The sequence below is a fragment of the Prionailurus viverrinus genome, chromosome A1 (assembly GCF_022837055.1).
Source record: "Prionailurus viverrinus isolate Anna chromosome A1, UM_Priviv_1.0, whole genome shotgun sequence".
NCBI classification, from domain to species: domain Eukaryota; kingdom Metazoa; phylum Chordata; class Mammalia; order Carnivora; family Felidae; genus Prionailurus; species Prionailurus viverrinus.
This window is the reverse complement of record NC_062561.1, coordinates 252218-322309: the sequence shown is the minus strand read 5'-3', so window position 1 is coordinate 322309 and position 70092 is coordinate 252218. Positions and strand designations below refer to the sequence as shown.

Here is a 70092-nt window from a genome sequence, read left to right as displayed (position 1 = left end):
AGGCAGTAGGACTTGGACAGAGAGATTGGATTCCTTGGGGAGTAATCCATCCCAGGATCTTGAGAAAAGACAGTTTCATCCAGGACAGCTTACTTTGGTACTTTTGGGAGTGAGAGAGGCTTCCCTCTCAGCACCCTCTAGAGCTAGCAATCCCTGCACTCCAAATCTCAGGCCTGAAAGTGGAATCCCTCAATATCAACTGCCACTTTGGTAAGGAGTATCAAGAAGAGAACTTTAAAGTCACTGAAAAAAAAATTATTGAAACATGAAGTGTCCCAAGCCTCAACTGGGAACCACAAAAATTGGAAAGTTCCTGTGATTCAAAGGAATCCAAGAAAGGGGAACACAGTAAATCTCTGTCATCTTGTCTAATTCTAAAGCCCAGGCATTACATTTATGAATGAAACTTTTGCTACTTCTCTAGTACTAGGGATACCACTATCAGCTGCTTTACTTTAGACTTCTCCCTTTTTCATACAGGACTGTTAACTCTTTAAGAATATACTCACTAGGCCCCATTCACTGGCCTTTAGGCCATTATAATATTTGATTAGGTGATTTTAAGCTACTGGAAGAAGAAAGTCCTGTGGGATTCAAAGTGCCAAAAAAAAAAAAAAAAAAGCTAAAGAAGGGTGTTCTGGCCATTTTGGTCTCAAATTGCCTTGTACAGTAATGGGAACAAATTTATCACAGGAAAGGATCAGGCCACTGGGGGTGCACTGAACCCTGCATACTCTCAAAATAACAAGATTTAAATGGCAAACAGATCAGATAGGTCAGGCCTGCAGTTGGTTGAGAGACCTCCAAGAGAATGCAGAAAGCTACCACAAAGTGAGCAGGGCCAAAATAATGTTTGGTACAGGGGACACATTTGGAAGCATCTGCTCCATAATGATCCCCTTCTAACTCTTCTCTGTTTTAAAAATGTATAATCCTAGCTTATATTGCATGACATGACCCTAGCCTCCTGGCAAGAGCTAGTTTCTTTAGGTATAGGCAACTGATTCAAGCCGGGTCTATCAGTGCTCAGTTTTCTGTGACTTGGAGATTGGAGCTAAGAGAACCAGATATTACCTTTCCATGTGACGGAACTGTAACATATGAACTCAGGAGACAAAGGAGCTAGCTATTGCCCACTGTGTACTTTAATCTGCTAAGAGAGAAGAAACAAGCTGGTATGAACAAGGAAGCAAATATGAGACACATAAAGAAAACCAGCTTGTGTTTCCAACAACTCCCCATTTGCAAAACCCAGTTCATTCCCAAGATCCAGTGACATTTCTGTTGCACTTAAACTAGCTCCCGATGGATCCTGTCCTTTGCAACCAAAGAATAGAAATGAATAAATAAAAATGCCTAATTGGGTAGATGCTGCTCAGTTCCTGGTAAATGTCACCATGCAACAGTATAGGCCCAGTGATGCCATACATTTGAAGTTTTTCATGAAAGCTACATACCTATATTTAACATGAAATCTTCTACCTTTCATATACTGGTAATGAAATCAAATTTTGGAAAAACATGGTCCAAGATAAAGTATAAAAAAAAAAAAAGAGGAGAAGGAAACTTGGATTCTGTGTTACCAATGTTATCTTGGCCTGAAGTACATGACAATAATAATGAAATACTATTTTAATAGTGAACACTTCTTTTTTTTTTATATTTATGTATTTTTATTTATTTTATTTATTTATTTATTTATTTATTTTTTTTTTTTCATATTTTTTTAAATTTTTTTTTCTGAAATTTATTGACAAATTGGTTTCCATACAACACCCAGTGCTCATCCCAAAAGGTGCCCTCCTCAATACCCATCACCCACCCTCTCCTCCCTCCCACCCCCCATCAACCCTCAGTTTGTTCTCAGTTTTTAACAGTCTCTTATGCTTTGGCTCTCTCCCATTCTAACCTCTTTTTTTTTTTTTCCTTCCCCTCCCCCATGGGTTCCTGTTAAGTTTCTCAGGATCCACATAAGAGTGAAATCATATGGTATCTGTCTTTCTCTGTATGGCTTATTTCACTTAGCAATAGTGAACACTTCTGAGTACTTGCTATGTGTCAAAGCTCTTCTAAAGACTTTGTGTATGTTTACTGTAGGGGACAAGGACAGTCCACCAAAATGTGCCACTTCGGCATATTGATTATTTTAAATAAAATTTCTTAAGAGACAGCCTGTGCAGGAAGTACACTCAGACCCTCCTCTGCCCCCCTTAAAGCTGGAACTAAATCTCTATGTGAAAGGTGCCCTCTGTGTACCAGGAGATAAGGAGACATCCTTATCACCATAGATAGGAAATTTAGAACCAAGAAAGCTATATAAACAACTCTCCTTACTTTTTACTAATTTATTTCTCCAGCCTAAATTCTGTTTAGAACTCCTTCCTACTTAAGACTCCTGAAGTTGCTTTCTTTGTCCTGTCAATTCTTCATAGATATATTGTCTCTTTGTCTGAAAAGTATCAAAACTGCCTGCCTTGGTTATTTTTTTAGCTCTCAGTTCCATTTTTGGGTCTCTGTGCTCTTGTTATAAAACTTTTTTTCTCCTATTGATCTGTCTTATGCAAATGTAATTCTTAGTCTAGCTAGAAGAAGCTTGGCCCAAGGAAAATTTCTTCTTCCCCTTCACGATTCATTTAACCCTCAAAACAACAGCAAGGTAGTTATTATCTTTAATTGAGAGAACAAGAAATGGAATGACAGAAGCTACTTCGTACTGAATGTTTACTACGTGTGGATCTTTGAGCGCTAAGAAAATAACTTGAAATATTTCATGAGAGAATATTTAATTGAGAGAACAAGAAATGGAATGACAGAAGCTACTTCGTACTGAATGTTTACTATGTGTGGATCTTCGAGCGCTAAGAAAATAACTTGAAATATTTCATGTAATCCTGATGTGACCTAGTGATTTATGTGTTATTATCCCTTTATAGATGGGGAAACTGAAACTTGGAGAGGTCTGTAAGCCTCTGTAAGGCTCTTACAAACTGTAAGAGCCAAGGGCAGGTGTCCCGAAGACAGGCCACTACAGCATGAAGATTATTTTGAGTTAAAAGCAGTCAAAAGCCAGCAGTTTCAGGAAAGGCTGTTTAGCTCCCCCTCTACTGCCTAAAAGAATTTTCGGGCGCCTGGGTGGCTCAGTTGGTTAAGCGTCTGACTTCGGTTCAGGTCTTGATCTCACGGTCCGTGAGTTCGAGCCCCGCCTCGGGCTCTGTGCTGACAGCTCGGAGCCTGGAGCCTGTTTCAGATTCTGTGTCTCCCTCTCTCTCTGACCCTCCCCAGTTCATGCTCTGTCTCCCTCTGTCTCAAAAATAAATAAACATTAAGAAAAAAAATTAAAAAGAATTTAGATAGAGGACTTGCTCCAGTAAGAGAGCTGTCACCATAGAAAACAACATCGTTATATGACCTAGGTGTAGTAGACAGGGAGAAATGGAACAAGGCCTGTTTGATCAAAGTCCTCTCTATGTCCTATTGTTTCTGGATGGGCCAGACTCTTGTTGACTCTTTATCATCTTCCTGTGAATTGCATTTCTTCCTTTGAATTCCCTATCTCCTTCTTCTTAATTGAGGATGACACACACATCTCATTTTGTCTGACTGTCTTTGGAATTTCCATTTCTGTGTAGATTCCCTGTATGCATGAAATTAAATTTGATTTTCTTCTGTAAATCTGTATTGTGTGAATTTGGTTCTTACTCCAGCTAGAAAGATCTTTAAGGGCAGAAGAAATTCTTCCTCCTTGACAACATCCAAAGAGAACAGCTCGTGTATGTGGAGTTGGAGGTTCGAGGTGAGGCCTGTGTCTTGCTGAGGGTTCTCCAAACCCAGACACTTAATCATGAATGGGTGGCAGACACTCGCAAGCCTCTATGCAAATCCTGGGAGGAGTTGAATGTCACCTAAACCCAGCTCCTCCTGACTCTCTCCCTGGCTATGTGGCCCCAAGTTTCATATTAGGAGAAGGATCCTTTAGTTTCTACAGTTGGCAAGGAAAAATTTTCCTCTGCCTGTCCACTGGTCTAAGAATTAAATTGACAGGAGACAGATAAACAGGAGAAAATCAGATTTAATAACGTATGTCCAGGGAATTCACATAGACATGCGATTCCAAAGACAGTCAGGCAAAATCAGGTATATATGTCATCCTGAACTAAGGAAAAGGGTAGGAGCCCTGAGACTTCAAAGGGAAGGAAAGCAACTCACAGAAAGATGAAAAAGAGTAAGCATTTGGTAAACAAATATTTGGTGGGCCATCCAGAAACAATAGGACCTGGAGAGGACTTTGATACCCCAGGCCTTTCTAGGCTCCTCCTGTCTACCACGTCTGGCTCATAGTATAATCCAGTTTGCTATGGTGACAAGTTCTCTACCTGGAGCAGGTTCTCCATCTAAATTCTTTCAGATGGTTAGGGGGAAGGCGAAAGTTTCTTCCTTAGTCTTTTGGGACTTGACTCTTTTCAGCTTGAAATAATCTGCAGCGAAAGTGGCACATTCTGGTGTGACTCAGCCTTGGCCCCTACACCACAATCTCAGAACCTCCTCGGAGTGAAAAAGATAAACTAACAAGCTTGCCATCTATAGAATGCCAGCCACACATCAAAAGCTTAATGCATAGTATTTCTAATTCCTGCAGCAACCTGCGTAGCAAGTGCTGCCATCACCCTTGTTTTTCTGCCAGGGAACCTGAAGTACTGAGTTTAAGTAGCTTGCTCATTGTTGCTTTACCAGGAGGTGGCAGAACTGGCCATGAGCAGGGCACCATCCCAGGCTGCAGCACTTTGCTGAAGAAGAGGGATCTACAGTTCTCAGTCTCTGTGGGGACTTTTCATTTGGTCCCAGCTTTAGCTGTCCTGACATGCAGGTGCCTCGCTCACTTGTGCATGGCCCATGTTGGAGCACAATTGTCTTGTGCAACACAGGCCCTTCGAGCTTCTCTCTACTGTAGCAGGTCTTCTCCCTTAGAATAAAGTCACCTGCGGGAGCTGCTGGAGTTGACTACCCCTCCTCCTGAGTTGAGAGTGCTTTGCAGTGATTAAGAAGGTGGTGGAGAGCATGTTCTTGCATCTGTTCTCTGCCCTTACTGATGCACTAGCAGTGCTTGGGAAAGTGGGGGCAGCCTGGGAGGCTGGACTGTCCTTGGCGTGTCAGTGCTAAGCATTATTGCTGTCAACAACATTGGAAGGAAAGAATGCAGGGCGGGATGGGGCAGGGCAATGACCTGAGGCTCTACTGAGTTGTGGGGGCCGTCCCTCTCCTGTGGTAGGGACAGACCAGGCTGGTAGTACCGTCCAACACGGAAATGCTGAGGTGTTTTCCCCAGATGCTGCCCACGCCAGGGAAATGACAGGCCTTGTTTAATAAAGATGGCTGAGGCCCAGGGCTTCCCCGCCGAGGGGCAGGGTGGGTTACTCTGCCGGAGCTGGGCCCCAGAGCCTCGGGGCTCGGAAGTGACCCACAGGCGCACAGAGGCTCTCTTTCAGTAGGGGAATCTTACTGCCAAAAAAATCTTATGAGGCAGTATATGAAGTAGGAAAAAAAAGAAGGGCCACCTTTTAGTAGTATAAGTTATTTTATAGATTCAAATTGAATAAATTAACTAATTGTAAATTGGTCAATGAAATCAACGAGGCTCTTTGTTTGGGGGGGGGGTGAGCATTCCTCTCCTTTATTTATTTATTTTTTGTTTCTAAAGTCTGTTTTTTTAAATTTTCTATGTATTTTATTTTTTTGTTATTTAGTGAAATTTCTTTCTTTTTCTTTTTAAATTTAAATCCAAGTTAGCTAACGTATAGTGTAATAATGGTTTCAGTAGTAGAATTTAGTGATTCATCACTTACATAGAACACCCAGTGCTCCTCCCAAGTGCCCTCCCTAATACCCATCACCCATTTAGCCCACCCCACACCCCAAATCCCTCCAGTTTATTCTCTGTATTTAAGAGTCTCTTATGGTTTGCCAACAATGAGTCTTTTCTGACAAATGCAGGCATTATAATGGGAGACATGTATGGCTTTTGCTGACATATATGCAAGCCAGTGTCTCACTTATCTATGTTATTCTATGACATATTATTGAGAAAAATCTGGATTCATACAGATCAGCTGTTACAAATTCCAAAAATTAAAAAATGTCTTGGTTTGCAATTTCAAGATATTTTAAAATTAAGAGGACAGATTTATTTTTGTAGTCCACATGAAAACACACTAACTTGGCAGTTGAGACTTTGGTGGTTTCCAATGATTTGTATATTGATGGTTGTATCTTTGAATGTATTTTCTTAATTTTTTGTTTTAGAATAGTTAAATTATACTTAAACTAAAAGATCCATATGATTCTGAGGAGCTTGCATTAGATGTCACTGGCCCAGGCAAGTCAAAGATGTCCTTCATTTTGGACTCTGTGGGTATGTGCTTGGTTGTTCATTCCTAACCGCCTGTAGATTTCGGAACCTTCACTGGTGACCCCATGGTTAGGCAGCACTGTAACCTGGTGGTTAGAACATGGGTTTTGTTGTCAGATAGACCAGAGTCTGAATATGAACACTGCCACTTAGTAGTTAGTGTAGGTCACTGTTTCTCTGCCCCCAATTTCCTCATCTGTAGAACGGAAGTGGTGTCACCTAAGCAATATGATTCCTGTGAGGATGAAATGAGATTATGTATTTAAAGCTCTTCACCCAGGCGTTGGCATTTAGAAAGTACTTTTGAAGGGACGTGGGGACGACTACTTTGGGTGCGGCTGCCAAGGGCTGAGCGCTGTGCAGGCTGCTGAGTGCTGTGTGGACTCCAGGACATTGGTGTCCTTTGGAGGCTCTCCTGTATGCAGCTCCCCATGTAACCCGAGCTCCAGGCTCATATGTACAGCTTATAGTGGATTTGTGTGTCTAGTAGCAGCTCAAACTCAGGAACAAACAGAATTTAGGAACTTGTCCCTCCTAACGCTGTGTGCCCCCAGATCATATTACTCTCCTGGTTAATGACCTTAAAATAGTATCAACTTTCCTTACCAGGGCCTATGACCTTGGACTCAAAATGAGGTCCACGGACCAGGTGTTTCTCCTGGAGCTTGTTAGAAATGTAGACACTCTGCCCCCTAGAATCAGAAGCTGCTTTTTAACAAGATTCCTGGCAATTTTCCTGCATGTGCAGTTTGAGATGCACTGAACCCACCTCATGCTGACTTCCTCAAGGGTTGTACTTCTCTCCTGGCAGCACTATGAAAGCCTGGACCCAGTCTCTCTCCAGCTGGATCCCCTTCTGTGAATAAAGGGTAACTAAATGTTTGGCTATTCAGATGGTTGATTTGGCATCCACAAGAGGTGGCTCTGGGCTCAGATCTGGGTAGATAGGCTTCCCACTCCAGTGAATGAACCCTCATGTTGACTTTTTCCAGGCTGATCATACAGACCCATGGGCAGGAACCCTCCCATAGACACATGGCTCACATCTCAGTTTTGAGCCTTGGTCCACCCTGAACCATGTATCCATCAATGAATACTGTCAGACAGACATACATTTGGGCTGTGTTTTGGTGTTTGATGGTGGCAGAAAAGGGATTTTTAGATGCCTCGGGGTCAGCAATATCAATCCCAGAGGCCACATTGGGAAGCAGTTTGAATACATGGATAGCTTCCTGGAGGCCCAGGAGGCAGTGGAAATACAGTATCATTGATGTTTTTACTTTTTTAATCTGAAGTGGGGAGTGACCTTCCTTCTAGCCCAGGGACTTACTGCTACTAAAAGGGACAGCAGTCACTCACCTCTGTAGAGAATGGGATGAATAATTTGGAACCAGCCAGAAAAGCAGAAACCAGCTGGCAGTCAGCAAAGCACCTCCTCTCATCCCATGCTCTAGTGAAGACTTAATAGGGGACTTCGGCTCTTGGGGCAGCTTGTCTCTCCCCGGTGGCCTGGAGCTCTGAACAGTAGGATCTCACAGACAAAATAAACTTGGAGACTTACATCCTTTATGACAATGGCAGCTCTTGGTGAGGGGATAGTCACCTGAAAAAGCTCCCTCCTGAAGAGTTTGAGGCACAATAGTGCATGGCCACCTTGACAGACCCAGTGAACAGTAGAGGAAGGTCTGCTTCTCCAGGTCCTGTGTGAACATCTGCTTGGGACACATGGGTTCCCTGCCTGGAACACAGGTCCATGGAGAGGCAGACCCTGAACACATTTGATCAAGTTGACAAGATATTGGAGTCCAGGTATGTCTCCACATAGCTGCTGTGAGGGCTAAGGAACTCAACGCAACACTGGCTGTCAGAAATGGCTAGACACAGTTCTACGGTCTGGCCTGGCAGCCTCAGCCACAGCATGGCTATGGGCCAAAGAGCACTAGCTGAGGATAGGGAGGGGAGCCCCAGGAGTCAGGAATTCCTGGGGCTTAGGACATTCTTTCCACTTCTACTTCCCCCTGTGATTTCCTCTTCCTAAATGGATTCTGTCCTGATTCCATTTGGTCAATACCTTGCATGTTCTTCTCTCTCATGTCTCTCTTTACCAGCCACCTAACCAGGCAGAAATGCTCTCCCTTTTCCAGGTCCCTTACCCACCATCCATGTTTAACACCACTGAACTCTTGGTTCAAGTCCTAGCCCCTCCTTGAACCTATCCCAGGGGCTCCAGTCCTGGACCTCCACTTCTTTGCCTCTGAGTCCCTCCCTCTGTCCTAGTGGTGTTCAGTTTCCCTTATGCTCGTGTGGCCCTGACATGACCATGTGACTTCAGGGTCAGTGGCTTTGTCTGTATAGTCAGTTACACTCATGAAGCATTCCTGGCTCACCTGGTACCCAGTACGTGCAAAGCAGTGTGTGAGTGGTGTTTGTACGTGTACGTGTGTGTGTGTGACATACTTTGCCTTTAAGGAACTTAAAATCTAGGAGGGAGGATAAATCATGGCACAAATGACTCAAGTGGGAATATGACAAATGGTATAGACAAGACAACATGAGGATTCAAAGGAGAGAAAGATTGGGAAGGGGGTTTGGGAAGAGCTGCATTGAGCCAGAGACCTCTGGGGCAGGTCTTGGAGGGTGCAGAGAGCTTCACCTAGAGTGAGCAGATGGAAGTAGGAGGGACCTTCTGGAAAGAGAGCTGCTTGTACAAAGGCACAGAGGGCAGAAAGCATAGGCTGTCCTGGGGAAGCACAGTTCTCTCTGGACCTGAGGCCCTCCATGTGGCACAGGAGGCTGGGGATGGCCAGCACATCCTTGCCTGTCTCTACGTGCTCCAGGAGGTCACCAGAACCAGGCAGGGAATGTGGCCCACTGGGGATCCCCATGAGTAGTTGGCAGTGATGGAGGATCAGTGTGGAAGGTCTGTGCTGTGGCTGCACGTAGGGTCTCATGGTCCCCACCCCAAGTGCTTCTCACCCTTGAAGCCAGGTGCCCCAGTGAAGCTGTTGGGGGCATTCAGCCTGGACCATAGCACCCAGTGGCCAGTGCCCTGAAAAGAGAATGAGGACAGACTCAGTGATGGGAACACATGTCAATTTTCTTGACTTGTATGACTTTATTTTCCCTCACTCCAAAGGATAGCAGACAGAAATCAGCACAAGCCAAGGTCCAGGCTCTGAAAGAAATTTGGGTGTTGCCCAAAAGAAGCATGTCATAAAACTGAGCACATGTTCCAGGCCCCGTTGGTCCCTGAGACACCCACTCCTTCCTACCAGGAGTGAATGGATTAACCCAGTTGTGTTCTCCGTGGAGAAGGCACTCCTACAGATGGCCACTGCAGCATCCTGTGTGACTCAGCATCTCCCCAGGCTGGGCCTGCTCCCTCCTGTATACACACTGCCATCTGCCACCTGGAGGAGCAGGGACAGCTCCCACTCCAGGTCTTCAATCCTCTGAGCCAGGTGGGCTCTTCTCACTCCCAGCATCAGGGCCTCCTCTCTATTCAGGGCCCAGGTCCCCAGATTCTCTCCATCTGGGTCACCTACCTCTGGTGGGTAGGGTCTGTCTTCTTGCCACACATAAGGGAAGATGCTGGGAACCTCCTGAAAAGGACACAAACAGGAAAAGGAAATGTGGCCCCTGAGAGTTCTAAGTTCACTCTTTCCTGTATCCACCACATGATCTTGGCATGACTCTCGTCCCTCTGACAGTCTCTAGGCATTAGCACCCATCCAAATACTTGGGAAGATGCCAACAACTTACCTCCAGGGACTGACTTCACAATTAACTAACAAAGACATAGTGTTCCCTGGGTTTATGTTGCTACATTAAGGCACAACAACTAATTATATCATTACACAATCATCATGGTTAATAATTTGGAATAATTATTGAATAATTAAATATTGTTGTATTTTATAGCCCCTCAGCTGATCCTGTTTTTTCCTTCCTTAATACTAGAGATATTTATATAATGTCTTTTCAAGCTTGAAGTTACCATGTTACTTTATCCTCACCAAATCATTTGAGCCCCTTAATGCAGTCAGTGATAGGTCCCTATGCATGGTCCTTCCACAGTGGAACTGATGTCACAGCTTCCCATCTGAAGTAGAGGGTGGCTGCTTAGAGACCCCACAGGTTAGTGTGACTTCTTTTTTTTTTGGAAAATCTCAGAGAAGGCCCTCCTGGGCCCTCACTCCCAGAGACCTTTCTGGTTGTGAAGAGGGGATTCCCCAGAGACACAGGTATTCTGGCACAGATGCCCACTCTGGGAAACTTGGTGAGAGGAGGTATCTCTGCCTGCTTCTCCACCACCCACGGCATTGCCTGTGTTTAACAATTCAGCAAGGCAGGGATGAAGGAGGCATTGGCTTGGTGCAAAAGTTAAGAGTATGCCAAAAAACTCAGGTCAAATGAAATTATATTTTAATACAGTATTAAAAATCTCCAAGTAGCAAACTAAGGCCCACAAACTGGCTGTCTGCTTTGGTGAATAGAGTTGTATTGAGCTCAGTGCAGATACAACTCAATTATCCCCTTTTGTCTCTTGTCTTTGTCCCCTCCAACCTTTCCTATGTTGATACCTCCAGAGACTCAAATTAGGATGGGGGAGCAATCTAGATGACAGATGAATATCATGGAAAAGTCCTTGTTCCAGAACCATGTACTACTAGTTAGCTACATCTAAACAGCTATTTTTATTTCTCCCTTTTCATACTCTTCCTCAGTCTTTCCGAGCCATCAATTTACTTAGAGACCTGCAAGCCCAAGCTGATTGAGAGGTCCTCTCTGTCTCTAGAAGTATGTGCCAAACCAAACAGGCAAAACCGAACTTTGGTTGGTGGACTTTCTGGTCCCAACCCTTTCTATGGGGTCCTGTGACTCTGTGGGCCCCACACGTGAGACCCAGCTATCTGTGGACATCTCAGGAGCTGAGGTGGTAGTCTGCTGGGCTTACCACAAATGTGTTGCCTTCACTTGGGGGAAGTTGACTTGGTTTGTCCTTTTCCTTCTGAAGTTCTAGGGCTTGAGCAGTGAGCTGGAAGAACTCCTCATTCAGCTCATCCAAAGTGTTTTCCACCTGCCATATCTTCCTCTAGAAACAAGAGACACATGGTCTTCATTACTTTCACTTTTATTCTAATTTCATTGCAAATCAATTGAGCTCCTGTTCCATGACAGGCAATGGGATTAGCACCAGACATACAGAGTTGAAGTCAGATCTGCTCTCAAAGAGCTCAAAGGTAAAGGCAAGTAAACTCAGGTGTACAATCCAGTATAATAAAGGCTATGGTGGGGTGGGGGGGCACAGGAGCAAAAAGCAGGATGCCTAATCCAGGTAGGTATGACCAGGGAGAACTTTGCTAAAGAGGGCACATTTCAGCTAAATGTTATCAATTAACAGGAATTAGCTGGGTAGACAATGGAAGAAGGGCATGCTAGGCAAAGGGAATAGCATGTATGAAAACAGAGATAGAGAGAACAGGGAACATTCATCCATCAGTCAGTCCGTCCATCTGACCATCCACTCATAAGTAAAGAAAACTTTATTGATCATTCAGTATGTGTCAAGCCAATGATTAGTCCTATAATTCCGTTAGTGAACTTCCATGGGGTTTACAGTCTATCAAGAATTGTGGACCTAAAAAAAAGAATTATGAGTGATGAGTATTACCTGTGGGTTGCTGTGGGAAGGTTGCTACGGGAAGTAGTAAAAGTTAAGTTTGGTGGTAGCATGGAATTTGTTTGGAAAAGTGGAAGGAGATGATGCTGGAGAAATGGAGGTAATGTGGGAGCTAGAGACAGTAGTACACAATGGGCCCTGTATGCTAGTCTCAGCTATGATGGCAGAGACTTTCTTATTAATAGAATTCAATTTGTTGGAAGTGTCAGCCCTGCTGAAAAACAGTTTATTTCAGCCTCTCCTGTAGATTGAGATTACCATATGACCACATTTTGGCCAATGAGATGTTAAAGAAAATTGTTGAAAGAATGAATTGTGGAAAATGTCTTCAAAAGGAGAATTGACTTTAGGGTGCCTGGGTGGTTCAGTCAGTAAGCATCAGACTCTTGATTTCATAATCAAGGTCTGTCATAATCTCATGATTCATGGGATCAAGGCCCACATTGGGCTCTGTGCTGACAGCACAGAGCCTTCTTGGGATTCTCTCTCTCCCTCTGTCTCTGCCCCTCCCCTGCTCATGCTCTCCCTCCCCATCCCCCAAATAAATAAATTAATAAACTTAAAAAAACAAAATAATAAAAACAAAAAGAGATCTGACTTGGTCAGCCTGTTATCTTCCCCTTTTACCTTCCTGCATGTAGCATGTGGGTATTTTTCCTTAAATACTAAGGTGTTAACTACTACTTTGGGGAGGTGTTGAGGTCATGAGGCAATTTATGGTGGGAACTGGTCCCCGGTTGCCTGAGTAAAGTCTGGACTCAGGAAGTGGCTCTCTATTCTCTGAATTTAAATTAAAAACCTGCATCTTACCTGAGCACATGGCCCATTGCTGAGCAGGCTTGTTGCTCAAGGTTGAGGTTGGAACAGGTTTGATGTGAAGAAATTGGAACCATAAGGCTAAGCACACTATTAGGATGCCAGATGAGAGAGAAAGAGAGCGAGAGTGAGAGCGAGAGTGAGAGAGAGAGAGAGAGATTAGGAAGCTAACCTCCCAAGAGAACTGGAAGAAACAAACCCCATAGTATGTAAGTGGAGATAATCACAGTTGCCCCACAGGGAGGTCTGCACAGAGGAAAATTCCCCTGAAGATGACTTGTCGGTGAAAAGGTAGGTAATCCAATGGCACAAGAAACAGCTGACCTGATAAAAATACCCCCAAGAAACTGGACATAACAGTGAGATCTGAGCATGACTGTCATATAAGCATGTGAAGGAAGACAAAATAAAGAATAGAATCCATAAAGCAAGCACAGGAACATTTTAGAGAAAAGTAAATCTAGAAATGAAAACATATGAAGAGAATGACAATGTGATTCATAGCTTACATGTAGACCCAGTTGTAGTGAGTTTGTAGAAACTTGTGAGGAAATCACCTGGAAGTCAGATTGGGATACGTAAATGAGAGGAAAATAGCAAACATAAAGGAGAAATGAAGAAATACAGAGGTAGAAATTTCAAATGTTGCCTAGCAAAATCCATTAATAGATGGTGCTTTTTGCCTATACATCTTTGCAAGTGTCTGTATTGTGTGTTCATTTTGCCATCTTATTGGACACCAAAATGCCTTCCTGAACTGTCAGTTCCTTGAGCAGAGGTTTGGGTTTGTCATGTCTGTGGATCCCCAGCTCCCTCACACTCAGCCTGTCTCCTGTAAATCCTGGTTGAAAAAGATGGGGATCTCCTTCCCTTGCCTCATTTATGTTTCTGAATCAGGTCAGGCAGGATGATACAGAAGAAAAAGCACAAGTTTCTGATGTGGACAGAATGGGATTTGAAACTCTCTTGAACAAAGTTACCTTCCTCTCTGAGGTTCAGTTTCCACAGCTGAAGAATCAGTAGGTCTGTCTCAGAAGGCTGCTGTGAGGTTCACATTGGTGTGTGAAAGTGACCAGCACAGGCCTGTCTCACAGGAAGACCGCAACAAATAACACGCTTTCTGTCTGCCCCTCTTGGGCACTGATGTGACTCCTTGTGTATTTGGCAGAGAGAAAATTAATTATGGCTTAGTGCATGGGGATGAAGGGTAAAATCATTACTATCCATTTTGGATACCAATGGTTTCCCATGTCATATAGTTCCATTGTGTCATGGACTGTCACAATATCTGCTATTTCACTTTATGAATAAGGAAAGGAAAAAAATGTCCTTCAGTAGAAAGAATTTCCCAGTCTGTCCCCACCCTGGGTTGTATGAGGAAAGAGTTCCAGTGAAATCTATAGTATTTGCTATGCCTCTATACCGGTGTCACTTGTTTTAAGTGACTGAGCAGAAACTGGAGTTTCTGAGAATACTCTATGTACAAAACACTATGTTTCATAGGCTTCTTTCCCACTTCCATTCCCATTACTACCAGATCAGCCCTAGTATCTTTTGATTAAAAAGAAATGAAAAATATATTTGCAAATGACATATTGGATAAAGGGTTAGTATCCAAAATCTATAAGAATTTATTAAACTCAACACCCCAAAAACAAATAATTCAGTGAAGAAATGGGCAGAAGACATGAATAGACACTTTTCCAAAGAGGACATCCAGATGGCAAACAGACACATGAAAAGATGCTCAACATAACTCATCATCAGGGAAATACAAATCAAAACCACACTGAGATACCACCTCACACCTTCCAGAATGGTTAAAATCAACAATTCAGGAAACAACTGATGTTGGCAAGGATGTGGAAAAAGGGGAATACTTTTGTACCATTGGTAGGAATAAAAACTGGTGAAGCCACTCTGGAAAACAGTATGGAGTTTCCTCAAAAAGTTAAAAATAGACCTACCCTATAACCCAGCAATTGCACTAGTAGGTATTTGCCCAAAGGATGCAAAAATACAGATTCGAAGGGGCACATGTACCCCAGTGTTTATAGTAGCACTATCAACAATAGCCAAATTATGGAAAGATCTTGAATGTCCATTTACTGATGAATGGATAAAGAAGATGTAGCATATCTATCTATATCTATATCTATCTATCTATCTATCTATATCATCTATATCTATATCTATACAATGGAATATCACTCAGCAGTCAAAAAGAATGAAATCTTGCCATTTACAACAATGTGGATGGAACTAGAGTATATTATGCCAAGTGAAATAAGTCCGTCAGAGAAAGACAAATATATGATTTCACTCAAATGTGGAATTACAAAACACAACAGATGAACATAGGGGAGGGGAAGGAAAAATAAGGTAAAAGCAGAGAGGGAAGCAAACCAAAAGAGACTCTTAAATACAGAGAACAAACCAAGGGTTGCTGGAAGGGAGTTTTGTAGGGGGTTGGGCTAAATGAGTGATGGGCATTAAGGAGGGCATTTTTTGGGACAAGCACTGGGTGTTATATGTAAGTGATGGATCATTGAGTTCTCCTAAAACTAATATTAATGCACTATATGTTAACTAACTTGAATTTAAATAGTAAAAAAGGAAATAAAAGACAAAAATATGCCAGAACAAAAAAATCTCCCAACTTCTGTTTTTCTCATTGTAAAAGGTATCCCTAGTTCAGTGTAGAATATTAGTAAATATAACATTTAAATATATAAACAGGGGCACCTGGGTGGCTCATTCTGTTCAGAGTCCAACTTCGGCTCAGGTCATGATCTCATGGTTCATGGGTTCATGCCCTGTGTAGGGCTCTGTGCTGACAGCTTGAAGCCGGGAGCCTGCTTTGGACTCTGTGTCTCCCCCTCTCTCTGTGCCCCTCCCCAACTTGTGTTCTGTCTCTCTCTCTCTCAGAAATAAACAAACATTAAACGAATTTAAATAATATAAACAAGTACATTAATATCATGATAACCCACTGAGGTGGACTGCATCAAAGGCTCTACTTCTTCGCACCCTTTGGGCCTGGGCCCATTGCCATGCTCTTCTGCAGTGCTCTCCCACAGTGGGTGGGCTTTTTTCTCACAGCTTGAAGCTGAGCTCCACCATCTGACTTCCTTTGGCCATTAAGATAGGCAGAAGTCACCTGATGCTAGTTTTGAGCCTGGGACTCAAGAGGCCTTTTGTGATTCTGCCAACACCTTAAGAAGGACATGTCCAGACTAGCCTGCTGGCTCTGGGAGGAGGAGGAGAGACTTTGGATGCACAGTTGCTCCCAGAGTCTCAAGCGAGCCCAGTCTGGAGCTGGAACTCAGGTGAAATGCAGACACCTTGTCAAGACCCAGAACTGAGGGGTGGGCCCAGACCAGATCAGCTGAGCCCCCAGACATCCACTGCTGGGAATTTGTGTTGTTGGTCCTGCAGCAAGAGCTGACTGATAGTAATCATTCTTACATTTCAGGCCTTCACATTTCAGTTTCTCTCTCTCTCTCTCTCTCTCTCTCTCTTCCCCCAAGATAGTTTTACTCCTGCTTTTATGGCTCTCTGTTTCCCATGTGTCTTTTTAACAACATATATACCCACATATGAAATCATGTTACATGTGCAATTCTCTATCTTCATCTTTTACCTTAATAACATTGAAAATTCTCTATAACCTTATTTTTTATAAAGACATTAATATTTTACGACAGAGCTCTACCAGAGCTCTATAACCCTGATATAAAAAATTTCAATGTCCTTGTTTCCTCATATTTGCCTGTATCTAAAAATTTTTCCCCTTAGAGAGATTCTTAGGATTGGAGATATTGAGTCAAATGGAATGAATATTTTAGAGACTTTTGACACAAATTGATGGATTGTTTTCCAGGAAGGTTTTAACTTTTTATCCTCAACCAGATGGATGTGGGAGTGACTATCTCCTTCATTCTCACAAATAATTAATACTTTAGTTAAATGTTTTAGGTAGATAAAAAAGGGCATCTAGTTTAACTACTATTTCTCTGATTCTTTGAACATTTTTCATATAATTTTATATGTCTGTATTTCCTTTCTCTTAGGGTCATTTACACATTTTTTCCTCATAGAGCAAAAGTATCTGTTGATGGTAAATTTTTACCTAGACTCCTGTTTTATATTATTATGTGATCATAACTATTATTACTTTCATTTGGGATTTTTTACCATTGTTTTGAAGATTCTTTTAAACCTTCACAGGATCCTACCTCTTGCCCTTGTGAATATATAGATGCAGGGGCCTGGGACAGCACCCCTCCCCTGCCAAGACAGGCCATGTTGGCATGCAGATTATGCCAAGTTTAAAATAGTCAAGGCTCAAAGGACTTGACCTTCTTCCACAACCACCTAAAATAATTTAGATAGAGGACCTGCTCCAGGAAGAGTGATGTCACCATAGAAAACTACATTGTAATATGAGCCAGGTGTGGTAGACAAGGAGGAATGGCGCAAGGCCTGTTTAATCAAAGTCCTCTCTATGTCCTATTGTTTCTGGATGGGCCAGTAAACATTTATTGACTGAACATTTACTCTTTTTCATCTTCCTGTGAATTGAATTTCTTACCTTCTTCTTAGTTCAGGACATACCTCATTTTGTCTGACTGACTTTAGAATCTGAGGTCTGTGTGGATTCCCCATACATACAAAATCAAATTTGATTTTTTCCTGTTAATCTGTCTCATGTCAATTTAATTTTTAGTCCAGCTAGAAGAGTCTTGAAAGACAGAGAAAAATTTTTTCCTCCCCTACATGGACAATCAGTGAACACTTAATGAGTGATTTTCTTGGCCAGTATTCTTTAATCCTAATTTATTTTTCCACAAAGTATCACTTCTACTCATATTTTCTCCACCCCTGTATTTGATTTCTGGGCCCCAGAATCATATACAGTGTGTAGGTAACAAGCAGTGTTGGAAGATGGGACAATTGGACAGCTCAGAATCCTTGGAGGTGACAATGAGAGGTTGGAGGAGATGGTGGCCCATAGCACTCCCCGAGGTGAAGAGGACCTTGGTCACAGAGCCAGGATCCTACCTGCATCTCAGGAAAGGCTCCATGCCTGTGTCCAGCCCCGATGATCCACAACCTAGAGCCTGGGCTCTCGGTGCCTCCTCCTTTGGCAGCACACTGGGGAAGCTGTCCAGGTCCCAGGTCCTGCTGAGAGCTGGGAAAAGGGAATGAGAGACACCCCCTTTAGGCCTCTGCTGCCCAATAGTACATCTTCCCAACCAGAAAAAAGAAGACATTGGCCACTCTTAACTCCTCCCTGAGGAGTCTGGGATTAGAGAAGAATGAGATTATTCATGTGACAGAGAAACTGACAGATGCATAGATTCCCTGAAGCTGCACCCACATAGCTGTCCCTGCCTCAGCAGGTGAGTGACTTCTCAGTGACAGGTACAGAATATGTCACCCAGAAATATGCCAACTTGGCATATTGATTATTTTGAGCTGAAGGCAATTGAGAAGAAACAGATATAAGGAAAGATCTCTGCCCTTACCCTATTTTACTAAAAGCAGGACATACATTTTAAAGATGCCCTCCTCCCTCCCTCTCTAGGAAGGGCAGGAGTTAATCACCAAGGTAACTCTAGATGTTTATCAGCCTGGAATTGGCACCACAGGAATTTACACAAAAACCTTGCTAAAACTAGCCCTTATCCACCACTGGTTCTTCCATATATTTACCTTCTGACAATTTGACACCCAAGAAACTCAAAGACCATTTATTTTGTCTTGTAGCCTCTCTAAAAATTTACTGTTATTTTATTAAGATGCTGTGTAAGCCCAAGTTCTCAACACCCTTCCTTCCTTTACTCTTCACTGAGTGCTTTCATGTCTATGTGCCATGTGCATGTTAATGCTCATCTTTTGTTAGTCTAATTTACTGGGCCCTAGCCAAGAACCTAAGATGGGTAGAAGAAAGGAATTTTTTTCTTTCCCTATATCAGGCTGGTTGTGCCCTGTGAGAGCTGTGTCTGTTAGAGCCTCCCTAACTGGTGTTCCATCTGTGGCTCAGTAACTGCTTTGTGCCCTCACCCTTCAAGCCTGGGACAGGGAGATGTTGGCCCAGTTCTGCTTGCTCTAGGGAACTGTGTTAACCTTTGTGGTAACATGTATCTGCCCACACCTTTATATATCCTCCTTTATTACATTTCTCTCAAATTTTCCATCTAGAAGGTGCTTGTTTCCTGTTGGGATCCTGGTCAGTACACTCCTATACTCTTCAGACTCCCTTTGGGAAACTCAATTTTCAATTTCAGTTTCTGTCCCTTGATATGAGAGGGGTGGACTATCTTCAGTGAGCATTTAGGCCTCTGGGACTGGTTGCAGTTCATGAGCCATATCTGAGCTTTCTCTCCACCGTGTTTTTGTCAACACTGTTCTCCTCCAGGAACACCCTTCCTCAATGCCTCTGCAAGTTAGGACCTTACCCTTATTTTAAAGCCTATTTCAAAGAATACTACCATCACAAAAACCTTTCCTGATCCTTGAAGATGTCTTTAAATCTCTATAGCCTTTTATTACAATCACTTGTTCTTCCTGACTCCTTCAGCTCTGTATCAAAGACAGCAATAAATATCTGTTGAGTGAAATTATCCTCAGGTTGTAGGTCATGACACTGGCTGGAAAGCCTGGGTGGCTCAGTCAGTTAAGCATCCAACTCTTGATCTCAGCTCAGGTCTTAATCTCAGGGTTGTGAGTTCAGGCTCCATTTTGGGCTCTGCCCTGGATGTGAAGACTACTTAAATAAATAAATAAATAAATAGGCACTACTTTCAGGGAAGAGCCCAGTCTAGCTAGGTCCTGGATTATAAATGTTGGGGAGGAAGAATTTCCTCTGCCCTTCAAGGTCATTCTAGCTGGACTAAATCAAATTGACATGAGACAGAGTAACAGGAGAAAATCAAATTTAGTTTCACACATACAGGGAATCCACACAGACATGAGATTCCAAACACAGGGAAAATGAGGTGTATGTGTCATTCTAAACTAAGGAGAAGGGGTAGGGGTCTGGGACTTCAAAGGGAAAGAAAGCAATTCACGGGGAGAATGAGAATAAATGTTTGGTAAACAGATGGTTGCTGGGCCCACAGAAACAATGAGACATAGAAGGTTTTGATCAAACAGGCCTTGCTAGGTTCCTCCCTGTCCACCATACCTCATTCATATTACAATACTATGTACTACATGTACATATTACATGTAGTTATCTATGGTGACAGCTATTTTCCTGGAGCAGGTCCTCTACCTAAATTCTTTTAGGCAGTAAAGGGGGAGAAAAAGAGTTTTTCCTGAGTCTGCTGGATTTTGATTGCTTCTAACTCAAAATGATTTTCATGCCAGAGTGGCCTATCTTGGGCCAGGGGCAGCCCTTGGTCCCTACACTAACTTGTCTTTGTGTGATCCTTCTTTCTGGAGTCCCTGATCCTCTAGGAAACCAGGCCCCATGACTTTAGCAGGAGAGTCAAGATTCCTCTCCCCTTGCCTGCAAGAGACTTCATTTATGTAAGTTTTCTAGGCAACCTAAATAAGGAAATCAATGGAAGAGAAGTTTCTGGGAGGAAAGACTGTCGTAGCTTTGGTGGAAGAATTAACGGGGAGGTTAGTGCAGGGTGGGCTCTGAGACTCAGATCCCTTGCACTGATATCCCAGCTCTATCATAAAGCTTGGCCTTTCTGAAACCTGGTTCTCTCATCTTTAAAATGGAGCTAGGGGTGCCTGGATTAAGTGACTGACTCTTGATTTTGGCTCAGGTCCTGATTTCATAGTTGGTGAGTTTGAGCCTGGTATTGGGTTCTGCACTGGCAGTGTGGAACATGCTTGGGATCCTCTCTCCTTCTCTCTCTGCCCCTCCCCCACCTCTCTCTCTCTCCTTTCTCTCTCTCTCTCTGTCAAAATAAACCTAAAAAAATAAAGGTAAAATGGAGCTAGCAATAGTATCTACTTCACAGGGTTATTGCAAGGATTAACTTAGCAGATAAAGTGCTTACCTTAGCACCAGGATATACAAAGCATTCAATATGACTACTACCACTTATGATAATTAAAAGGGGATGAAGGGAGGAACAGAGCATAAATCTAAATGCACGGAGAGAAATCAAGTCTACACAAGCAAATAAATCCATCTTAGCCTCTTGGTCAACTTGGAGGAAGAACACAAGCCCACATGGCTACACCCCAGAAGAGATGATATATCAGAAGAAGGAGCATTGGAAGGAGGTGGGGTGGGGTTATAAAGTCTAGGGTCAGCCAGAGTGAATGTGACCTCATCCCCATGGGTGGGAACAAACCCAGTAAATGACATGAGTTCTGATGAGTTAAATCAGTGACCTCTTGGTAAACCAAAGTAGCTGGGACAATAGGGGAAATTACTATGGGCAGAGCATCCTGAAGCCTTCAGCTGGATTTGAGTGGGTTAAGCTTTAAATGAGGTGTTGGTTATGGAAGATAAGATTCTCAGTACTAGATGCTAAAGGCCACACCCAAAGAATATAGCTGCTGTGTGTAAGCTTTGGTGCTGATGGCTGTCCCCACCTTGTACTTTGGTTCTCCTCATCCGGTGGTGGAGGCTGTGGCTGCAGGGACATGTTACTTGCCAGTTGAGGGTTTTGTTGGTAGGTGCGAAGAGGCTGTTCACCAACCTGAACAGAGGCCTTGGAAGAACAGATAATCCTGTAGCTTTCCTTCAGTTCTGGGCTCAGTAAAGAACAGTAATGGACAAGGGCATCATTGCTGAACCAATATGGACACCTGCACTGATCTGAACTTGGGATTCTGTTTCTTGGTGTGGCCAGGCCACTGACTGCCTAGTGCTCTTGGGGGCCCCAAGTGTCTGCTCAGTAGCAGATAAGACCTGATATGTATCATGGTCTCTCTTTTCTACATCCCTACAGGTGCCTTGGGAACACATGTTGCTTTGATGGATTCTGCCCTATTGCACTGGGGTGTGCCAGCCAGAGACTCCTGAACAGAGGCCCTTTGAGTCTTTCTTCCATTTGACATGCTGCTCTCAGTGTAGGATGCATGAATCGTGCTTCCCTTTTGAGCTCTGTGTAAGAGGCCAGATCAACAAGGGACTGGGGAGATCGTCTCTGACACACATCTTGGTGGAGATAAATAGCTGAAGACAGGGGTTAACCTAGGAGCACAGGCAGCACACTCTGCTTTTCTAGCAGAGTGCAGAGCCACCTGAAGAGTGTGAGGCCTAAGCACATATGTGCGTGTGGTGTCTGCGCATGTGTGTGTGTGCGCGAGTGTGTATGAATGTGCGCATGTGTGATGTGTGCATGCATGTTTGTGTATGTGAATGGTGTTTTGTGTGTGTGTGAATGTGCACGTGTGTGTGTGTTTGTGTGCACGCGTGTATGCCAAATGAGTCTCCACGAGGTCAGGGTGACACTGAAGCTGTCTGAATACTCAGGTGCACTCTAGTGCCCTGGGGAGCTTTCACCTTTCTGTTGGCCCCAGCTGGTTGCCCGTGTGCATGAGAAAGTGCTGATGCCAGTGCCACAATCACTCTGTCAAGTTCCAGCTGAAAGCCCAGGGGTGTGACACTGGGGGTGCGGCCTGGGGAAGGAGAACACAGAGAGTAGCCTGAGACACAATCATCTTGTCTGACCACAGACTCCCCACCTCACACTTCCTTGATTTTTCTCAGTTCTGAAGCCTTTGATGGGAGCCTCTTGCCTTTTTATTCCTTCCATCTTTCATCCCAGAGCCTGCCTGCATCTCTCTCCTTCCTTCAGGCAATCTCTCCAATGTGCTAACTATATGCAGATTGAACCTTGAAAGACACATTGTGGTTTTTTATGTGTGAGTAGTTAAATTTTTATACATAATCTCTTCCCTTCTTATACATCTTTTTTTCTTTTTTTTGGTTTTCTAGCTTTATTGAGATATCATTAACATAACACTGTGTAAGCTTAAGATGTACCATGTGTTGATTTTATATTCAGAAATGTTCAAAGGTATACCTATCTTTTATCACCATATCTACTCTGTTACTTCTGACTGCTTGAACACTTCTAAGTACTGTGTTTTGCTTGTGCATCTCCTGGGCACTCAGGACCCCCACTGCCAAGCCCCATGCTGTGTTGGGGCTCACAGCCAGCAGTCTCCAAGAACTTCACTCTGACTTGCTGAAATAGCCACCCACAGGGAGCCTGATGGGCTACAGGGTAGTTTTGCAAAAATGTTATTTAATTGCTTTCTTCTTTTTAATTTGCTAAACTTTCATCACATAATTTTTTAGAAAAAAGTGTTCCTTATCAAGAAATAATGGAAGCCTTTGCCTCCAGTTAGCAATAGCTAACTCCTGCATTCAGCTCCTGTCAGTGCCTGTGGAGAGGATCTTTGGGACATGGAGTTTTTACAGCTTAGTCCCAGGCAAATTTCAGATTTTGTCTTTCTCCTTCTCATGATCAGTTGGCCAGATATCCCAGCCCAGAAGTTTAAGAAGAGGGAATGGTTTCAGAGAAGGTCAAGGAAAGCTCTTAATAACATTCTCCATCCCCAGGGTCTCATAGACCACACATGCAGCAAGCACACCAGGGAGGGGTGCTAGTGTCTGTTTGACCTGCTCCCCAACTCCTCTCCCCTAGGGCCATTGAGGGCAGATGGCCCTCTTATTCTAGGGCTGCCATCATGGAAAAAGTAAACAAGTGATATAGCCTTGCAGAAAGCAGCCTGGTAGCCCCCTTCTTACCTAGACTGGCATCCACTGGGCACTCACAGGGAGGGAGAGGAGCCAGGAGCAAAGGGGGCAACAGCACTGACCACTTCTAACATGGAGCCAGGGTCACCCACTGTGGCAGCCAGAGCTGTGTTTTAGTCAGTAGCCCAAACATAGAGACATCAGGGCCATTCAGGGGTAGCTTAGAGACCACACGCCCAGAGCTGCCATCTGCTAGACCCACCCAGGATGATGCTCAGTTTTGGGCTCTCAGATTTCTGAGTGTGGTTCTAAGAGCAGGTAGTGAGGCCCATGGATGTCCCTCCACACCCCGTTCCTGTCCTGTCACAAGCCCTGTCTGGGGACTCAGAGGCCGGGTGGGAACTGAACACATGCTTCTTTGCAGTGAAGCTCAACACCCAGGTCCTAAAGGAAGAAGGCTTTACAAGAGTTTAGACTCTTGCGAGTGGCAGGAGTATTTCAGAGTGAATACTCACCCACAGACCTGTGAGGCTGCTGAGATTTGGGCTCAAGTGGACTTTAGCTTCCCATTGCTTACTTTTTTGTACTGATGGAACTTTTGTGGGGAGTATGTGTTACTTATGCCCTTTAGAAAAATAGAACTAAAGGTATAAACTAGGGAGACTCTCAAAAGCCTTAGGGCCCTTGTTACCCTGATATCCTACACAAAGCCAGCCCTAAAACACAGTGGTGGATGTGGCCGACAGGAAAGCTGGGCAGACATCACTCTGCCATGTGTTATATGTCTCCTTCTCCTCTGGCAAATCACACTGCTCCCTGGGCCCAGGACCATCTTCTGTGGTCAGAAGATGCTGTCCAGTTATGGCACAGGGGTGCTGAACATCAAGTGAGATGACAAATGTGAAATGCACACTTAGGTGCTATACAGAGTTAATATTATGACTTTCCATCTGCCATCATTGTCCCATCCCTGGGCACCTGCCTCTCACCTAGAGGATGCTGCCAGGGCTCCCTAGGTAGACTTGCAGTGTGGTGGCCCCATGATTCCACACTCTGCTCAGTGTCTGTCCTGGTGGCAGCTGTGGCCTCCATCTCTGGGTCTCCACCCTTGTCCAGAGCTTGCCACTCAGTTGTGCTGAGGTGTTGGAGAAAGTCCTGGAAGAACCAGGGCTGTGTCAGTCTTTAGCAATTTCCAGAAGTGGGTGAGTGGGGCCCCTGTTCTCTGGGGTGGTAGGGATGAGGGTAGCTTGGCTGTTGGGGAGTTGTGGCAGACCTTGAGCCCCTGGAGCTGCTGGCTGGCACCCCTATAGAAGGCCAGTGCCTCGCTCCTGTGCTTGCTCAGCTGGGCGGCCACATGTAGGCTCTGGTCCTCGAGCTTGTCATAGAGAGTGCGGACACTGAAGTCCTCCAGGGTCTTCAAGGGGAGTGGTTCTCCTGCAGGAAGGAGGCTTAGAGTGAGGCTGTGCGATGGAGCCGGAGGTGGGAGCGTCCAGAGTGGCTGTACAGCTTCCCTCCTTCCTTCCAGCACCGACAAGTGAGAACAGAGGAAGCCTGCACAGGGGCGGGTTAGCTGTGGGAGGAAAGGCAAGCAAGGAGGCAGGAGACCTTCCCATGCAGGAGGTGGCAGTGGCTGTGCAGAGAACTTCAGTGTGAGTGTGACAGAGAGGGGGTCCTGCAGCCTCTGTCCGTCTGGCTTGGCATCACACCAGAGTTGGGTGGTGGGCACTGCCTCCCTGTTTTGTTGATGGTGGGTCTCACTGGCCTTGACAAGCCAGCAGCTCCTTGAGGAGGCTGTTTGCTGGGTCGCCCAGGCCACATCTGGCTAAGTAAACTTTGTCCCTTCCCTCCACTTGAACTCATCTCACTGTCCCATGTCTCCTTAACAACCTTGTGCTCCCCTTTGACAGCTCTTGCCCCACCTGTCCCCACTGCTCTGTGGACTCCTGTTTAGCCCCAGGTGTCCCACAGTACCCGGCAGACAGCAGAGGGTCACTAAGTACTCATCTAGCTGAGGTGTGGAGTGTGGTGTAGGCTTCTGGCTGGAGTGTGACCCGAGCTGAGCCCAGGGGAGTAAACCAGACAGCTCCACTGAGGTTGCTGGGCCCCATCGTAGTTCTCTCACACCCTGCAGGAATGTCCCCTTGCCAAGGGTCTTAAGCCCCTTGACCTCCTTCTCCCTCAAGCCCACTCTGCTCTGCTAAGGCACATGTGAGTGAAGCAGGCCCCTTTCTCAACGTTTATTTATTTTTGGGATAGAGAGAGACAGAGCATGAACGGGGGAGGGGCAGAGAGAGAGGGAGACACAGAATCGGAAACAGGCTCCAGGCTCTGAGCCATCAGCCCAGAGCCCGACGCGGGGCTCGAACTCACGGACCGCGAGATCGTGACCTGGCTGAAGTCGGACGCTTAACCGACTGCGCCACCCAGGCGCCCCATCAGGCCCCTTTCTGACAGTCTTTCCCCCATGGAGTTGGGTTTTGAAGGAAGAAGGAAGAAGGAAGAAGGAACGGAGGTGGCCATGCTGGCCTGGGGCTTGCTCAGAGAGTGGCCTGCAGGAGTGGAATGTGAAGCTGAGTGAGTATCCACTGCCAGGCCATACACTGCTCTTTCCCAGGCCTGGTGGGTGCGTGAGGGGAGAAACGTAGCCCCATTCATGCTGGCAGAGTGATGTGGGAGTTCTTGTTCTGGGCAACAAATGTAAGCCTGGTCTCTACATGGCCAACTTTGCCTTCCTTTCCTCTCTGCAGCCTGGGTAGGTCTGTCCCTTGAGTTACCAGCCACTCAGGTTGGAAGGCAGTGGGAAGGCAGCTTTCCAGACCTCTTACACCATCAAGCTTCTTCTCTCTGTGGACCCATCACACCCCCCACTATGTAGGGGCACTTCACCCTCCCCTAGAGGCCAGTCCTCTTACCAAAAAAGCCTTGTGCCAACACCTCCTCCTGTGGGAGATCTCAGCAATGAGCCCCTCACCCTCAGCCCTGAGCCTGAATTGAGACATCCTTTGAGGGTTAAAATCCTGGTTTTTATCCCTGACTCTGTGTACCCTTCCCTGTGTCCACATTATACACACTTTTCACAGCCCACCCTGCTGATCACCCCTGAGGGGTGATCCGAGGTGGGGAGGGTAGATTTGTCCTGCACTCAGTTCCCTCTGCCTGCATCAGGGAGGTACTGTCCTCACTGTCCAGATCTATCACTAGGAAAGAGATAACCAGCCTCTGAGCCCTAGGCAGAGTCATAGGACTGCACAGAGCTAGGCCTGCCTTGGACAGTGTGTGTGTGTGTGTGTGTGTGTGTGTGTGCAATGTGTATATGTGTGGATGCTTGTGGATATGTGGACGTGTGGTGTGAGGAGGGGTGTGTGGTGTGGACCTGTGTTCAGGTTCAAAGCTAGCAAGACTCCAGTGCTGGTCTGGTCCCATGACTGTGTTTTATAACCACTCACTTCACTGCCTCCTCCAGGTCCTTGTGCATTTAATGTACTTCCTGGGGTCTCTGCAACACTGTAGTTAGGGACAAATGGAGGTAGACTCTAAGCTGTGTGAACCCACATCAAGGGGAGCTTACAGGGCTTTCCCTTTGTCCCTTTGATGTCTGAAGTGAGGCAGTCCAGTTGTTATTCCCAAGCAGGTGAAGGGTGTTGGCAGAGCCTCCTCTCCATGCCCCTCTGCACACACTTCCTCCTCACAGTAGGTACTGGGGGCCAAGTGAGGTTGGGAAGAAAGTGTGGCCCCTCTAGGTCCTCCTGAGAACCAAGGCAATATCCTGTTCTTCAGGTGAGAAGAGGAACTGACAGGGGCAGATGAGTGATCCTGTAAAGGGATTCTGTAGAACAAACTTCATTTTTGCCCCTGTGGTGAGCTAGAGCAAGCTGGCCGTGAGATTGGAGAATTGCCCTTGGGTCCCCAAGAACTCTTGACCAGCACAGCAAAGATTAGAGAGCCCTTGATTCAAGCCCAGAAGCACCTACTCTCTAGCCCTTGTCACTTGGGGATCTCGGGGGATTTCCTTGAGTCTCAATCTATTTGTCATTAAATAGGGATTGTACAACACCTGAAAACATCCACTTCTTGGTGCCATTGTGAGGATCAGATGGAAAGCATGATGTGTCTTCTAAGCTGTCAGTGCTATAGAAATGTGAGATGTTCCCCAGAGTGTACCTGGGGTGCAGGTGAGGGTGGAGGGCAGGTGAAGAAGAGAAGGGGAGTTGCTGTGTATAGGTGTGGTACCTGTACTCCAGGTAATGACTTTCTCCTTGGAATCAGCTCCTTCCCTAGAGCCCCACGGACTGAGTTCTTCATAGGACAGAAGGCTGGAAAGAAGAACCCATACTCAGGTGGCACAGGGCTCACATGGACCAGGAGTGCCAATGATGAATATCACAGGTCAGCTTAAGAACATGTTCTTGGGGAACCTGTGTGGTTCAGTTGGTTAAGCATCCAACTTTGGCTCAGGTTATGATCTCATGGCTTGTGCTTTCGAGCCCTGCCTTGGGCTCTGTGCTGACAGCTCAGAGCCTGGAACCTGCTTCGGATTCTGTGTTTCCCTTTCTCTCTGCTCCTCCCCTGCTCATGCTCTGTCTCTGTCTCACTCTCAAAAATAAATAAACATTAAAAAAAAAAAAAAGAGGATGTTCTTTCCTGAGTCTCCAGAGCCAGCACCGAGATCATGAATGTGGGCAGGGCCAGGGTGGGGAGTGGCCACACATGCTGTGGCCCCTAGGCTGGGAAAGGAGTGAAGGGTGGAAGGGAACTCACCTGTCCCTGAGGGGCACATACTCAGCAGGCACATGAGACTCCCCAAGGCCCCTCCACTGGGGCCTCCAAGCCCTTACAGGGCAGGCCTGAGCCAGGGAGGGCCTCAACACAAGGCCGAGGCCTGTCAGCAGCACAGTTGCCAAGCCAACAGCCAGCAGCACTCCTGCAAGGTTAGGACAGAGAGGCAGAGGCCACATGATGACCACTCAGAGCCTCTGCAGGCTTTATGCCTCAGCTGCTGCAGGGCTGCTTTCTTCCTGCCCATCTGGTCAAGGGGCCATGACAGACCCACCATCTGAGGCTCAGCCTGGAAAGCTCAGTGAGATTGCTGACTCATGAAGACAGGAAGGAAAGAAAATGGTTGGAAACACACACAGAAGAGGTTAGAATGAACATCTTGGTGAGCCTATGACTCCACTCAGGGGCGCTGTTGACCACGAGACCCTGTTCACAAGAACAGGTCCCAAAACTGAGGGGCTTGGGAGGTAGGAAGAAAGGGAAGGACCCCAAGAAGGAAATTAAATATTCTCTACCTGGCAAATGAAGTCCTAGTTCAGGGACAAGGTTGTCCTAGTGCCCATCTGAAGTCTTTGGGGCCATGCCTAGAGTTACAGGTAGGGCTGGACATGCACTGAAGGGTCCTGCTGTGCAAGGTTTCTCCCATGCCCCCTCCAGGTCATGGCTACTCTGGCCTGGGGTCAGTACCTGTGATCACTGTCCAGTCTGGGCCCAGGTTTAGCAGCCTGTGCCTGAGGACCCCATGCCTGGCAAGCTGATACGGGGAGGAGGGCTGCACAGGGGATAGGCCGGAATCGCAGGCCACTCCTTTCTTCTTCACCAGCACCACGATGATGCTCTCAGGCAGTCTGTTGTCTCGAAACACATATGTGCCTGGATCTAGGAACTGGTGGGCAAACCTGGGGAATGAAGGGCCAGAATATAGGGAAAGTTAGCTTTGCTGGGCTGCTTATACCAGACCAAGTGTGTGAGCTCCTCCCCATGCACAGGAATAATGTGGTCTAGGAAAGCTGCCCATGACTCCCAAATCGTTGCCCTCCATGCATTCAGGAGGCTTCACCTGTCCTTGGTCTTTTCTGGCCTCACCTCCCACATGGTTGACAGCCTCACATCCTCCTCTGTGTCTTCCTAGTGCCTCCCTAGCTGTGACCTACATGTGAGGAAGCATGGTTCCTCCAAGTTCCCAGGCAGCTCAGCAGAGATTACCTTGAAAAGTTGAGGTGAGTCTCTCGCACGAGGTGGCTGAGTCTCCTGAAGGCCCCAAAGTCCCAGTTGGGGTTGCTGTTGAACAAATGCTGCATCTGGTACACAGGGTAGTGACTGGCTGAGCGATCTGGGGAAAGAAGCCAGGTGGTGCTGGGTTCTAGGGGGCTCCTCAGTGCCAGCTCTGGGCAGCCCCCATCCAGGCAGCTCAGAGTCTGTCCTCAAGACCGTGAGGAAACTGAGAAGACATGTTTTCAATGAAATTACATGTTTCATCCTTTCATGTATATGATAACACATTTAACACTCTTGGTGCCAAGGCAGCCTGCAAAGTGAGCACACCAGCCCATTGCAGAGGCCCCCAGTCCCTGATGCCCTTTGTGGGTGAGCACAGCCAGATGCCCTGGTACTCTCAGAGGTGGGACCTGTTCAGCTTTGTACCCCTGACAGGCAGTGTGCCTGCAGCAGGCACTCAGTACATGCTGTGGGGTGGCTGGGAGAATAAGCAGCTAAGGGGGTGGATGGGGTGCCTGGCAGAAATACAGGTGGGCCCGGCCAGGCAATTCCCTCTGCACAGGGGGTCTTTTCCTATGACAGGTATCACTTCTTCCCAAGCACCCCTAACCCCCCTGAAAGATGGCGCTCTGAACTCACCTCCCCCAGCACATGGAGAAGGGGGAACACAACTGCATTCACTTCACAGATGTAAATAGCAAGGCTGAGAGAGGATGCAGGTTGCCCCAGGTCCTGGGGGCTTTATGGGAGACCTGGCCTGGAAACTGGGGCACGAATGTTTGGAGTTCACCTTCTGGGATTTGTGTCCCTTTTTGTTTCACCTTGGCACTGCTTTGTGGGGAGGAACTTCGGTAGTTATGTGACACATGAAACAAAACACTTCATCTACTTCTTGGGCCAAGTGGCCATCCTCCTGTTTAAATCAGGCTAAAAGTGTGGCTTGTGCCACATACCCAGTGATCCATCTAAGAACAAAGACTGCAGCATAAATTCCAATACCAGATACTGATATCTTCAGCTTTGCCTGAGGGAGCACCTTAATCTTTGAACCTTTATTGTGCTGTTTGTACAGTGCATTCTCTGTACTAATTTATTGTGGTTCTAAAACAATTAGCAAATCAGGCTGCTTTTGCATTTATTTTCTATTCCATACCTCTCTGCTCCATGTTTTTCTCCTCAAAATCTATTCCTTAAAAAATATATCTGTTGGAGGGGGAAAAAACCCCAACCCACACTGGCCTGGAGCTGGCTGCTCTCTTGCTTCTCTCATGTCTTTTTATTTTATTTTTTTTTAAGGTTTATTTATTTTTGAGACAGAGAGAGACAGAGCATGAATGGGGGAGGGGCAGAGAGAGAGGGAGACACAGAATCGGAAACAGGCTCCAGGCTCTGGGCCATCAGCCCAGAGCCCGACGCGGGACTCGAACTCACGGACCGTGAGATCTGTGACCTGAGCTGAAGTTGGACGCTTAACCGATTGAGCCACCCAGGTGCTCATCTTCTCTCAAGTCTTTAGAGCTGCAGACCTGTGCCTGTTTCTGCCAAGCCAGCTGGTGTCCTGGGACATGTGAGTGGGGCAGCACTGTGACATCTGCCATCTGCATGTGAGCAGGTGGGCTGGGTGTGCAGGGAATGCCCATCCACTCCACAGAAGCACCCGGGGGAAGTGCCAGGCAGGAGAAAGGGAGGGAATTAAGGTCTACTGAGGGCCCGGACTGTGCACAATGCATGCAAGGTGGATGCTGAACCTGGAGGGATGAGACTTCTTCTCTAAGGGAAGGCTGTCTCATGGAGGAAAAAGTCTTGTTCTGTAAGGTTCCCAGGGGCGGGAGTCACAGGGAGGCAGGCTTCTGCTCATTACAAGGATGACAATCATTGTAAACCAAGGTGTCTCAAGATGGAGGGGGCTACCAGGAGGGGTTGAGAAGTCTGCCTCTGGGGGCTTCAGGCCCTGAAGGGATGACTGTGTGGCACAGAGCAGACATGCGGGAGGGCTGGCTGAGAGCAGAGGTCACTTTGGTGAGTCCCTGCCTCCACCCAAAGCACAAAATCTGACACCCATGGGCTGCAGGGAGCAGTTACAGAACGTTGGAGCTAGAGCATCTGCTCCAACAAGTGAAGGGAGGCCCACAGTAAGTGACCAATCATGTTGAGAGCAGGGGGACAGCACAGGCTTGTTACTTCCTACTTCAAAGTTGTGGTCTATATGTGATGTCACAGGACAGCCAGGCAGAGGAGGGATGAGAGAGCCAGAGCCCGAGGGAGGGTCTCAGGTACTGAATTAGGGAACTCACTGTGAGGAAGAATGTGAAGCTGGAAAAGAATCACGTCCCCTTCTTCCAGGCAGACCACTGGGTTTGGAATATGGAGATGGATGCCAGGGTCCTGAGGGACAGAGTACTCCAGGCCTGTAGTCCGATGATACCTTTGTAGCCAGGGGCTGGATACAGGTGGTTCTGGGAGAGTTTGGGGAAGGAATGCTGAAGGATCTGGGCTTGTCTGGGGGGGCGGGGTACACACACCCACCTACTAGCCCTGTCCTGTCTCGATTCCCTTTTAAGAGCAGTTTCAGCACTTCTGGAGCCCTCACCTCCCCAAAGACTGTCTTCCTACATGGCCTTCTGTGGTCCCTGCCTGACTCTCACCTTTTGAACACCAAGACAGGGCTGAGAAGTTTCTGAGGGGCCATCCCTTGCTGAAAGAATGCAGCCATATCCTTTACCCCCTTGCACTCGCTCTGGGAAAGCCTGGGCTTGGTATTCCTCCTCTGCTTACCAAGGAGGAAAGAGTCAAGCATGTCCACTCTGGAGATGACAAAGCCAAAGATGCCACGGGGACCACATTGGACCAGATGGACCCTGGCATTCTCTTGGAAGAACTGGTCTGGGCCCAGAGTGCTTGATACTTCCTGAGAACATACAGCACAGCATTATATACCTGGGGAGGGCCAGAGGGGCAGCGAGGTTTGCAGAGATGGATGGCCAGAAACCCAGACTGAGCCCTTTGGCATAGCCCCTGGTGATGCTGAGTTCAGAGATATCCACTGTCCACATCCCTCAGGATTTGTCTCCTTCCTTACTGAAACTTGCCCAGGGGGACTCCTATGCCCAGGGCTCCTGTTTATCTTCAGCAAACACCCCTGACTCTTGTCCCTGTCCTGGGTCATCAATTGCTCCTTTTCTATTTGCAAAGTCCTATGAACAGAACAACTTCTTCAGAACAATCATCTTACTATCACCCAAAATCTGCTGTCCAGTGTCACACCAGTGATCTCCCCACCCTTTCAGTGGCAAGTAGACACAGCCATCTAGAACCTTCTGGTAGGCCAACATAAGGGTGAGCGGGACCTGCACTGCATCTGGGCCCTGGTCTTCTGCCCCTCCCACCCTGATGAAGCATCGAGACCCTGAAGAAAGCCTCAGCCAACACCAGTGTAGCCAAGAGAAGGCCCCGCCTGTGGCCAGAGGTCTGGCCTTTGATAAGAGGCTCAGGCTCAGTTCCAGCAGGGCTCACACCATTTCTGTGACCACAGTGAGTGGTTTCATGCCCCTGGGCTTCACTTAACACTCTATAAAGTCAAGCTGTTGCTTTCTCGGCTCTCTTAGTGGCTTTCAAATTGGATGGTTGACATTATCAACATAAGAAATACCACTTACTTCCTTTCTGCCTTTCCCTCCAGCCTATGGAACAGAAATTCATGCAGATAGCAACAGACTAGGAAAGACTGGTTATCAAGTGGATTTCCCCTTTTTTTTTAAGTTTATTTATTTTGAGAAAGAGAGAGAGAGAGAGAGAGAGAGGAAGAGAGAGACTCCCCAGCAGGCTCTGCACTGTCAATGCAGAGCCTGATGTGGGGGTCAATCTCATGAGCTATGAGATCATGACCTGAGCTGAAATCAACAGTCAGATGCTTAACCGACTGAGCCACTGAGGTGGTGCTCCCTCTTCTGCTGCCTGGTTTCTGCAGCCAGGGTGCCTGGGAGATTTTTTCCCCCTTGTCCCCAGCAGGCAGAGGCTGCCCTTCTATCCCAGCCCTTCCCCGAGGTGGGCTCACCCTCTGGTCATGGTCTCCAGCCTCGCCCTTCACGCTGAGGATCAGCTCCCTGCTGGAACCCCAGGCCAGGGAGAGTTGGGGGGCCTTAGCCAGACACTGGGCATCACAAAGCTCTTCTGCTGAAACATATTCCTGGCACTGGCAGCTGCAGGAGAGGAGAGGATGGGAGGTCTGTCCTGGTGGGCATGGCGCAGCTGCCCATTCCTGACACCCCTCCACTAGTACAGGCACCTCCAGAAGGATCTGAACTGTCTATTCTTCCAAAGCAGTGACTGCACTTTCAATGGAGGTCCATGATGACTCATTAAAATGTGCTCTCTCTGGCCTCTGCTTCTGCACTAACTTCCAGAATGGGAGCAGTGCCTGGGACAAATCCTAGTTGACAAGCTCAGCATTTTTGTTTTGGGCATCCTGCTGAGGCAAGAGTGAGGAGAGAGAGTTGTTCAGCCTGGAATACTCTATTCAGCGGACCTTCTAGCACAATGGTTCCCTGGCCCTGCCTTCTGGGGGATACCATTCAGTCCACAGGCCAGGGGGAGGACTGGAGAGCCAGACAAAATCAGACCCCTTCTCGGCTTGGCATCTAGCCAGGGTCATTCCTAACAGTTGGCTCAGGGACCTGGGGTATGGCGCTCACTCTGCCTTGCTGCCAGTACCTCCTCAGCTCTGGGCTGCTTGCTTTGGCTGGTGTTGGCCTGATTCCCCTTCTTAGGAAATGCTGACATGGCAGCTTCTGGAAGGAGCTTGTATTTGGCTCAGTCTCCCATCAGAGCTGGGTCCTGCCCAACCTTTCTGGAGGGACTCTCTGGGGACAGTCAGGACCTGTCTGGAGACGATGAATTCATTCTGTTCTCAGCAGGTTTTTGTCACTTACATTCCCAGTTCAGCGCTGAGCTTCCCATCCACTGGGTGGCAGAAAGAGGAGCAGTTGTGCAGCTGGGGGGACACACACTTGCGGGTGGCAGCCAGACGTACTTCTCCAGCTGAGCAGCGCTCAGCGACCTGAAGGAGGATGTGGGAGAAGAGTCCTGGCTCTGCAACCCCCTGCAGGCCCAGGATGAGGGCGCTCTCAGCATCAGAGATCATTCCAGGGACATGATGGGGCCTCTGGGGAACCAGGCTCACTGAGAGGTCATTTAGTTAGCACCCTAAGACTAAGGTTAGGCTTGAGGGTAGAGGGAACCTACAATAGTAATAGAAGACAAGTTTGCTGCTTGGAAGAGGTAACTGGGAGGTCCAACTCTAGGGAGACTGGGTGGAGTGATCAAATTACTCTCCTAAGATCCTTTATAATGAATGCTGAAATTTGTGGGTCTATGATAAGGAGAAATATGTCTTATCATGTGAGCTTTCTAAAGTGTTCTCATTTGTATAGGAGGCAATCCATCCAGCACAAAGGACTACACATTAACCCAACAGACAATGAAAAGCGGCTGGCATGCAGAGGGACCCATAAATGCTACCTCTCCTCACTCTCCTCAAGCCTTCCTTTCCTAAGGCTGAGGTGTTACCTGGGGCTGACAGTCCTCATCACTGTCGCTCTCCTCACTTTCCAGGCCCCTCCTGCTGTAGGACTCATGTCCTGCCTGGCAGATGCAGGAACCATCTGACTTCTGGAAGACCCTGTTAAGGCCCCGACACGTGCAGTGGGAGGCACCTGGAGATAGAGAAGCCCTATGGCCCATCACAGGTGCCTAACAGTGAACCATGATATGAGCAAGCTCTCTTTCCCTGTCCACAGTCAGGTACCTGATTAGGGTTAGAGTTAGGGTTAGGGTTAGGGTTAGGGAGATCAGATACCCACATTTGCCAGAGTCTGATCTTAGGAGTCTTTGTGGGGATTGAATGAAATCTTCTAAGTCAATGATTCTCAGCCCTGACTTTTAATTAGATTCATCTGAGAAGCTTTAAAAAACATGGATGTCCAAGTTCCCTTTAGGCAAATTTAATAAAAACCTCTGAAGTGAAGCCAGAACATCTACTTTTCAAAAAGGCCCTTGAGTGTTTTAATGTGTAGCTGGGGCTGCAAATTACTGATATAATTGAAAGCACTTGACACCTCATGGAAAGTGTTGTTCCTATTCTCCATTACACAAAGCCTTGTGGGCCTGTTCTGAAGGACTAGCACGGGCCTCTGTCTCTAGACAATAGAAAGAGAGGGAGCTGGAGAGACTGAAGGTCTCTGAAGGAATTTGAAGGATGGTCTAGGTTGGATAGACAGAGCCAAGAGAACAGGGATTCTCAGCAGAGGATAAAGTGATGAGTGGGGAAGTTCATATTTTATATGGGAGACCAAAGGAGTCTAGGTGAATGTTCTTCTGGGAGAACAATTTGGGAGAGAGGTAGAGATTGGGACCTTGTAGCTGACTAGGGTTCTTTGCAAATCCAGCTTGTTTGCCCCTGTTGGGACTGTCATCTTCTCAGGAAGAATTAAAAACTCATTTAAAGTTTAGCACATGTCAACTTCCTGAAGATAATCACTCATACACTGTGCATAGTAGCCCAAAGGCCCTCAGCAGAACTTGTTGAATGGATTGAAAGTTGACTTTTTTTGTGTGTGTGGACTTTGTCATATTCTTTCCCCAAATTAATTTAGGGACCACTGACAAGAGAAATAATTATTTATACTGTAGAGAAGGAAGGGAATTAATTCTGAAGTGACACAGAGAACTCTCACCAGTGAGGTTATAGATGGTCAAGCCCTCTCTAATATCCTGAACTTTAGTATGTTCTTTGGCTCATTTGGACCAGGTCTCTGCTGACACCCTGGGCACTCTCAGATCGGGTCCAGGAGTCTTTTGTGTCTCATTGTCCAACTGGGCTTCCACTTGGTTTTGTGGGACCTGTAGTTCCACAGGAGAGCCTTGGGGACTTCTTGGGTGAAGGAGTGACTCAATGGGAGCAGCTATGAGAGCTTGTCCTTTGTTGAATATGGGTTACTCTGCTTTTGCATTGCTTCACATTAATTTCCTAAATAAACATTATTTTGAAAAACTCTTGGCCTGGCATCTATGACTATAGAAATAATCATGGATCTATATTAAAAGAATCATTGTTTAATATCTTTCCCCAGCAATCTCAACTCAACAAGATTTTACTCATTCTCAAGTTCCTGTTTAAATACAATCTTTCCCATAAGTTTCCCTGATCCTTCAGTTCTTCCCATTTTGAACTATCCAGCCTTCCTTGTTTTTTTCTTTCTTGTGGCACTTGATGCTTCTGCCAATTTCTTATATATTTTGTTTCTTCCTATTTTATTTGTCTTCATATCTTCCATAGTGTCTTTGTGGCACTAACAACAATAATTGGAACTTGGCATTTGTGAGCTAACCTCTAAAATAAGTTAACTAAAAAGCCCCTACCTCATCCCCAAAGGGAAAATGGCAGTTTACAAAAGTGCATATACTTACAAGATTTTTCCTACCTTTGACAATGGCAGAGTATCTTCCTATGACATATAATTAGAAAGGTCAGAAAAAATATGGAAAACATCTGTTTGAAGGAATGAAGAACTTAACTGGGAACTTAAGGGGAAAACAATTTTGGAGAGAATGAAAATCCAGAGGGGTGAGCCCCACATTTGGCACCCCGTTTTCCTGAAAGGCATTTACCACTTCAAAGGTTCCATTAAGAGGCTGAGATGAGCATAGCTTTAGGATGTATCATAAGGCTAAGGGGACAAAAATTGGGCCCACCAAGAATAAGGATCTCTGGTAAACATCATAGGCTTTCAGTTTGGGCCACTGAAGGGCTACACCCTAGTGTGGACTGACTGTAAGGAAACCACCTTTATCAAAACCTGGAACCTAGCCCTGATTTTCTGAATCCCTGATGAAGTGAAATGATTTATTCCTACTGTAAATGCTTTCCAGAATGAAAGTAATCTTCTATGGAGGAATGTAACAACATCCAGAATTTCAGATTTTCTCTATAGTTTTCACTCACAATATGCAGCAATTTAAAAACAAAACAAAACAAACAAAACAAAAAATAGGCATGAGAAAAAAGAATTTTTAAGAAATCAAAGGAGAGAGAGAGAGAGAGAGAGAACAACAAAAAACACTAGTTGATAGCTACAAGCTCTCAAGAGGTCCAAATATTGGAGTTTTAAGACGCAAAATGTACTTTAAACTGTTGTAAGTATGTTTGATAAATCAAAGGACAAGATTAAAGGAGAATTTCAACAGGGAAATATAAAAGACTATAAATTCCAGATTTGAAAGATTCAATAGCAAAAAATAAAATAAAATAAAATATTGATAGATGCACTTAATAGCATATTGTATGGAGCTGAAGACAAAATTAATGAAGTGGGATATAGATCTGAAAAAACTATCAGACTGGATCTCAGAAAGAAAATGAAAGATGAGAAATGCAGAAAAAGGTGCAAGAGACATGTGTGTGGTAAAAAGTGATAACATATGTGTAATTGGAGAGTCCAAAAGGAAAGAAGAGAGTAGACCAGGAAAAATGTTAAAACTATAATGGCCGAGAATTTCACACATTGATGAAGTGCACCAAAACACAGATACAAGAAGTGCTAAAGAAACTCAAAGAAGATAAATACAAAGAAAAGCTATAGGAAGAGAACTGTAGTTATATTCCTAAAAAATGAAAGATAATGAAGAAATCTTAGAAGCACCAGAGAAAAGGATTTTTACCTCCTAAAAGCAAATATGAGACTTATGTGACACTTCTCAACAAAAATAATGAAAGACAGAGGCCATGGAAGTCTATTTTGGAAATGCTAAAAGAAAACAACTATCAAGCTATGATTCTCTGTTTAGCTAAAATATGTTTCAAGGATAAGCTGAAAAAAGAAATTTTAGACAAATAACACACTGGAAGATGAAATTTGAAAAACCTAATAGCATTTACAAAAACCTCAAAATATGTTAACCTCAGGCATATCTTGGAGATAATGTGGGTTCTGTTCTAGACCACTGCAATAAAGCAAATATTGCAATAAAGCAATTCAAATGTATTTTTTGGTTTCCCAGTGCATATAAAAGTTACGTTCAGGGGTGCCTGGATGGCTCAGTCAGTTAAACATCTGACTCTTGATTTTGGCTCAAGTCATGATCCCAGGGTCGTGAGATTGAGCCCCTTGTTGGGATCTGTGCTGAATGTGGAGACTGCTTAAGATGCTCTCTCTCTCTCGCTCTCTCTCTCTCTCCCTCTTCCCTCCCCCTGCTCCTCTGCCAGCTCATGCTCTGTTTCTCTTTCTCTAAAAAATGTTATGTTTATACTATACTGTAGTCTATTAAGTGTCACTAGCATTGTCTAAAAAGTGTATATACAGTATATGCCCTAATTAAAAATATTTTATTGCTAAAATATGCTAATCATAATCTGAGCTTTCAGCAGGTCATAATCACTGATCACAGATCATAACAAATATAATATTAATTAAAAATCTTGAAATATTGAGAGAATTATCAAAATGTGACCCAGAGATACAAAGTGAGCAAACACTGTTGGAAAAATGGCACCAATAGATTGTCTCAACGCAGGGTTGCCACAAACTTCAATTTGTTAAAAAAAATTTCCCTACCGAGAAATAAAAATGAAATAAAAATATTAGAAGAGTAAAGGAGACATAAATAAAAGGAAAGCTAAGCTATGTTCAAGGACTAGAAAACTCAAGATAACAAAGATGTCATTTCTCTCCCAAAGGATTTGTTGTTTCTATGCAACCCAATAGAAATTCCAGCAAGTACCTCTGTGGATATGATCTGATTATATGGAAATCAAAGGCTACAAGAGCTAAGACAGTCTTAAAAAGAACAGAGTTGGAAGACATAGACTATTGATATCAAAGTTTACCATATTTATATAAGGATAGGATAAAAGACCACTGGAACAGAATAGAGATTCCCAAACAAACCCACATGTATATGGGATGTCTGATTAATGACAAACATGAATGATCTTTCAATAAATGTGTCATTCCCTTCCAAGTAGTAACCAGGCCTGACCCAGCTTAGCTTCCAAGATCTGATGAGATAGGGTGCATTTGGGGGTGGTATGGCCATAGACAATAAAGGTCCTATTCCAATTGAATATTTGTTTCGGGAAAATGAATATTGATTCCTAACTCATACCTTATGCAATAAAGAAACACAACTTTTAGAAAATAAAAAGGGAGAATATATTAACTGGAGTAAGACTTCCTCTTGTAGAAGTTGAGAAGGTTAATCAGAACACAAGCCTGAAGAGAATGTTGGCTTACTCCAATATTCGACCTAGAGGTGATCAAGGCCCCTGTTATGTACTCAGTTGTGTCCCCCCAAATTCTTATGCTGAAGCCTGAACTCCCAGTATCTCAGAATGTGACTGTACTTGGGGATGGGGCCTTTAAAAGGTGATTACGTTAAAATGCAGCCATAGGGTGGCATATTTATAGGAAGAGGAAATTTGGACACACAAGAGAGATACTAGGGATGCTTGCATACAGAGGAAAGGCCACGTGAGGACACAGAAAGAGAGGTCTGAAAGCCAAGAAGAGAGACCTCAAAAGAAGCCAAATATGCCAAAACCTTAATCTTGGACTCCTAATTCTGGAACTGTGAGAAAATAAAATTTTATTTAAGTCACCAAGTCTGTGTATTTTGCTATGGCAGCCTAAGAAGACTAAGATAGCCCCAGGGTTCTATGTCACAGAGAACAGCTGCAATAACTTCAGCCTGAAAAAAATTTAAGTAGTGTGACCTAAAGGTCATCTCTACCGCAAAAATTATAATCACATGCCCATAGAAGGTGTAACTCTAATCCCATCATGATCACTCCAAGATAAACCAGTTAAAATATATTTCTCAATAACTAAAGAAACGGGCTGTACTAGATTGCTATGTAGAAGCCAATGAAATGCAATTTGGACAACACAACCACTGGGACCTGCTTCACTCAGCCCCTGATCTCCAGGTCCTGAGGGATCACTGGATTCAGGGCTCTGTCACCTAGGAGATAGAATCCCAGAGACAAGAAATGATGGTAGAATCCCTGGAAACCTCAAATCACACGATTTGAAAGTGGCATAGCATGGTGGTTAAGAGTAGGAATGTGGGAGTCAGCTAGACTGGGTTTAAATCCTGGTTCTGTCACTACCTGTCTGACTGTGGGCAAGTTATTTAAACTCTCTGCAGTTTAGTTGACATATTTGCAAAACAAGAATGATAGTAACTGCACCTATTTAATAGAGTTGGTATGAGGATTGGTATTAGGGCGGCACTTACAATGGCACCTGGCATCTGTGGAGATCTGGGGTCAGCCCTGAGGCTAAATATATATGATTCTGATGACCTTAATTTCCTGCTATTGGATTATCTGGTTACTTATCCTGCTTGTACTATGGATCATGCACAAGTGGTTCACACACAAAAACCATGTGAAGACCTATGTGAAATGAGGAAAGGTGACAGGTATCAGCAAGGAGCCAGTGGCCATGGCTGAGTGCTGTGCTTATGTCTCTGTGCCTGATCCTGCCACATAGATGCTAAGACAAGGGTCGGCTTGAGAGAGCTGGATGTGGCTGCCCCTACCTTTAAGCACATGCAGCAGCATCGGAACCAACTGGCCAGTCTCAGCGCAGGGTCCTGGCTCCTCCATTAGCCGAATCATCTGGGGCAAGTTGCTTGACCTCTCTGAGCTTGTTCCCTCACATTCATTCACTTGCTTGTTGAAGTCTTTGCACAGACTTATTTTATCCATGTACACACACCACACTGGGACAGTGAGAGTCACAGGGTCGCCCATTCTCTCACTTACTTCAGCTTTTGTAGAACAACCATATTTGGTGATAATGTGGTTTTCTGAAAGCTTACACTGCTGACCCTCAAAACTTCAGGGGACAGGAGAAATGGTGTATTTGGGACCCATATCTGGAGACCAGGGCAATTAGCCAGAGAGTGGGCATGGGTGGAGACTCACCAGGTGGAGAGAAAGAAGAGCTCCCACAGGGGAGGCAGCCGGCCTGGCCAGGATGGGCACTGAAGGTGCCTGCGGGGCATGGCAGGCACTCTCCAACTGCCCCTGCCTGGCTGCTGTTTCCAAAGGTTCCTGAGGGGCAGGGCCTGGGGCTGTGAGTCTTGGCTGGACAGTAATGCCCCACTGGGCAGGGCTGGCTGTGGTAACTCTCTGTTCCTGGAGGGAAATGGAGGGGAGATTCTGAGCCATGGACTCCAGCTCAGGTGGGGACTAAGAAATGGCAGAGTCCAGGGGAAGAATGAACTTGGGGTATGGGTGGGGTGGAAAGTGGGAGGGAGATAGCAAAGCAAATACTGTTGAGGGCTGATCTAGATTGTAGGGAGGACAGTGGAGGCTCTGTGCTTTATTGTATCTACCCCCCCCCCTGCCCAAAACAGTCCTCCTTGACTTTTGGGGCACTACAGAATGCACTTCCATCCCTCTAGCAAACAGAGCAGAATGCCCAGCATTGCTGACACACTGGGCAGTGGTTGTCCTGTTTTTCAGAGCACTTGGACCACTCACTCCAGTATGCTAATTTGTACAATGTGATGTACAGTCTGTAATTTTTAGGTCTTTTGAAAACTAACATCAAGACAGTTGTGGTACCTACTTTCTCTGAATCTTCCTTCACCTGTGTCCTCCCCATGTTCTTGGGTCTTTCTCATCAGGTGGCTGGTCTAGCTGAGAAAAACTAGCCCCTGTTCCTCTGCCTGCTCCCAGGGGTTCTGTGGGTCCTCCCTACCTGCCACCTGCATCTTCCTCACCGGGCTCTGCCCAATTCTGACTCGAGGCCCCAGCCCCCCTCTCTTGCTCACATCCAGGCTTCCCAAACTCACCCTGGTGGCAGCTGAATCCAGGGGGGCAGGGCTGGCAGGCTTGGGCATCCAGAGCTAGGCTGCGGTAGGTGCCTGCTTCACAGAGGTGGCAGCAAGTCTCCTCTGAGACCCTGAGGCCACTCCTGTTCAGTGCCTCGGAGCCCCCAGGGCACTTGCGTGGATGGGCACTGCCCAGGGGACAGTAATAGGGAAACAAACAGCTGCACAGAGACACAGAGCCCAAGACTCTAGTTTCATGTTGATAAGGGGCTGTGTGTGCTATTGGCTCTCATCTCACTAGCAGGGTTCCCCTCAACTCCCCCATCGACATTCCCCATGCTTAACCCTTAAGCTGCCTGGGGGAGGGGCAGCTCTGATATTATCCCAGACAGGGGGTCATGGGCTGGGCTTTGTGTCCAGTGAGGACTAAGTAGGTCCAGGTGTCATCCTGGAGGAGGGAGCCACATCCATTGGCCAGGTCATTGGGCAGTGGCCAGACCTGTGCTCCCTGCCCACTTCACCCTGGGCAAAGGAATGAGTGGAACAAATCTGACTGGCTCTGGATGGGGGGACACAGTGGGAGTGCTGGGAGTGTCAGTCCTGGACACAGGATTGGGGTTGCCAAATGAAATACAGTGCATCCAGTCGTATTTGAATTTCAGATAAACAGTGGTAATTAACAATGAATAAACAATGAGTATAAGTACTCTCACATATTGCATGGGCCATACTTATACTAGAAATTTGTTGTTTACTTAAAATTCATACTTAACTGGGTTTTCCTGTATTTTCATTTGCTAAATCTGGCCGCCCCACACAAAATGGCCCTGGAAACTAATGAAGGGCATCTCAGTGGGATTTGCTTCCTCACCCTCCCTTCCTTTTTAAGGACAGAGGCAGGGACTGAGGCATGTGAACACTGTAGCTGGGAAGTCCAAGCAAAGGGTTGCCCAGTACTTGTCTTGGGGTCCTGAATCCTTTGGGACTCAGGGGTTTGACTCCTCTCTGGAGATCCCTGAGGCTGAGACACACAGGCAGGGGAGGGTACTCACAGCTGCCCTGGGCCAGTGTAGGTGGAGGAGCCAGCAGGGCAGGCATAGCCCCCAGGACAAAGTGGGGGGATCCCTGTCTGGGTCTCGCAGTAAGAGCCAGCCCTACAAGTGACCTCAGCCACAGCACCTGAGGGAGACAGGAACAGACCAGTGCACCTTGGTCTTGAGGGTATCCAGGTGGCACAGATCCAACCAAGACTGAGTGGGCCATGGGGGTGCTGGGCAAACGGCTTGCTAGGGCAATTAGGTGGCCATGCCTTGCCTGCATGATGCGCCCAGTGCTGATAAGACTTGCCTGAGCACCTGGCCTAATCCTCCGGGGTGAGAGTACAAGGGATGGGAGCAGTGGCTGGGGAGGGAGGGATAGGCCAAGCAGTCTCACCTGCCGGGCATTCAAATCCAGCTCTGCAGGGGATCACAAACACATTTGCATGATCCCTCAGCTCGGCCTGGGGGCAGTAGTGGCCAGGGGGACAGAGCTCACAGTCTTCTTTTGATGATGCCCCTGGTTTTGTCCGAAAAGTGCCAGGTGGGCAGAGAAAGGCACCCTGATCACCTGGACACCAGTAGCCTGGAGGACAAAGGCGGCTTTCAAGGGAGGAGAGACCTGGGGGCAAAAACAGCAGGCATGGCCATGGGACCCCTGATGGCCTCTTATCTCTCCTCCACAGAGGTCTCAGCCTCTGGCCTAGAGGTAGCCTCTCACCTGGGGATACACAGAGGTATCCAGGAGGGCAGGGGAGGCACTCTGCCAGACTCTGTCCTCCTTCTGCAGGCAGATAGGTGTGCTCAGGGCAGGCCTGAGGGGTTCCTGGGCTGGTCTCACTCCCTCCAGGGCAGTAGTGGCCGGCAGGGCAGGGGTGGGTGGCCGGGTCCCCTGGAGAGCAAAGGTTGTGATCACTTTCTGTCCTCTCTTCCTGCCCAGCGGGCCTCCCTCTGCCCTTCTCAGGACCAGTGCACTCCTGGTACAGGTATCTCACCAGCTTTGCACCAGCGCCCAGCAGGGCAAGGCCCACATTCCTCTCGCTGCTTGGCTCCGGGGGCAGCCGCCATGGTGTGAGGTGGACACAAGGTGGGTTCTCCACTGCCCTCTGGGCAGTAAAAACCTGGAGCACATGGGGTCACACCAGATCTTGTGGAAGGCAGGGAGGCTGCTCCACCATGGCAGGTTGGCAACAGCATGTATCCAGGGGTGGCCTGGGGGATTCTACTGGCCCAGGAGTTGAGAGGCCTGGATGCCAGTCCTGGCTCCACATAAGATGTTTTTCAAATCACTAACCATCTGAATTACATTAGGTGCCTATCATATGACATACATATGATGTATGCAATTACATACACATGCATATGCAGATACATATTAGATGTATAACACTGGGGTCCACTACTTTTTATGATTTTTTAAAGTAACCTCTATGACCAACATGGGGCTTGAACTCATGACCCTGAAATCAAGAGTTGCATGCATGCTCTGCTGACTGAGATAGGCAGGTGTGGGTGTCAACTATTTTTAGAATTTGTTTTTGGCTAAAAAAAAAATTCCTTTCCCTGAGTGGGTCTGGTGGTGACAGCTAAGCAACCTTGTTCTCTGCCTCTTTCACACCCCAAGGAAAAGAAATGGGTTGTTACCTGGTGGGCACTGCTTGGCACACAGCTGTCCTTGGGGACACGAGGTCTGAGACTCCCTGGGACCTTGTGTTATCAGTTCGGAGGCCCCAGGGGGGCAGTAATAACCAGCAGGACATTTCCCCCACACCTGTCCACCTCTAACAGTACAGAGAGGGGGAGAAGAGTGAGATCAGGGTAGAAGGGGTGATCCGAGCCCAGTGCCCCAGAACCAGAGGAGACCCAGGCCCTTGTTTCAGACAGTTTCATGCTGACCCAGCGTGTGAAATGCTTCTGACCTCTGCCCCAGGACAACACATGGCTATACCCACGTATATGATAGAAACAGGATGTGATACTTCATTCAGCAACAAAACAGGGCACGAGGGTCAGACCCAGGGGTGCTGGGCCCAGTGCAGGGTTCGAAGAACCTCTGCACGTCCTTCAGGAAAAGATGGATTCCTGGGTGTCTCTTCTCCACTGAGTTTGTGGAGCCCAGTGGATAAAGACGAGGACCCAGGGCTGCGGCAGCAAGACAAGTTCCCCCTGGAGGATCTTTGTGGCCTTGTCACACTCACTGTGGAGTGAGGAGGGAGAAGACTGGCAGGTGTTCTAGCTGCTTCCTGCATTGTCCCCAGTGAGTGCCTGGGGCCTGCCAGGTCCCGAGGCCTGAGCTTTGACAGCCACCAGTCTGATCTCCAACTCTTCAGCAGAGTGCAGGCTAGATCAAAGGACGAACTTCCTGAGTATAGGGAGATGATCCTCCAGAAAGAGCATCTGAGGAACTCTCCACTTTCACTTTTCAGGAGAAAACAATCTGCTCTGAAGCAGGTTCACCTCTGCATGAAATGGAGCAGCTCTTCTTTCAAAAACCCCTCTTTCCAGTCTCAGGAAATTGGGAGTTACAGGTTTTCAGCGAAAGTTGGGAGCTTTCTCTGGATCAGATATCCCCAGTGTGCTTTCCTTTAGTCTGGCTACTCTGGGAGAGTTGGGCCGAGGGCCACTTTGAGAGGCTAGGCCTGTCTCCAAGGCCTCAGGGGAGACTGGGGAACCCTTATCCAGCCCTGGAGGTTGTGAGTCTCTGAATCCCAAGTACAGAGTTCTTCCAGTGGCTTCTCCTGCTACAGGGAGAATGTCCCCATTGCACAAATTACATACATAACAAGTAAGTATAGGACATTCAGGCAGAATTTGGGCATCCTGAGGCCTGCTCTCTGATTATTCTGTTTATGGGTACCATTTATTGTCTTTCTAGCCCTAATGATTATAAAAGCTATTCACATTGTGGAAAATTCAGAGATAGAGGTAAAAGGAAGGATTGTTCATCTTTTCCCCTGAGTGTATGTGTATTACCTACAGGCACATAGAATTTTGCCTATAAGGAAATTCCCCATGTTTTTAGGCAGGACTGAGCAGAGCTATGTTCATTTCATACTGACCCTTGCTCAATTTGAATGTATTTATTATTTTTTAAAGAAAATCTAGGTCTGTGCCCATTGTCCTGGCTCTCTTCACCTAATTGTCGGGTTTGACTCCCTGTTCAGACCTGTGTGGCCAGGTGGGGCTATAGTCTTACAGCTGGCCCTGGCCCCTCACACTTTAACTGCCCCACAAATAGCGTGGGGGCCTTGAGGAAGGCCAGGGGGCCCGGTGGGTCTTTTCACCCAGAGGATAGAATTTGATGGCAGCACAGGAGGTGAATAACCGTGGACTATCACTGACCTGCAGTAGTTACCGGGGGGACAGACGGAGCAGTCACCCTCTTCCTGGAGGCCTGATGCATCTTGGGGAGTGAAGGTCCCTGGAGGACATGGAAGAGGGGACCACGTTCCTGGAGAGGGTAGGGTAGCTGGTGAAGATGGGCAGCTGAGGGCTCAGGTTACATGAGGGTCTGTGGACCCGCCTCCTCCACACCTGGAGAAATTAGTGACTGGGCCCCCCACCTGTCAGTATCCCACAGTCCCCATGGTGTTGAGTTTTTCTCCCTGCTTTCTCAGAGTCTTCAAAGTGCTGAAATGGCTATGACTTTAGTCTCTCTCCCTAGGATTATTGTCCTCTTAAAAAGAGTAACTCCCTAGGGAAGAATTTCCAGATAGCAGTGAAGCTTATTTGAGGGTGAGGGGCTATTAATCTAGCCAATGGGCTCAGGGAGTTGCCTTCTCTGTATCAGACACTGGGCTCTCTGGGACTGAGCTGGAACCAGTCAGTCCATACTAAGTACATCTCTCTTGGGAGCTGCCTTCCCCTCCTAGCCACCACCTCCACAGTGCCTTACTGCCTGGCCTGCTCGGTTGTGGTTCTCTTCTCTCTAACCCGGGTCACCCCCCAACCCCACTACATCAGTGGCCCTTGTAGTGGCCTGGAGGCCATCCTCTGGCTTTGCTGACCTCCACATTTTCTTGTGTATGTGGGCTGTGGTGCTTTGTGTCAGGCGCACCCCAGTATACACCTGGGATGGGAAATAAGAGAAGTCCCCCGGCAGGGAAAAAGTTTGAAGAGAGCAGCTGGATATACTGAAAAAAAATTCCTGACCAACAGAAGTAAGAAGCTGAAAGGTGTGAGTTTACTTAGGGAAGGTTAAAGAGAGTCAGGACTTCAGCAAGATTGGGCTGAGGGTCTGGGTAGCCAGGTGAACAGTGCTTCCCAGAGGGCACCTGTACTTCCTGTGTGTGTGTGTGTGTGTGTGTGTGTGTGACTAATACAACCTGTAATTGTGGGGACAACAGGCCAAGTTCTTTGAACTTGAAATGTTGTAAATATTCTGGGGTAAGAGGTCACTCATTTGAAAGGGGTACATATACCTTTCACAACATAGTCACAAGAAGAACAAAGGTAGGGGTGTCTGGGTGGCTCAGTTGGTTAAGCGTCTGACTCTTGATTTCAGCTCAGGTCATGATCTCATGGTTCATGAGATTGAGCCCTGCATTGGGCTCTGCGCTGACAGTGTGGAGCCTGCTTGGGATCCTCACTCCCATTCTCTCTGCCCCTCCCCTGCTTGTGCTCATTCTTTTTCTCTCTCTCAAAATAAATAAACATTAAATATATATATGAAAGGAAGAACAAATGTATGCATTAACTGTGGATCAAATACTTGCAAAGGTAACATACAACTCCTAAAATTTTCAGGAAGATTTTCCCCAAATTTATGTAAGACATGGCAAAGATTATGAACTTTTGTGGATACATGCTTGTCTGCCAGGCTGCCTGGGGACAACACATGTATGTTTGTATGCATTTGTGTGTGTGAATTTGTATGTGTCTGCATACACTGTGTGTGCATCTGTACATGTGTGCACACATGTGAGTTTGTATGTGTGCACTGTGAGCCTGTGTATGTACACTTGTGCATGAGTGTATATATTCACATGTGCATGCAAACGTTTGGGTGACCATGGGCTAATTCACAGTGTGTTCAGGGTGACTGGACTCAGACTTGAGGAGAGTGAACTCATGGTCACTGGGACATTGCCTTCTGATCTTCAGATTCCACTTCCTGCACCCAACACCACCACAGAACCCTTCTCCATGTGGTGCTCAGGAAGCTGCTCCCAGATTGTTGGCCCAGACCTGGCACAGGTTATGACATCTGTTTGCCATCATCCTGATCCAGGTGCTCACCCTGGGACCCCAGGCTGAGTGTAAGAAAGAGGCAAGACATTGAGCATGGGTGCATCATGCTGAAGAGAAGAAAAGAAATGGGGGGGCGGTCAGGATGGGCATGGGGTAGGAGTGAGGGGAGGATGGAAGTTGTGCAGGTGCTCTTCCCCATTGGCACTCCTAGTGCAATGGCATGCAGTAGGCACTCCACGGAGTTTGAATGAATGGAAGGAAGGAAGGAAGGAAGGAAGGAAGGAAGGAAAGAAGGAAGGAAGATGAGCATTTCGGGGAGAAAGATAAAGGCCTGGGATGCATGGGGACTTGAGGGTTCCTGGGCATACCGGCTGGGCAGTAGGCATGTGCTGGGCAGAGCCTGGGCATTCTGGTGCCGGGATGCGGGCAGTGAAAGCCAGGTGGGCACAGGAGGCAGGAGTCTGAACCTAGGGATGGCTGGTACTCCCCTTGGTGGCACAGGACAGGCCAAGCAGACCCTGGTTGGCAGAAGTGACCCTGGGCATTGGACACAAAATGGCACCTCTGAGAGCCAGGTTGGGTATGGCTGAGTGCTCAGGAAGGGGCTCAGGAAGGTCATGGAGTTATCCTTCATTCTAGGTGGTTCAGGTCATGGTGACTGGAGTGCAGGAAGCCAGGAGGCTGGGTGGGCCAGTTGGAGAAGGAACTGGGGCCTGGAAGATGGGAGTGTTGAGGTCCCTCCTACAAGGCACCAAGAGCTGGCCTAAGGCCCACAGTTGGAGGGCTCCAGCCTGAATCCTGGGTGGGGACCCCTGGTTTCCCAAGCCTTGGGGACTGGGCTCCCTTCTGCAGCTCCTGGGGAAGTACCTGAGGACAGAGGACGGCCATGGGGCTGGAGGTCCTGAGGTCCCAGGGGCATTCAGAGCCAGCCACACAGGAGCTGATAGGAGAGCTAAGGCCCAGGCCAGGGCAGAAGGAGCCAGCTGGGCAGGGCCTGCAGCTCCCCTCGGAGGTGCCACCTGGATAAGGAGGTTGAACTTCATGGGCTCTGTCCCCATGCTGGAATATCAAGTCCTGAAGACAGGACATTTTCCCTGCTTGGCTTGCTGCCACATCCCAGTGCCTAGCACAATATGTGTTGGATGAAGTAGCCACTGATCAAAGCCTCGCTTAGGGCATCTCTGCCTTGGTTGGCCAAAAGAACAACCCTGCATTTTGCAGACAAAGCCCTGCATTGGGCATGGTCTAAAGGGTGGAGGAGTGGACCTTGTCCTGGGTGGGAAGCCCTAACATCCACACTTAGGCACAGGCCTGTCTCCCAGCCTCATGTCCACCCTAGTGGGAGCCCCAGAAACCCTGACAAACAGATGCTTCTCTTGTGCTGTTTGTGTCTATGGTGCTAACACTGGGATTTTGAAGAAGGAGGGGCCCGCAGCTGGGAGGGGGTGGGAAAGTACAAGTCAGATGCTCACCTGGGCTCCTCCTTGTTGTCCCCATCGGGCAGGGCACAGGGTACAGAGTCCCCTGGGGGCAGTAGTGGCCTCGGGGACAGGGTCCATTGAGGGGGAAGGCAGAGTTTCTCTGGGGAGTGGGGCTGGAAGCTCCCCCTTCACAGTAGTAACCAGCTGAGCAGGGTCCTTGGATACAGAAAGACTAGAATTTTAGGGCAGCATCAGAAGCCTTACCAGCTGCCTGTGCTGTGGAAGGCCCTTTTCTTGCCTCCTCCCTGGTCCCTGCCTGCTATCCCAAACCCCAGAGAATCATGGAAATTAAAGGAAGAGGAAGGAAAAGTCAGGGAAACAAGGGATTACTGAGCACCTATGGTGTCCATGGCCCTGAGCTGGTGGCTTCCACTTGGAATCTAGGGTGAGGTGTAGCTATAGGAGATGACAGCTGTGGGCACTTATTGTGCACCAGGCACTGTTCTGAGCTCCTGTTTGTAGGGACCACACTCCCCATAGCAACTGTGGAAGGTGGGTACAGTTATCACCCCATTTTACAGGGGAGGAGACAGAGGTCAGAGGGGTTAAGTGACTTGTCCAAGGTCACACCTGCACTAAGTTCAGAGCTAGAATGAGAACCTGCTCTTGGCCACAAGGCTGAGGACTTTTGGGGGAGAGAGGGAGGAGCAGGGCCCAAGGGAGGAAGTGGCAGGAGGTCACAGCGAGGTAGGCAGCCAGACCCAGACGTATGCTGTGGCCCTGCCAAGAAGTGCACTGCAGGCAGTTCTGCAGTGGGGCTGGGACATAGCTCTTCTGGGTCGCTGGTACTTACCCTCAGTCTGCCCGTTGCCCTCACCAGGGCAGTATCTTCCTGCAGGGCAGGGCTGACAGGCCCTGGGGGAGAGAGCACCTTCCCGTAGGTTCAGGGTTCCCTCCGGGCAGGGAAGAGCAGAGGGTGTCCCTCCTGGGCAATAGTGACCTGTGGGGAAGATATGAGTAAGTGGACACCAAGTGTCCCAACCCCATAGCTACTCCCTGGGCCTTACAACCTCATCATTTATGGCAGAGAAGTGAGGGAAGCCCTGAGAGGGATGCAGAGAGCACAGCTGAAGGACAGGGAAGAGGACGCTGGCCTAGGTGGTGGGGGAAGGCGGGGAGGGTTAGAATCCAGGCTAGGAGGGTGGGGGCTTTAAGGGGTCTGTGCAGGCAGCAGAGGTGTGCCTGTGTGCATGTGTGTGGGCATGCATGTGCATGTGTGCGTGGGGACGTCAGCACTGAGGTTTCTGGAGTCATTACATAGTAAGAATGAGTAATAGGTCTGGTCTGGCTTGATAGGCCTGGGAGAGAGAGTTTCTTGTGTTAGAGAAAGTGGGGTCATGTGCACCTCAAACAACCCCCCAGTATTCCCACTCAAGAAATAGCTGCCCTAGAAGCATTCCAACAGGCAACCTGGTTAAGAGTCTCACAAGAGACATGCTGTAGTCTTCTCTGGGGGCATTTACTCAACTCTTTCAGGGTGGGGTTCTCAAAATCCTCTGGTTTCACTCTGCAGACAGGTGGTGGCTGTCCAAGGACAGCAGCACCTTAGGATCAGGATGGGACTGACCAGAATTTCCAGCCTCTCAGATCTGTGTTCCTCCCTCCATAGAATATGCACACTTACCTTCTGGGCACCCTGGAAACCTGCGGTGATAGGGAGGTATGAATATATGAGGCTGGTCACAGACTGTGTGAGGGAGGCCCTGGCAGTCCTCAGCAACCTTCACCTTGTGTCCTCCTTATGCAGCATAATTAGCCCCATTTTATAAGTCAGAGACTGTTCTGGCAGTCTCTGACTGCCAGGGAGGGCTGAGGTTTTGCCATTGAGCATTCAGTGCCAGGACAGAGTCAAGCTTTGGGAGCCGGGGGCGCCAACTACAGTGAACCCTGAGGTGCGCTGTCCATTGCAGTCATGTCCAATGTCGCTCTACCCCTGAGAGTGATGGAAGAGGCTGATCTGAGGGCATTCGTTACCTTTGGGGCAGGTGGTGGGCTCCACGGTAGCAACATTTTGGCAGTAGGTGCCTCCTGGGCAAGGCAGGCAGGTGTCAGCCCCAGGCAATGGGCTGAAGGTGCCAGGTTCACAGGGCTGCTCGCTGTGAGCCCCTGAGGGACAGTGGAAGCCAGGAGGACATCTGTATCCGTGGGTTCCATCAGAAGGTGAGGGCACAGCACTGCCTCCCAGGCAGATATACCTGAGGAAATGAAGAATTGTGGCTGAACCATTTCTAGCATGATGATGGGGTCCTGGCCAAGCAAAAGGTGAGAGAAAGGGGTAGCCTTCGGAGCCCCAGGCTATCAGAGTTGTGCTGAGGACAAGCTCAGTATGGCCACAGCCAAGTGTCATCCCTGGGATGGAAGGAGGTCCTCTAGTCCTCAACTCTAAAACATGTCTCTGCCCCTGTGATAGGAAACTATACAGTAGGGGCTCAGGCACAGTTCTGGGAAGGGTCAGACATTTTCCAGGATAAACATGGCTTCCCTCTCCAAGATTTTTCTGTCCTGTGAACCGATGGAACAGGACTTCCTTCTTACTGGTGGCCAGTCTCCAGCCCTTTCAACAGTGAGGAGAAAATGTACCTGTCAGGAATCTCAGATACAGGTTGGCCATTGGCCAATGAGGAAAAGACCAAGGCCTGGTAGTGGAGGGTGTGGAGGCTGCCCTGAGACTTAGTGGGACCATAGGGCTGTCCTGGCACACTGGCATTCCTTGGATCTTGGAAGGTCAGTGCTGGGAGGGTGGGATCAGTTCAGTCCTATATCAAAGGGACAACACATCAGAGGCCTACATCCTAGGCGACAGTTACCCTGGCTCAGGCTCCTTACAGGGACTGGGGAGAGACCATGGGATCTGTAACTTGGGGCCCTATCAGGCCTGACCTAGGGACCCTCCTTCTTCTTTGCACCTGAGGAGTTCAGGGTCAGGGCCCCCTCACCCTGCATCGCAGAGTTCTGCCTCTGGGACATGGGAGAGCCCAGGGTTGCTGCAGTAGTGCCCTGGAGGACACGGCTGGCACTGGTCCTCGCTGGCCAGGCCTGGGGCAGAGGAGTAAGACCCAGGCAGGCATGGCATTGGGGAGCCTGTTCCCCTGGGGCAGAAGAAGCCAGGAGGGCAGATATCATTCCCAGAAAGTCCTGGGGCCTCCACCTGTCAGTCAGAGAGAAGGAAGAAAGGCCTTTATATTAGAGCTGTGGTCTCAGGTTGCAAACACCTCTGCTGGCACCTGGGGGTGGGGAGACCTCAAATAAGAGCATTACATGCAAAATCATCCCATTACTATGTGCTTCCAACTGTGTCAGTCAAAGGCCTATGGAGGATGAACTAGGAGGTCTGGGAAGTGTCTCTTACTTCCTAAATATAGTATTGACCTCCTCCCCCTCTCTTCCTCATTCCCTGACCTTGTCTCTTCTCTGTGGCATCAATGTAGGATTGGGGCAGTCTATGTTCTAAAATGGAAGTTAGGGCAAGGAGCAGGTATGTCCAAGGTCACAACACAAGTCAGTAGCAAAACGAGAATCAGAGACAATCAGCTAACACACCAATACACATCTGTCCATCTGTCTGTCCAACATGAGTCCATGAGTCCATCCACACAACTGATTCTCCACTACCCTGCTCTACACTATAATGATCTAATATACTGATGGTCACCTTCTCACCATGTGGCTTTGAGAACATCCATTACTCCACATGCTTCTCCGTTTCTTCATGTCTAAAGTGGGGTAACCCTGGGGTTTCCCACAGGGCTATTGCGAGGACTGCTGAGTCAATGTGCATGTGACACATGAACATTGCCCAGTACCAACTAAAGGCTCTATTTATGTTACTGCTATTATTGTCACATGCCATCAAACCCAAGATGTCACACAAGAAGGCAAATGCTTTAAAAGAAAAAAAGTCACTGTTCAGGGTGGACTCAAGACACATGTCTGGGGGCACGTGCCTAGTGTTACATACCTTGTGTTTGAGGGGGGTGGGAGACACCGCACCTCCTGTGCAGTAGTGGGCTGAATGGCAGAGCCCTGATGGCTGGGACAGCCCTTCTGATGAGCAGAACATCCCTATAAGAAGCAGACCCAAGGGGCAGGTGACAGAAGGACCCCTCCCACCTCCCTCTGGCTCTGGCACCAGCCCTGCCTCTCTTAGGCTATGCCCCACATGCTCCTCCCCTCCCCAGGCTCTCAGACTAGCACAGGGTGTTGGCATGATGGCCAGGCAGAGTCACGAGTGAGGGGCAGAATGAGCTAGAGACACATGGAGCTGCCTTGCCCAGGGCAGTGCTTTTTTCCAGCCATACCTGGTCTCTGAAGAAAACATGGGGGTTGGTCTCACCCTGAGCCCTAGAGGTACATGTGGGGTAGGCTGGAGCACAGGCTATGAAGAGGCCTGGAGAATCCAAAGGATGGTGGGGACTGTGGGCCTACAGGAGATCAATGGGGCTCTGACCCATGCTTGGACTTGACTTTGCTTACCTTGACCCAGCTGTTAGGCATATAAGGGGCTGCCATGGGCAATATGGGCACAGGGGACCAAGGCACATTCCCTAATGGATTTGTTTGCCTGCCCTCCTTCTACTTTTCCTTATTCTCTCCTCAGACCTTTAGGCTTTCTAATGGCTCATTGTCCAGAGTCCACAAACCTGCTGGGCACAGCTCACAGTCCAGTTCTGCACTGGCCCCTCGCCTGGGCCCGAATGTCCCCCGAGGGCATGGGTGGGCAGTGGCTGAGTGGGAGCCAGGGGGACAGAAGTAGCCCTGGAGGCACAGGCTGGGGCCACCGGCTGTGAGACCTAGGGTGCAATGGCAGGGTCAGCCTGAGCTTGCAGTAAGAGCCCTACCTTCTGAGCATCCTGGTCAGAGACTTGGGACCCCCTCCCCCCAGCTCCAAGGCTGCCCTGGCCCAGCTCCTCAGTCAAGGTGCTTTATTCTTTGTCTAATTCCCGGGCATATTGGGTGGGAGAGGGACCCTCAACGGCTGTCCATCTGTCATCGTGGCAGAAGGTGTATTGCCCAAGAAACCTCTGTAGCCTTGTGAGATCTCTAGCCTTGAGGCTGACTCTTGAGCATAAAACTCCGTTTCTCTATAAGGTGGCACTTGCCCATGCTGGGCACACTAGGTCCGCTACCCATGCAGTGGTCTGAAGACTCCACTTCTTTGCTCCTGGGCTCTGCTGGGTCAGTAGCCACCTGTGTATCTCTAAATAGGAACAAGACCATATCATGATCTTGAGTGTGGACACCGAGTCAGGCCACAGCCAACTAGATCCTAGGGTCCTAGACCTCAGATTTTTCTGTCCTGCATGTAGTGCCTACCATCCTGAGCTGGGCACTGGACATCCTGGTGAGTCACCATGCAATCCCTCCTCCCAGCTTAAGTCCCTAACTTGTCTTTACCTCATACCTGGACTGTTTCAGGGTCCCCTTCCCTCCGCTTTGCTGCCAGTTGTCATAGGCTGCATGTGGATCATAACACTATGACTATGACAACCAAGATTCTGGCATAAGAACTCCTGAGATACATTCTAAAGCCAAACCTAAATGAATGCATAAGGAAGGATACCAGGGGTCTCTTGTATGGAGCCAATTTACTGTGCCACCTCAGGTTAGTCCCTCTCCTCTCTCTTGAACAAGGGAGGGGACCTCCTGCTCATCAGGCATCACTCCTACAGGGGCTCAAACTACTGGAACCTTGCCCTGGGACCCAGCACCATATGGGGACCTTGTGTTCATCAGCTCACCTGTGCCTGATGCTTCACAGTAGAATCCTGCAGGGCAGGGCTCACAAGACCCCTTGGCCTCCTGGGGCTGGAATGTTCCATTCTCACAGGCCCTTGGCTGGGGAGATCCCTCTGGACAGTAGAAGCCACGGGGACACCGGAAAGAGGTAGGGGTAGCTGAGGTCTGGCCAGGAGGACAGTAATAACCTGCTGAGCATGGCCCATCTGGGAAGGGTTTCCCGGATCCTATGGAGAGGGGGTGGAGGTAGGCTGAGTCTATGACAGTGAGCCTGGCTTCAAATGAGAAGGAAAGGGAAAAAAGGGACCTGGAAGAGTGCCTGGAACTGTGCCTAAGCTGGGAAGTGTGGTGTGTCCTGAAGTTCAAGGTACCAGGCTTTGCAGCCAGACTCTGCATCCCCTCCCAGCTCTGCTGCTCACTCCCTGTGCAGGAGGCCACTTTCAACTCAGGTTTGTCATCTGTAAAATGGCATCTCTATTGTGACGATAAATGAGCTTAAAAGGCCTGTCTGGTCACATGCCATAGGATCATATAGAGCCAAAATGAATGAGTGCTCACTTAGGAACCTAGAAATACAGGCCCTGCTGTGGTAGTTGGAGATGTGCAGGGCTTTGCCACCCTGGCTGCAGGTGATGGGCCAATGCCTCACACCCCTAGTCTTACTCTGGTGTGACACACCCATGCTCCTTTGGGGATCCCCAGGGGACCATCTGTGGGAATCCACACCTCCCTTCTTCTGCTTCTTAGTACCGTGCACTATTCTGTTTACTGCCCTACTGTATCTAGTTCTAGATGATCTATACATAAATGGAGTAGTCAGCTAAAACTGACAAATGCACACCATACTGTCTTCCTCCTCTGTGCAACATGGATACTGCTATGTCTACTCTCTCATCCTCAGGCTCAGTCCTGGCAGGGTCTCCCTGAAGTCCTGCCCCCTGCTGCTCTGGACGGAAACCCCTGACTCCTGAACAGGGCCATTACCTTCAAAGCCCATAGCAAGCACTCCATGAAGCCTCCACCCCTGTGGGATCGATGTCCCTCTCCTGCCCAGGACATCCAGAACATCTTGTCTGCCAGAAATCAGCATGCTTGGGCTGTAACATTCATGTTCTTGTCTCTTTCCATCCCTAGCCCACTGTGAATTCTTAGGGGTCAGAACCAGGTCGCCTTTGCCTTCCTATCCCATACCCATGTTCAGGCCTCAGGTAGCATCCCCTATATAGGGCCACAGGTCATATGTGATGGGAGGGGACCTAGGATGTCACCTTCAGACAGGTTAAGTGCCTCTGGGACAAATGGATCACAAAAGGACCCCTCAGAATCTCAGAGAGATGGCTCTTGTCACCTGAATCTGAACAGAATTGTCCTGCAGGACAAGGTCTACAATCCGTAGCACTGCGTGCACCAGGCCACTCTCGGAAGGTTCCCCTTGGACATGGGTGCTGGGTGGGGGTCCAGGTACCCAAAGGGCAATAGTAGCCAGCAGGACAGTCCATTGGCCAAATAGGCCTGGCGCCTGGCCTCTGAATCCCAAAGGAACAGAACCTGCGGAAACAGCCAGTAGGTGGTCAAGAATGAAGGAGTCAGGGCTTTCTACATCCCTAGGTTTTCTAGGCATTGAGGATCCTCTAGAGGAAGAAAGCTCCTGGAGCATGATGGATTTGGGCAGAAGTGAACCCCCCCAGGACCATCTGAGGTCAGAGGAAATGAGCATCAAGGAGGACAATGGCCTCCTGTCCTATGAGTCTTGTATACAAAGTCTGCAGCCCTCCAAAGCCCCTGCATTGGCGTTAGGGCTTTATTTACACTGGGTTCTGCAAGGTAAGGGTGCATGCAGTGCCCATGGTCACTGGTCCCTGAAACATGTATGAACCCCTCTACTCTCAGAGAGGGCAGGAAAGGTCAGGTGTCAACCAGATAAAGGAGGAACCCTAGTCCCGGCAACAGCTCCTCACTTTCCAGCAGGGCATGTCTTGCAGAGACTCTGTCCAGGTTCATCCTGATACTGCCCTGGGGGGCAGAGCTGGGGCTCCAGGCTGCCTGGGGGGCATGAGTGCCCAGTGGGGCAGAGAGTGCCTAGAAAATCCATGGGAGACAATCATTCCCTCTTGGGAGACTCCACATCTCCTTCCAGCCAGAGCCCAGAATGATTCTTACTCCCTCCATGTGAGTGTGGCTGAGTGGATGGGGCATGTGATTCATGGTACTTATGATGTACGACACTCTCAGGCCTGGCTTCTTATACCTTGGTCCTATATATGCCTAAAGGGGAGGGTCCAGCTGAAAACCAGCCCTGTGTGGAAGGCCTGTAGGAACCTCCTGGTGGTCCCTTGGTGGGAAGGAACCAGGTCTACAGTGACGGGACTGAGAGGGGTAGAAAGACAGTGCTCTCCACAGGATGGGAGTTAGAACTGGGAACCTCACAAGGTACCTGAGGTAGCCCCAGGCTTCCAGGTCAGAGCATCTCTCACTGAAGTTGTTTCCAGGGGTCCTTGTCCTGTCAGATGTTTCTTAAAACATGGGCTCTTTGGACATGTGAGTTTGGGAAATGCTGTGTCAAATGCAGTGTCCTCCAGAGAACAGAGGCCCTAGAAGACAGAACTGTGCAGGCTCTGCTAAGGAGAGCTCTAATGCATCCTTGTCCTAGGGGTCTGACCTTCTCCCTCTTCTCTGCTGGACCCCAGGTAGTACATGAGGGGTGAAGGCCCTTCCTTTGCTCTCACTAGAGTGTCTTATATAGCTCTAGAGTATTTTTATTCCCTCCCCCAAAGCACAGGATTATCCATCTTTGATTGATTTTTTAAAAAGTCTTGTTTCTTCCTTTTCTTATCACTCATCCCAAGTGTCTCCCTTCTCCCTTTCTGTGCTCTGGGTGCATGAGGAGTCTTGCTAACACCTGGTGTCATCAGGTCCTTCCATGGCAGGTTCCAGGTCACAAGGGCCTGTCTCACTGCATTTGGGCCACAGGAGCCTGAGACCACAGGCATGTCTCCTAAGCCAGCCCACTGAGGGTCCCATAACATCCTCCCCCCTTACCCAAATGGTGAGGAGGCTGCACCCTTACCTGGACTATGCCCAGAGACAGAGGCCCTGGGGCAGAACCAGCCTCCTTCGCATGGGGCTTCTGGGAAGCTCAGGCCGGCTCTGGAGCAGAACCAGCCAGCTGGGCACGGCTGGCAGTCCTCCCGTGACATGGCCCCAGGGATGGGCAGGAGAGAGCCTGCAGGTATATACTCCATGACTACCACCAGGGGGCCTCTTTCCCACATGGAGACTCAAGGTGGCGCCTCTCAAACCGAGTGGTGATCCTGCTCTGCCTGCTAGGCCTCACAGACCAGTGGCTGAAGGGCTCCCCAGCCTCCTGGGCTGCCTCATCTCCTGGAGGTCTGAGCCCTGACAGCTGAGGTTCATCTCATCCCCCCATCTGTGCTGCAAGGCATCACTCACTTCTTGTTGTGCCTCTGCCATACACGCTTCCATGTTCAAGTCTCCCCCAGCGAGCCAAGGTCCAAGCTCTTAACCACCTCATTCATCATTCTACCCCCAAGTCCCATGCTATGTGCATTCAGGATGGACATTGCTCTTTGAGTATAGTTTAGGGGTTTCTTCTGTGCCCTTCCCAAGATGTCTCCCCAAGGCTGGACCCTCATTCCTTCCCCCTTTCAAGGGTCCAGAGCAGACCTGTGCACTGCTGGATACCAACCCCACCCCATCGGTAACTCACCTGGGGGGCATGGAGTGGGCTTGGGGCTACCCTTGGGACAAAAGTGGCCTGGTGGACAGAGGTCTCCTGTGATCCCATCAGTGGGATTTGGGACAGCCGCTGCCTGAGTACAGTGGAACCCTGCACTACAAGGCCCAGACACGGCCACTAGCCCAGGTAGGAGGCAGTAGGAACCTGTAGGAGAGAGGGAAAGACAGGACGCTCAGGCATGGGGAGAAGAGGGATTGGGGTACCTCCACCCCAGCCAGCAAATGTGGGCTGACCTAGTGTGCACCATGGGCTATGGCCAAAGCATCCCCATCTGAGACAGGCCTGAGTCCTGCCCTCACTGGTCAGGGAGGATGTGGCCTAACATGGTAGGATTGGGGATATGTACCTGTCCCCTTACCTGGTTCACAGGGTGTGCAGTCTGACTGCTGGGCACCCCCTCTCTGTGGCTTGTAGGTGCCTCTGGGGCAGGGGAATTGAGAAGCAAAGGATGTGGAGGCAGGGCAGTAATGGCCAGCTGGACACTTGTTTCCCACCACCGAGGAGGTGTTTGCCGGGCAGAAGAAACTACAGAAAAGACAAGTGGGGATGAGGGGGCTCACAGGGCTGGGAAGCCCCAGCTTCGTGACGTGGGGCAGAGATGGCTGCCTGGGCTGGCCTTCCATCACTGGCCTCAGGAGTTATTGCCCACCTGGCGATATCATAGCTCTATTACAGCTAAGGCACAGGGGGCTGGGCGGGGGGTCGGGTGGGACTTAAATGGCTTAAATTGCAGCAAAAAAGACCTAGGTTTGAAATTAGGAATGACTCAGTGATACCCAATAAAGAGATCAAGAGTTATAAAGAAAGGTGACTAGAAGGTGTGGAAGTTCTTCAGTGACTTCTTGAAGTCACAGAAAACTCAGGTTGAAAGAGATCTTAGCTAGCATCTGGTCCAGCCACCTTCTGTAGCAGGAATGCAAACTCTGCCCAACTGGACACGTGAGACCCTAGGACGGCCTCTTAGCACTCACCCCTCAGGACAAGACTCACAGTGGCCCTGCGAGGCCAGGCTGTTGTAGGTGCCTGCTGGGCATGGCCTCGGAGTAACAGTGCCTGGGGGGCAAAAGTGCCCTGAAAGGGAAACAGATCCAACAGGTCAGGGCCACAGGAAACCCCATCCTAAGCCCAGTTCCTGCAGAGCCCAGGGGACTGTTGGCCCCTGTCTGAGTGGCAGCCTTGGAGCTTGCTCCCTTCCCATCTCCCTAGGTTCCTCTTCAGACCAGTCCCCAGGGGGTACCTGCAGGGCAAGGGCCACCGGTCCCGTCTTCCAGGGAGCCATTGGGTACGATGGCTCCATGGCGGCAGAAGAAGCCTGTGCTGCAGGGCCCAGAAGGGCTGGTGAGGCCTGCAGAGCCGCAGTAGTGGCCAGGCGGGCACGGGGAGCAGGCAGCCTATGGGAGATGTCCCCACTAAGATGCCAACTCCCAGCTCCGGCCAAGGCAGGGAGGCAGAGACCACACCAGAAGGCCTTAAAGGGGCTTCAGGTCAGAGAACATCTTGTCTTGGTTCACCTTCCTTCATCTACAGCACCCCTGATAGGACCTTGCTCCATTCTGCTTGCACATTCTCCAGGTGGGGCACAAACTCCCTATGATAGTCAAGGCTTAACACTCCAAAACTACTCCATCAGCATGTTGTTCTGCTTGCTTTCTTTTTTTCCTCTTTACTTCCATGTTCTTTTGTAGTTTGACCAATAACAACAGGAGAAGCCTGTTCTTCTGATCTACCTTCAGGGAAGACCTCTCTGCTCGTTTGAGTGAGGAGGACCAAGCACTCTAGAGAGCTGGCATTCCTGGACCTTTTGACAAGCCAGGAATATTTCTCTAACAACAGGAGGGTCTTTGAATGGTGAACTACAAACCACAATTTGGAGTGGCTTGTGAAGAGAGCCAGATATTAAAATTACTTTTGGAACCTAGCAATTAAAATAGAATTTTGTGCATCCCATGGTGGTGTTTTATAAGTTATATATTAATATGTATTATAAGGTAATGTCTCATGTCACTCCTCTGCTCAAACCCTACTTTGGCCTCTATCTCCCTCAGGTAGCAGTCCTCAAGGTGAGCACCAGGTGCTGTATAGCTGGCCTCTCACTCCCTCTCTGACCTCCCTCCTTGTGCTCCCTGCAACCCCCAACATGCACCTGCCACAAGGGGGTTGCTGCTGCCTCTGAGGTTCCTAAGTCAGCTTGTACAGTCATTCATGCAGCCAACAAGTACGTGCTGGGAGCCAGCTATGGGCCAGGCACTATTCCAACTATAGAGTAGTGAGCAAAAGACAAAACTCCCTAGCTTTGTGGTGCTTATATTTTGGTGGGGAATATAGAAAATAAACAAGGCCAGTAAGTAAAATGCTATGGTAGAGTAAGATATGTGGTAAGGAGGGCCAGGGAAGATCTCCCTGGGAAAACGACTTTCGCGTACAGACCTGAAGGATGGAGGAGACGGCCAGGTGCCCTGTTCTCCAGTCCCCATGACAACCTTGACCTCAAGGTTTGGCTAGATCCAAACAGTGCTCTTCCCATACCGAGCCTCTTCCCAGGCTGGAGTTTCCCTACCTCTGAGCTGAGCTTGATCCGTGTGCTGAAGGTGCCAGGTGGGCAGGGCTGGGGTATGGCTGAACCCCTGGGGCAGTAGTGTCCCTGAGGACATGGGCCAGCCTCCTCTGGAACCAAGAAACAAGTAAGCCTGACCCCTGGGAAGTGGTGAGGAGCAGGTACTCCAAACAACTCCTTCTGCATTGCTGGTATAGGCTCTGGGCCCTGGAATTGGGCTGTGGGTGCCGCACCCCCACTGGTCACACCCTCTGCACCTGGTTATTCCACCATAGCCCCATGCTGCTGTTACAAAAGGGAAGAGATCGGGGGAAACTTGTCCTGACATGGGATGGTGGCATCTGGAAGGGGCTCTTAAAGGAAGCAGGGCATCTGAGGGAGGCAGGGCCTCTCTGGAAGGTTCAAGCCCTGGGGTCTAGGGGTGGACAGACAGCATTTGAGACTGAGGCAGGGTTTCCATCACCCATTCCAGCTCTTACTGTAGAGGCCTTTGCAGACCTTCTCATGCTGATTGGTATTTTAACATTTTTTCCTAGTTTCTGGAGGTGCTTATCTGTGTCTTCTCTCCTCTCCCTCAACCCACATGGGCCCTGCTCCAAGAGGCCTGCCACCAGGGCTGCCTGCTGACTGAAGATGGAAACCAGCTAGTTCTGGGCTGTTGCTGAGTAGACAGGGGTGTTGTAGCTGGAGGATCAGGAGCTGGTGGGATGAGCTGTGCATCAATGTCCTCACCAGAGTCTAGGCCTCCATAAGAATGTGTGACTTTTAGGCCCAAGGGCAGCTGCAGAGTGATACAAAGCTAGACCGGGGTCAGTGGGCCTAAGCACTCAAGTTGGCTACTGACTGTGTGCCCTTAGGCAAAGCAGACCGTTTTTCTGAGCCTCACTTTCCCTTCTGCCAGAGATAGGGATTGGACTGAATCATGGGATTTTGCCCTATGGTCCCTGGATTCCAAAGAAGACTTGAGCCCCAAAAGATCAAAACCACTGGAACAATCCCTCAGCTATACAATGAGAACCACTTGGGAGGATTAACATATTGACCATGCCTGGGATGGGCCCCACCCCCAATATTCAGATTTGATGACCTGGCTCTCCCCCAACCTCAGTATCATTATGTACCAGCTGACTCAAATGCATGGGCTCAGCTGAAGAGTACTTCTCCATGACCCATAAGGTAAGCTTCCTCAGGTCTGCCCTGGTGTTTGCCCTCAGCCTGGTCTATGTGGGATACAGGAGTTCTTGGGCTGTCCTGCTCAGGAGGGACAGTAGGTAGTGGAGACAAATACCAACTCACTGTTTATGCTGGGCACCCATGTCCTGCCTGCCCTGCCCTCCACGCTCCACCACGAGTGAGAGCCCAGGTAGCCCATGATAGGCACCCAAGGTCTCTTGGAGAGAACAGGCTCATCAGTCTCTTTGGGTTGATGGAATGGATGAAGGGCTCTGAATATGTTCCCTACCTCCCATTTGGGGGGGTTAGAAAATGGGGTAGGGGATCAGGGTCCAACAGGGAGGGCCTGGTACCTTCAGTGTCGGCCTCTGGGTTGGGCCGGGTGGACCCTCTGGAGCAGAAGAAGCCTTCCCAGCACTGTCCACCAGCCTCCGTAGCATTGGCACTTGGGCAGAACCTGCCCCTATCACAGGCTTGACATTCTGGCAGGCTGCTCAGTCCCTGCACAGGGCCATAGGTGCCTGGAGGGCAGGGCTGCCAGTCAAGCCCTGTCCCTTCAGGGCAGTAGAAACCTGGGAAGGGAGATGGGCCAAGATTAGGGACTGAGGAGGCAGGGGATGGGGAGGAAGCTGACAGAGGGCAGGCTCTGGGCGCTGGGCTGGTGTCCAGCATGGAGGCCCGGCATCTCTGCTGCAGGGCTCCTGCCCAGGAAATAGAAATGCTCTGTAAATCCCGGAGTTACCACCTTGTTATTAGAATGTATAGGCCAGGCCTTTGAGGAAAGTGGAGAAAGGTTGTCAGCTGGGATATTGGCAGGACACTCACCTCTTGGACACAGCTGAGGCCTCAGCCCTGGAACACAGTAGTGGCCACTGGGACAGATGTAACATTTTGTTGTGTGGGTGCCAGGGGTGTAGGAGCCAGGAGGACACGAAGTGGGGTCAACCATTCCCAGAGGACAGACGTGCCCAGGGGGGCAGGATCTCCCAGAGAGGCCCTCCATGGGGGTGGCAGGGGCAGTTCCTCCAGTGCAGGAAACACTGGAAAAATGTGAGCCAAGCAAAAGGGCCTCAGCCAAGGACAATTGCTGAGGAGCATGCAGCCACAGGCAGTGCATGGACATTTAGCATGGGCCTGGGACCCTTCCTAGGCTGTTGCTTCTTGAATTCTGGCATGACTTAACCTCTGCATGTCTGCAAGTGGCCCACAGGCTTCACAGGCCAGTGGGGGTGGCTCCTTCCTGACTGTAGGGATTTCCTCCCCCTTGCTCTCTGGCTGAATCAATCCTGGAATGGAACTACCTCCTTACTTTGTGGACACTGTTCCCTCAAATCTATGTGGGTGTGTTTGCCTACCCTAGGTGGCAAGGTGCTGGCCAGATTGTCAGGTGGCCGCTAGAGCAGAGTCTCCCTCCAGAGCAATCTTGACATCCTTCTGGGGTTTTGTTCCCTTCCTCAGACCAGGTACCAGGTGGGCATTGAGTGGGGACAGGAGCTCCTGGAAAAGTCAGAGTGACAGAGGGAAGAGGCCCCCAGTGGCCCAGAGGGAAACATTGGACTGAGTTAGGCTTCTATCCCTTGGATTTCTCCCTCTGAGCAGACCAGGATGGAAATGCTTCCCCTTCTCAGCTTCTAGGGGGAGGGCAGGGACCAGTTCAGCTTTGGAGTCCTTGAGTAAACTTTATTGAATGAAAGGAAGATTCTTGCCATTCTGCAAGAATGGGGGAGGAATAACCAGGCCTCTGAAAGCATCCTCAGGGCAAAGGAGGAAGGTCAGTTGCTCAAGTGAGGTTTCCTGAGGGCCAGGTTAGAGGAGGGTTCCCAGGGAGGGGAAAGGTGAGGACTGTTGAGCAGAATCAGGAGGGCATGTTGGGGAGAAGGGACCTGTACTCAGCCCTGCACAGCTTAGCACTGCCCTCCACTGAGGGCCATGGCTCATGTGCTGGGAGAAAGGCTCAAAACCTATAGAGACCTGCCTTCAATAGCAGGAGGCTGGAAGGGCCTTGATCTCCTCCCACCCTGCCACCATTGAAGTAGACTTAGAGGTGGTGAGGTACCCTCAAGGCAGTAGTGCCCAGCAGGGCAGAGGAGTCCCCGTGCCCCATCCGTGGGGTCCTTGCTAGTGGCTCCTCCCTTGCACCAGTGCCCTGCAGCACAGTCTCCTAGAAGAAAGGACATCTTGTCAGCTGTTCCCACAGTACCCCTTGCTGGAGAACACACCACAAGGCACAGGGCTGCTCATGCTGTCCCCAGACCCTCCCCCACTATGGCCATAGACTATACGTGTCCTGACCCAAAGCCAGCCCAAGCCACCCTGTTCCTTGGATGAGCAGGGTCCTGAATCTCTTCCAGGTTCAGTCAGTGCAAGTTCCCAGGTCAAAGTGGTTGTGGGGTCTGGGCCAGTTTGAGATTTGCCCTCCTTAGAGACTGTCAACTGCCAGGATTAGATTTTCCTTATTGATCAAAACATTTCCAGCCATTTCATAGGGAAGCCACCCAAGCTAATGGGGTGGGGGGGGCAGGGGCTGAGATGTTAAAGGCCCTCTAGAAGAACCCCTGAACCCTGTGCTGACAGCAGACAGCCGGGGGTGGTTCTACTTTGAGGCAGGTATACTGTGATGAAGGGACTCCCAATTCTGGGTGGTAGATCACTGGGAAGTTTTAATGTTTTTATTTTTATTTTTAATTTTTTTAAACGTTTATTTATTTTTGAGAGAGAGAGAGAGAGAGAGAGAGAGAGAGCAAGTGGGGGAGGGGCAGACAGAGAGGGAGACAGAGAATCCAAAACAGGCTCCAGGCTCTGACCTGTCAGCACAGAGCCCGATATGGGGCTTGAACTCAGGAACCGTGAGACATGACCTAAGCCAAAGTCGGACACAATCACTGAGCCACCCAGGTGCCCTATCACCTGGAAAGCTTTTTAAAACTAGACACTGAGGTCTGACCCCATACCTCCTGACTTTCTGGGGTGGGATGTGGGGACACAGTGTTTCTGATGTAAGGGGTCTTGGGAAGGCGGTAGAATATTTGCCCAACACCTTGCTGCTCTGCCCCCCATCTTTACCAGTGATCCAGGTCCATATAGTTTTCCCCTGAAGCATCTCCTCCTCAGCCTGCTCTGGGACCCACCAATCAAGCCCACCCTGTGCCGAAGTCCTTTTCTGCCCTCCAGGACATACCTGTTGGTGCCGCAAGCCCTGCCAGTGCACAGAATTTCCCAGCAGGGCACAGCTGGCATTCAGCGATGCTCCTTAGCCCTCTCCGAGGGCCGTATGTACCTACTGGGCACCTGTGGTGTGTGGCCATGGCTGTGCCCAGGGGGCAGTAATAGCCTTGAGGACAAGGATATAGGCTGAAGTCCTTGATGGGCCCAGCACTAGAGTCGCAGTAATAACCTGGCCAGGAGGGAGGGACACTTAGGAGGACTCTCCTCTCCCTGAGACATTTAGACATAACAGGGTCTCTTGCCACAAGGGCCTTGAGAGCTGTGCTGTGGAGCCCAGGACCCAGACAGCTGCCCTTGGGGCGCTCTCCCCCCCAGACCTTGTCCCCCTTCCCTGCACCTGAAGATCTTTGCTGCCTCTCACCTGCTGGGCAAGGCCCACTGGGGGCCTGTAGACCAGCCTCCTTGCAGTAGAAGCTTCGTGGGCAGGTCTGGCATGCAGAGGGCATGGTCTGCTCTGCGAGGCCGGAGAAGGTGCCAGCGGGACATGGTGTTGGCCTGTGTGATGCTGCAGCTGAGGACACAGGGAGGCAGCAAAGCCATGGCCTGGCTGAGGGGAGGCCTCAGGTCCAGGGGGTAGGCTCCTTAAGGGCAACAGGTGTGGGCCCAGCCTCAGAGATGGGGCAGGACCCATGGTGACCTTGCCTGTAGGACCCATCTCTGCCAACCTCCCTGAAGCCCAGCTCCCTGGCCCCTCCACATCACATGGAGAGACTTAAGCCCTTCACCTGCTGCTGGGGGATCATCATGTGGGCTCATACACTGACAGCTAATGAGACTCCTGATGCGACAAGGCCACTGCTGTCGGTTCTCAGCTGTCCACATCAAACAACTCAAATCACAGCAAACATCCCAAGTGACTTTAACTACTCCCCACTGCAACATTCCTTGGCCTTGGGATGGACCATCTACGGCATCCCTTTTCCCTCTGGCTTCTTCCCAATTGCCCCAGGGTCCAGACACAAACTGAGAAGTAAGATCTGTCAGCAGCCTTCTGGACAGGAGGCCGAGTAGGGCTGAGAGTGGGGCCCATGGAGACACTCACGGCAGAAGGTTCCTGGGGGACAGAGGGCCCCTGTCAGCCCATCCTCTGGAGCTGGGGACACTGCTCCTTTGGCACAGAAGTAGCCAGCCTGGCAGGGCCCACTGGGTGTGGACAGGCCTGGGGGTGAGAGGGGGTGCCAGGCTGAGGCTGAGTAGCCTCCTTATGCAGACAGACAGGGGTCCTTGTGCAGTGTCTGGCCCCGGAGGACTGGGAGTTGCATGAGTGGCTGAGCCTATGCCCAGTGCTTTGTCTCTTTCTCTCCTCTACCCAACCCTGTGACAGGGGTACCACTTTCATCTCACAGAGGGCCTGAGGCATTGTCAGTAGTAGCAGACAGAGCTGAGATCTGAGCAGAGGCTGGGGTCTTGGCCTCACTATGCTCTACCATCTGAGGGTGGCCAGAGGCTGGGGCAGGAAGAGTCTAGTTCATATCTGGGTCCTCAGTGACTGGGAGTGTTTGGTCACAGCAGGTGCTCAGGACGTCACTCAGTCACGGGGACTCGTGAGAGGGCATAAGTGAGGGGCCACCGAGCTCCTTCCTCTGCAGAGAGACTTGCCTTCCCTTGGTATTCTGCAATGACCCACCTGTGTTCACTCAACCATGATGGCAGCAAGTTTATGTTAGCACAGACCTTCCTGTAGGCTTGCCAAGCACACCACCTGACCAGGCAGGTACAGACATCAGTTCTCAGTTTATAGAGGGAAATATTGGTTCATGCCTGCACCCACACAGCTGGTAAGAGCAAGGTGGGTTCCTACCATTTCTCTCAATCGTCTCCAAGCCTGGGTCATAGCACAGTGGCCAGAGAGGGCTCCTGGGTCCTTACCAGAGGTGGCGCAGAAAGAGCCTGGTGGGCAGGGCATGGGTTCTGAGCTGCCCTCAGGGCAGAAGGATCCAGCTGGACACTTCCCCCCTGTAGCCGTGGCTGGACACAGGCAATTGGTGCTGGTGTAGTTGTCCAGGTCAAAGGGGCGGGCGGTCCAGGCTGCTGAGACGCAGAACCAGCCTGGGGTGGAGATCAGCACAGAAAGGCAGGCAGTGGGGCAAGAGGACTGTTGGGGACCCCAGGGGTCAAAGGCTGAGCTCACCCAGGCTGCGGGCCTACTCCTCCCAGTAGCTATTCCAGGAGATAGTTCAGGTCACCCCAGGTCCAGGGACAGCAGTAGGAAGCACGGGGATAGGTGGGAGTTTCTTAGGGTGCTTTGGGAAGCGCACCTGCATCACATGGTCCAGAGGCCTGGGTCAGATTCTCCTGCCCACAGTAGTGGCCTGGGGGACAAGGCAGGCAGCTGTCCAGGCTCTGGGTCATTGGGTCTGGGTTGTAGTAGCCCCGAGGGCAGGGGAACTGGGTGGCATATTTGGTGCCTGAAAAGCAAAGTTCAGAGGAGGGATTCCAGCTGGGCTCAAGGCTAAGGAGAGGGACCATGCCACTCACTGCTCCTGGTGCCATCTCGTAGGACCTGTCCTGGCAAATTCCTGGCCTGAGCCACAGGAACCACTGCCTCACCAATAGCTTATGTTTGGCTTTCCAGGCTGTGTGGTCCTGGGCCCAGAGTCCACAAAGCCATAGAGTTTGCAGGAATCATTTTCCTGGTGGTGAACTTTGCTGAAAAGCATGTGGCCCCAAATTTGTAACATACTGGTAAAGTAATCTTAAATCTTTAGTTTTTAGCCAATGGGATTATGTTATAGAGTAGAAAGTAAAACTCTCATGAATTTTAAAGGTAAAGCAAAACACTTGTATGAAATTTGCTGCTCAAGGCCTCTTGCTTTGGGTTCAGCCTCTGTGAAAGGTCCAGTCCTTCCCTGGGCCTTTGGGACAGGTGGTGGGACAGTCTCAGCAGTGAACATCTGTGTGATCCTTGGTTGCTGCTGCAGTTTACAGAGCAGCAAGCACCAAGCCCCACCCCTACCCTTGCCACCTATACTAGCCCCTGCTGCTCAGCCTTGCCTCTGGGAGTTGTGGCCCAGGCACTCACCTCTGGGGCAGTAGAAGCCAGTGGGGCAGGGGTGCCCGCTGTAAGTGGTGATGTTCTCAGGGCAGTAATAGCCAGCAGGGCAGGGGAAGCAGGATGCTTGGCCAGTCAGGTTGCTGTAGGAGCCAGCAGGGCAAGGATGGGGAAGGCTGGTCCCACTGGGGCAGAAGTGGCCTTGGGGACAGGGCCCCCCATGCTCTGCGTGGCCTGAAGAAAGGAAGGAAGCTAAGTGAGGAGTGCAGGCCCAGTCACTGTTGAGCATAACGGAGCCTGGGGTGACTTGTGCCACCAAGACCAAATGTGGACTTGGGTTTGGGGCAGAGGTTCAAGGGTTTTAGAAATAAATAATGCTGATAATTAACATTTATATAGCATCTTCCAGATCAAAGAATATATGCTTTATATATATGTTATATATTTATGCATGTGTATTTGAGCCTCAGAAAATCTCCCTTTCGGGTTGCCTGGGTAGCTCAGTTGGTTGAGTGTCTGACTCTTGA

The 70092-nt window shown here is 48.9% G+C and overlaps 2 protein-coding genes across 4 annotated transcripts; both read right to left on the bottom strand.

Annotated features, from left to right (window-relative positions):
* Window positions 1–9498: 9498 nt before the first annotated feature.
* LOC125176863 (uncharacterized) lies at window positions 9499–43887 on the bottom strand. 2 transcript variants are annotated; one of them, XR_007156418.1, is made up of 20 exons: window positions 43855–43887; window positions 42442–42641; window positions 41567–41779; window positions 35149–35294; window positions 34512–34639; window positions 33638–33782; window positions 32359–32491; window positions 31878–32039; window positions 29572–29698; window positions 29053–29264; window positions 28348–28510; window positions 27820–27902; window positions 24863–25023; window positions 24579–24744; window positions 22387–22502; window positions 21471–21589; window positions 17967–18096; window positions 11361–11498; window positions 9676–10005; window positions 9499–9578 (listed from the first exon to the last, which is right to left on the bottom strand). XR_007156418.1 is itself a non-coding variant. In XM_047878769.1 (19 exons), the coding sequence occupies exons 1-19, from the start codon at window positions 43863–43865 to the stop codon at window positions 9757–9759; spliced, it is 2802 nt and encodes a 933-aa protein (XP_047734725.1). In that variant the 5' UTR covers window positions 43866–43887; the 3' UTR covers window positions 9499–9756. The 2 variants fall into 2 exon arrangements, 1 of the variants encoding a protein (XP_047734725.1); XM_047878769.1 differs by having other exon boundaries at window positions 9499–10005.
* Window positions 43888–44201: 314 nt separating this feature from the next.
* LOC125176873 (multiple epidermal growth factor-like domains protein 6) lies at window positions 44202–55571 on the bottom strand. 2 transcript variants are annotated; one of them, XM_047878785.1, is made up of 12 exons: window positions 55530–55571; window positions 54769–54918; window positions 54087–54190; window positions 53065–53276; window positions 52103–52323; window positions 50922–51068; window positions 50120–50284; window positions 49515–49666; window positions 49016–49184; window positions 46800–46908; window positions 44453–44578; window positions 44202–44349 (listed from the first exon to the last, which is right to left on the bottom strand). In XM_047878785.1, exons 3-12 carry the CDS (start codon window positions 54186–54188, stop codon window positions 44295–44297), a joined length of 1458 nt encoding a protein of 485 aa, XP_047734741.1. In that variant the 5' UTR covers window positions 54189–54190; window positions 54769–54918; window positions 55530–55571; the 3' UTR covers window positions 44202–44294. The 2 variants fall into 2 exon arrangements, with proteins under 2 accessions (XP_047734741.1, XP_047734748.1); XM_047878792.1 differs by lacking the exons at window positions 44202–44349; window positions 44453–44578 and adding an exon at window positions 45437–45798.
* Window positions 55572–70092: the final 14521 nt, after the last annotated feature.

Bases quoted from the DNA above. Each gene is read 5' to 3' on its own strand.
- LOC125176873 (XM_047878785.1), bottom strand. From the start codon at position 54,188: ATGTTCTGCTCATCAGAAGGGCTGTCCCAGCCATCAGGGCTCTGCCAT. The intron at 51,069-52,102 runs GTAACGAATGCC...TCTTCCCCACAG, and splicing joins GCCCACCACCTGCCCCAAAG to GTCACTATTGCCCAGGAGGG. The intron at 50,285-50,921 runs GTAAGTACCAGC...TCTGTATCCAAG, and splicing joins GGGCAACGGGCAGACTGAGG to GACCCTGCTCAGCTGGTTAC.
- LOC125176863 (XM_047878769.1), bottom strand. The intron at 29,265-29,571 runs GTAATCTCTGCT...TTCATTCCCCAG, and splicing joins ACTCACCTCAACTTTTCAAG to GTTTGCCCACCAGTTCCTAG. The intron at 25,024-27,819 runs GTACCACACCTA...TCCTTCCTGCAG, and splicing joins AGTCATTACCTGGAGTACAG to GAGAACCACTCCCCTTGAAG.